Raw genomic sequence first — 69,609 nt, forward strand, 5'->3', positions numbered from 1 at the left:
TATTGGATGACAACCTGCAATGACTACTACAATGGGTGGCAATTATGATTCCTTGCTACGTGTTGCATCTTTCTGTGGCACTTTAATCAACATATCAATGCCGTGCCCGCTTTACGATACTGGAAATGAACGTGTCCAGGGTCGGATGGTAGATGGTTGTGTACAGGCATGTTGATATTTACTCGGACATTGCTTTGGTTCCTCCTGTTCCTCTATGTTGGAGTCATTACTTTCAGTTGGCGAGTTGATAATGTCTGAGGTAGTGGAGTCTTGGTTGCCATCCCATTCTCTTTTGATGGAGACACCTGAATGCACAGATGAGCTATTGTCTACAGATAAACAAAAATGAGAGTTGTAAATATGAGTTAGAATAATAGGCAATACTTGGGATTATTAAATTATATCAGGTTACCAATACATGTAAACAAAGGCTTACCAAAATGTCTTACCTGAGAAGAATCCATAATGCTGAAGGTGTAGCAAAATGAGTCTTTCGAAAGGATCGTCTGATTTCTTTGACACAACGTAGTAAAGGTTTAGAAAAGTGAGTTTGGATACCAGCACGAGGGCAGAAGGTTAAGCGGAACAGAGTATCGTTAGGTAACAAACTAACTCGGGGAATGTTAGACTGTAACTGAAGAGTTTAATTTTATTTTAGGTATATTTTGTGCGATCACTCACCTGCATTGCATTCCAGAAAGTCAAAACGATGTGATCGTCCGCGGGTCATCAAGTCATCTCGAGGCACGAAGCCCGATTTGAATGTATCGCTAAAGAATGAGCTTCGCGCTTTACTGAGATATCAAATTACACTGTTTTGCTTTAAACTAAACCAAACGCGTGTAAATAATTTAGTTGAGTATTTGTAACGACCTTACGACAGAATCCTAAATAAACTGTTATAGTTGAGGCACAACTGACGTTTGTGTCACGGTTGCCATAGAGACGACGCGCGTTTGCTGTGAAGCGCGTTTCAATACAGGCGGAAATGTGGTGTCGAGGCATAATGAAATAATATAACAGAGTTGTTGCTATATTAAAGGGATAGTTTACAGACAAATAAAAATTCTGTCATTATTCACTTGCCCTTGAGTTGTTCCAAACTTGTATACATTTCTTTGTTCTGCTGAATACAAAGGAAGATATTTTGAAGAATGTTTGTAACCAAGCAGATCAGGGGCACCATTGACTTCAATAGAAGAAAAAATAATACTATGAAAGTGAATGGTGCCCCAGGTCTGTTTGGTTATTAACATTTTTAAAACATCTTCGTGTTCAGCAGAACAAAGACATTTATACATGTTTGTAACAACTTGGGGGTGAGTAAATGATGACATAATTCATCTTCCTCCATATTTTGACAAACGTTTCCTTTAAGCTATAGCCTACATTTATATATCATATTGCTTAAAGTCGTAATGAAATTGAAATGATAAACTGTCATTTGTTTTGGAATATTGTGGTATTTTTTACAAATTATTTTTGAGCTTCATCCTTTTTTTGTTTTACTTTTCTTGTTATTTTATTTTACTTGTTGATATGTTTTATCAGTGTTTAAAATGTTAACATACATAAAAGAAGCCAAGCTAATATAAATTGAGGCTATTAATAGAATGTGTTTTAGCGGGCAACTCGAAAAATCAGTTTGGGCAACCTGGTGCCAACCATGGTTGGAGACCCGTGTTATATGCAAATAGCAACATGACCCAACTTCAAACTTTCCAATCAGTTCTCAATGGACAAATTGGAAGTGCAGCCCCTCATTTTCACTTGGATATAAGTCACCAGGGGGAAAATAAGACAATCACTACTTTTGTTCCATGGGAACTTTAACAGAAATAACAATATTTGCTTCTTAACCCTTTCAGACCTGGTTTTCCAGTGTTTTAATCAGTGTGCCTTATTTTGATTGGTTGATAAGATTTTTTATTGGTTTGAACCACAAAACATATGATGTCAATTCCAGTGGACACAGGGTCTGAAGGGGTTAAAAAGATTTTTGCCCCAAAACTACTTGCGTTCAAAACTACCGCAACAAAGTTGACAAAACTATGCCAACGAATGTCCAAATATGTTCTTTTAACAACTTATTTCTGAAAAAATTTATTAACTTCACAGTTCAGTAAAAAACTGAAATGGCCCTACATCGCTATTCAGGCAGCATTTACACTGAACATCAAAAGGTTTTCAGTTTAAAATTAAGACATTTACAAGATTAATGTGCAGTAAAACATACTGACCAATTTTCAGAATCATTCATAAAAGAAAACAGTTGGCACATACAAAAAGATAACTTTCATCGCCCTTTGAAAAAGTAATAAAATAATAAGGTAAGCCCACAGATAAAGCGTAATTTAAAGTGCTATGAAGATGTCACAATGACTCTTAAAAATCTGTTTGGAAGAATGGTTAAGAATGGTCTGACCCAAATATTGATCTTCTGTACCTATAAAAGAATAGGTTTGTGAAACATAGTTTATAAAATATTATAAGCTGCGTACAGACAGAAATGTTACATGTCTTTCATTAACGTTGCAGTTTTTTTACATTCTTTGCACCCTTAACCTTTCACAAAATGCTTTAATATTGGAAAGTCCTTAAACATTTATTTTGTTTCATTTTGTAGATAAATGCAACAGGTTTTGTGGTTGGAGTAAACAAAAAAATCAACAACATAAAATGCTGTACATATGGGGCCTTCAGGTTTAATGTGTCTTTATAAAAAGGGAGTTAATGTAATAAGTTTACAATGACGAATAAACTAGGTTTATCTCTATTTACAAGATGATGATGCATTTTAATTTACCAGACAGTTTACCTCAAACAGGCTCTGACAGACATGTGCCCATGTAAATTGAAACATTCATTCAAATTTGTCCAACTAAGTCCATACTTAAGCTTAGTGACCCTGGACACAACACCAAAAAAAAACACAGTTCAGTCCACCCTGATGAAAGCTCATGTTCAGTGTTTCCAACATTGATGTTATGAAGTTTGCATCATCTTTCTTTTCTTAATCCTTTCCCTCCAGTCTTCGGGCAGTGCTTCAAAGTTTGCGTTTTTCGAAGCCATCCCACTGTTAAAAAAATATTAATTTGTACAGTCATTATATTATCTCAAATGCAATCGCGGTAATCGTGGTAATGTAAATTTTCAGTTTTATTTGAATAGCACTTTTTTGCCATCTCATCTAATAAGCAACTATACAACCAAAATCAATTTACACATCTAAGAAAATAAAGGGAAATATCTATTAATTGCTATTTTTATTTATAAACTTACGTAGAAAGTTGCTGTTGTTTCCATTCCTCAATGTACCGGCTTTTTAGTTGATCTCGATCTTCCTCACTGGAGCTCGACTTCTCTTCCTCATCTAGCTCCTTTTGAATGCTCTGCCACTTCTTAACCAGAGACGGCATTTTCGTTTTGCTTTTCTTTGTCTTTTAATAAACGAAGAGACCGCGTTTTCAAATTATAATTATTTAAGTGACTGGAAGATATGAAGAAAACTACATCCGAAAAACAAAATGTTTTTCCCATATACCTACCTTTTCTTTCTTCGGCTTCTTTGTTTTTTCTATAAGCACTTTGCCTGGGTCGATGGGGGTGGGAGGCTGAGGAGTTGGAGGGGGTGGCTGGGGAGGTAGGACGGGCATTGGTGGACTTATGGTCTCTGTAGGTAAAGGTGGTAAAATTGCAGCAGTCATCCCCCAGTAAGCATTTCCAACTAACATTGGGACTGTAAAAAAATTTAAAAAATACATGAGTTTAGTGTTCATCCTTTACAAACTATCAACATGATGACACCCAAAAGCATCGAACCCACGTCTTGCACTGTTAAAGCAAAATTCAACAAGTTAAGTTACAGTAACGAAGTACAAATCATTATTATTATTCTTACCAGGTGTGGGAGTGGGATGAGTGTAGATAATGGGGCTGCTGCCGATGGTCACGGCTTTAGGGAGCGAGCCTACACCCGGGGCCTTACGTTTTTGACCTTTAGCCATAACCCCTAAAGCTGCAGCTTCGGCGGCCTAAGAAAAGACAACAAAACAGGGTATAATGCAAAGTAAGCTACGATTATTCAACTTTGTAAGCAAAACTTCCAAGAAAGTTACCTTAAATTCTTCAGTTCCAGGAGCTGGTGGTTCTGACTCCTCGTCCTCCATCTCCACTTCCTCGATCTCTCCGTCATCACTGAGGGGTGGTGGAGGGGGTGGAGGAGGAGATTCAGGTGGAGGAGGGGGTGGTGGTGGTTGTGTTGGTGGAGGAGGTGGGTCCTCTGGAGGAAGCGGAGGCAGTGGTGGCTGATGAGGCTGGGCTACTGACCAACAAGACTGCATGTCTGTTAAAGAAACGATGAGTTAGTAAATAAGTATTTACATTTTTGGGTGAACCATTCCTTTATTTGTTCATCAGGAGACAAACCTGCGATACCACTAGTGGCTTCTAAAGATGGTTGGCTGGGATCTCCAGATACAGGTGTGGGGGGCAAGGGTGGCTTGGCATCCTCTTCTTCCACAACTGGAAACTCCCACTGGGAAGCATTAGTCCGCTCGTTCATATAGAAGTATCGCCTGTGCTCTCTAGAAGTGGAGAAAACAAACACACAGAAACATCTTAAAATCGTTTCCTTTCGACTGATTGTAAGGTCGTGAGACCCCTGGAGAGTTAAAGGGAAGGGGGCTCTAGTTCCCTAATGAGGGATTGTTGGACTAGGCTTCATTGGCAGCCCAGATGAAGAGCCAGATTAAAATGGGTGCACTAATAATGAACCCACCTTGTTTTCTTACAAACAAACAAACAAAAAAGTTCCAAGGCAATCCTGAAAACCAACATATCAACATATTCAAACTCAGTTGTCATGGCAATACTCACATTGACAGTGACATAACCTTTCCAACTAGATGCCTTAAAGCAGGCATCTTCAACAAAGGGTGAAAGATAACATCTTTATTTAGCAATCATGTGCAAGGAAAAGAAATCAGGTAAATCAATGAAATAGATTGGTCTGACCTTCAGGCTCCGAGGGCAAGGCATCGTCTTCCTTTAATGATGCTTGTGTGACACGCAGCTTCCATGTAGTCACTCATTTCTCCCATCATTTTGGGGCAGTCCTGTAAAGTTCAAAGCTGTCGCACGCGCAACCACCTTCCTAAGTGCTACTGAACCCCTTTTGACTGATTAGTGGGGAGAAGACGCGGCCCAATATCTTTGGGGCTTGGTTTGGTGGTCAGGCTGGCACTTTAGGGACGCTCCCTTATTGTTTACCACAACCAACTGTCTTTATCCATTCCCGTAAACACTCCCCAGTTATACAACCAAGCGCAAAACAGTCACGCGTTTGTCAAGTAGTGGAGGCAGTGTGGTCAATCGTCACATGTTTTAGGGGGGGGAGTGATAAGGATGTGAAAGGTAAGGAGCGCGTACCTGTCCCAGTGGCAGGACCAGCCTTTAGGAGCGGCGTTAAGTTCATAATGTTTTATGTGCTCTGCGGCTTCCTGCAGCCTGCGCCGGAGGTAGTTTCCATTCAGGGCGCCTTCTCGCCAGTCTGCTATCCGGGTCTGGAGGAAAAAATACAGTTTTTTAATACAAAGAAATGCTATAAGACCACTCTAAACATTAGCGTAAGACAGCTTTAGGTGCGTGATTTCGTACCTCCGTTTGCAGCAACAGCAGCTGAAAGTTTGAGATGGCTTTTTTGTCAATTCCTAAAAACTCCATTTTGCTGGTTAGCGTGTTGGCAAGCTCTCCAATCTGAAACTAAAGAGTCATTGCATTCGCTTTAAACGCTTTCAAGTCTTTTTGAAATTGCTGTAATTTACCTACAACTCAAACTACCTTAAGGTCCTCTTCTTCCTTTTGAAGAGCTTTGCATACAACCTTTTCCTCTTCTTCCGGCTGCTTCTCAGCTGTCTTGGAATGTGCTTGAAACACAAAAGGTTCAGATATTTATTGATCTGTGCACTGCAAGATCATACATTGCCTAAAATGAACCAAGCTGATGGAAAAACTGATCTTTACCATTGTCTGAGTGCTCAGGTGTGGCCCATCCTGCCTTGTCTGACCCCCGACTGTTTGAGTCAGGACTTGGAGCACGGAGAAAAGAGGTCTTCCATTTGTTCTTCTTTAAAAGTAAATTGCGTGGCCCATCCTGACTGGTTTCAGAACATGGGCTCGAACCCCCAGCACTGCCATCACCTTCCTCCAAGGCACGAAGCTCAGCCTGCAAAAAATAAAGGACTACATTTGAACCTACAGGGTTCCCACACCTTAGTTAACGTCAAATTCAAGGACTAAATGTGGGGACACATTTCAAGTGAGAGCAAGGTTACATCGTGTTACCTTTTAAGTAAATTGTTACAGTTCTCTTTTGAGGGAACTCGTGCTGTGTCATTGCGGTGACACTTTGGGGACGCATCCAGGCGTAAGTGCGTCTGAATGTGTATATCAAATTTAACCAATGGTGAGGCTTAACGACAAAGACAGGGTCACACGGGAGCCAGGAAGTATATCGCTATCTGAAATATTGCTAAAGACGCCGTTACAAGGACGCAGGAAGTATGGCAAGGACGACGCAGCGTCTCGTGCCCTTCTCAGGGAACAACAGTTACATACGTAACCCGAGACGTTTTCATGTGTCAAACACAACTATACAAAAAAGCATTTTGGTATTAATCAACATACAGAAGATATAAGATGCTTAAAGTCTATAATTTTTATGATATTATCCTACACTACACAGGAAATAATAGTTTATTTTTCAAGAAAACTTCTTGCATAAAATAGATTCAAGCACCTTTAATGACCTGTATCTATGTATGTATATTTTCAAAAACTTCCCAGGGTCTTGAAATTTTCCCCCAGATTCACAAACTTTCAAGGATTTCAAAGACCCATGGGAACCCTGAACCTATTGAGGGACAAATGCTTCATTTAATCAATGACTTCCTAGTCATTTCTAATGATGCAACTCACTTTTTTCCTCTCTAGTGCTAGTTCCAGTTCCATGGTGTCCTCTTCAGGTTCTTCCTCCCTATCAGAAGATTCTGCAGACTGATTCCTACTGCGCAGGTTACTCTGGCTATCAGTGTCCCGAATAGCCGGAGAATCCACAGTTGGAGTCTCTTCTCCTCCCAGATCCTGGGTCGCCTCCACAGTCTCCTCCATGCCAAGCACCTTCTTCCTCCATTTCTCTTCGGCCTCCTTCACCTCATCTGGGATGAGAGGAGCAAGGAGAGTAGCTGCCACCCCTCGCCTCTCCTCTTCATCACTGGTCAAAGCGACAACATTCTCCATCACATCCTGAGGTGGATAGAGGACACAAAATTAAAAAAAGATGTTAAAAATACTGGTTGTATTCTAATCATATGCAAATAAGGGGACGTTGAAACGTTTTTACCTTCTTCCTGGTTTCTTTCTGTGATATGGGGGCAACTGCAACAGACTGCTGTTCTGTATAAACCCCACTATGATGTGCCACACCATTGCCGTTTACAGATGAGCTGTAAAAAATACATATTAGATGACAGCTAAAGATGTGGAGCAAAACTTTACCTGCTGCTAAAACCATTTGGACACTTGAGCCACACTTTATTATGTATGCAATTCATCGCATAGCTTCCAAAGTTACATTTTTTTGCAATCGCATTGAATCAACTGGATGGTAGATCACTAAAGTTAGTTCCTGATGTTCTCATTGCTGCCGTAGCAGGAACCTCAGGTACACCTTAAATCAACTGTGGACATGTTGCACTAATGTTTGAAACCAGAATGTGTCTAAAATACTTAATATGTTGTTGTTTTTTTGTTATATAACAACATTTATACACTCTTTGATCTTTCTCAGGTGTCCAAATAACTTTTGGGACCATGCAAGTTTCAATACTCACCTGCCCGCATACTGAAGACTCTGCATCTGGTCGGCCAGGTAATGTGGGAGTTCCCAGGCCACTTCATTGGTCTGGGTGTTCCAGTAATAATAACATCCAGTGTTTTCATCCCACACCTCCTGCCAGTCACCCATCTCCAACCCAGCTACACCACAAAATAAGCATTAACTTTGTTCTGCATCTCTAGGAGTTATAATTAAAGCAATTCCACTGACCATTTAAACCCCAAATCTACTATAAAACTCACCTCCAGCAAGAGAGTACTGTGTATTGTACTGAAATTCTTGTGTCGGTCCATTTTGAGCGGTCTGCTGGTCTATTTTAGGCTCTGGGCGAGGAGGAGTTGGTGCTGGAGCGCTAACCTCGGTCTCGGATTCATTCGGCTGTGTGGTAATAGCATCAATTTCCTAAAGAAAAAAATATATTATAGCTCATGTCAATTTAAAGCACATGCAGAGTCTAAGGATAAGCATAAGTAGGCATTGCACAGAGATGGTAAACACATATAAAAAGGTTTTACTTACTGCCATAAAATTGGCAAGTGTGCTGTCAATGTCTGCAGACTGGTTGTGTTTTGCCTTTGAGGCAGTTGCTTGGCTCTCTCCAGCATCTTCTTCATCACTATCTTCATACGCTCCAAGCAAGGACAGGCCCTCTGTAAAGCAAATACACAATGCATAAGCAATACAAAGACAAATCTACAGTAATCACATAATTTAAATAATAATGCATAAAATAAACAAATAATATTTAGCAACGTTGTATAATGTATAATACAATGTTTTATAATATCTGCACACTCAATGTATTATTTAATGTCAACAAATGGATAAAACTCACGTGTGGCCTTCACAGCTGGTGCCTTCATAACTATATTTACTTCTTTCGGGATTCCCTGTCCATCTGTGTTACCCTCCGGTTCGTCTAAAACAGAGGACAGATCATTTATTACGTTTCATAACATGCTAAACAAGCTTTTTTGGTCAGCTGATATTTGTGTTGTGATGCGGATGATTAGCATGCGGGCTAACGCTTTGTCTAAAGCTAAACAATGCTAACCCTGAATGTGGCTTATAGATTACTTAAATAATAAACACATCTCTTTAATATATAAAAATAGGTTCTGTTAAACCTTTATGCTTGATTTACACTTACTATTAGCACCTTAAAAAGCGCCGACAGCGCACATATTTATCGTTTCAATGGTAACTGTTACCTCTAGCTAAAGCTAAAGTAAGCAATTAACGTAACTCGGCCACATTATAAGTTAACATAACTTCTATAATTTGCAACATTATAAGGTGTATTATAAGTTCAATGTTTACATTATGAGCATTTAAATGTCAAAATTGACAGCTAGGTCCCGGAGTTAACTTAGTTTGGCACTCGCTGACAAGCGTGTTTTCTTTAAAATGGATCGTCTTCTCCATGTTTTAGTATCATACGACGAACGACCTTAAAATACGTAGTACATTTACGTTATTCGTTGATCTCCTTATCGCTCACCTTCGGATCCAGAGCCGAGCCCTTCCTCTCTTGTTGCTCCGGTTGCGCTGCGGTTCGGTCCGGGTGGTGAGAGCTGTAATATGGTTCTCCTGCCCGTGCCTCCGCGAGTCTTTTTCCCCATTGCTGTTGCCTCAACCAGAGCTCTGTGTTACCGATCTGCGCTTCACTTCCAAATGGCTGATTGACTTCTCATCCTTCAAAATAAAAGTCCTTATGTAACCTCTGCCCTTTTTTTTACAGCTAAACATATTTATTCACGGGATGCAGAAACGTGTGGTGTAAAATTGAAGTTAATTTATTTATTTAAATTAAAGACCAATTTTGAAATTATGTATCATGTAACGTTACATTTCGAGTTGTTTATTGCCGTTTGTGTTTAATTATAATATTGCCAACGCATTATACAGTACATAAAACAGTTCATGACAACAAATACACAACATCGTAATAACAAAAATTAATAAATTGGAATTAAGGAGCTAGGTAAAGGATAAAATAAGAAAAATACTAAAATATATAAATACACACAAAATGTAAAGCTTGAAGGCACTGTTAAATTAAAACTTATTCCAAATTCATAAATGTTTGTGAATTGTTTTGCATAGGCTCCCATTGAGCTTACAATATTTTCTAAACTTAAGGATAGCATTTGTTCTTATTATTATAATTTGTCATTTTGGTTGACTTCTTTATCAATATTTCATGTTATAAATATGTTTACATAAATCACAGCAGAACAATGTCAAGTTCTCTATATTTTTAATATGTGGATGCAGTGAACCTGTTTGACTACATACAGTATGAGAGAGCAGCAGCAGAGGATTAATAAAACCTATTAAGAGTCTTACATCAAAATGGAGACCCAAATCTGTTACAAGTAACTACATTATTGATGAGCAGAGGTACATAGTTAGAATTTTACCATTTATCATTAAAATGGAAGAGAGAGAGAGAGAGAGAGAGAGAGAGAGAGAGAGAGAGAGAGAGAGAGAGAGAGAGAGAGAGAGAGAGAGAGAGAGAGAGAGAGAGAGAGAGGGGTACATTTGGTTACACTTAAACTTTTAATGCTATGATTTTAAAACAATAGAAATGTGCCATAAACATACATTTTCACAAAAAAATTTGTTTTATTTAAAAAATATTTTCTATTCTCCTTCAAAATTCTACTTTAAAACAAAATATTATTTTATTACAGCACTATAAAAAAATGGTGCTAAATAGTACTAAAAGCTCGTAATCATATGGGAACCATTTTTAACACCTCTGTAGAACCATAAGTGGTGCTAAAGCATTATGGTTCAACATAGCACAGTATGGTTCTACACAGGTTCCACATAGGTCCTGTTTAGCACTAAAAATGGTTCCCCTATGGTTACGATCCTGTGAACCACTTTTAGTGCTATTTAGCACCATTTTGTAGAAAAACTATACTTTTGTAGAGCAATTATTATTACTTTATTAGCAATGTCATTTTCGCAAACACCTTGACCAGTCTGTATTAAAAAATAACTCCAGGTGCTCTCAATACATCATAGTATGACATCCGTTTCCTCACTAGTGTCTTCCGAATCTTCATTTATTCTCTTCCAGTGGTTCCTGCACCTTCATGCCTGTTTTTTCAGTCATTCCTTCACTCTCACCTTCCTCATCATCAGAGTTTTCTGCCCAGCGGCCCACCCGTCTCACACCTTCATCCACCACAGGTGCATTAACACAAGGATTGTGGTCATAGATTACAAGCTTCAAACCTCTTAAATGGGCAAGTGATGGAAAATATTGAATGCGATTTCGGTCCACATCAATCACCTCTAGGTAATGCATCTTCAGCAGCACAGGGGGGAACTCATTAAGCAAGTTCCCCGCTAACCAGATGCTGCGTAGCTCTTCCAGTCGCCCGAGCTCTGGCGGTAAGCTACGTAACTGATTGTAGCCTAGGTGGAGGGTCTTGATGTTAGGAAGGTCACATACTACTCGAGGAAACTTGGTGAAGCAGTTAGTCTCTAGCCATAATGTTTTAAGCTCTGTAAGTTGCCTGATCTGTTTGGGAAGTCCATAAAGTCGGTTATTGCCGAGATAGAGAATGTTAAGCTGCATGAGACTGCAGACAACCAGGGGGAACTCCTCAAAACAGTTGAAGTCCAAAGCTAGGAGCTGTAGCTTTTGCAGGTTTCTTAATTCTGGGGGGAGGTTGTTCAGATGGTTGTCACTGAGATAAAGTTTAACTAATTCATTAAATGCAGAAGCTCGGATAGGAAAGCGACGTAACTGACGACTGCTGAGGTCCAGGGTTCGATCAAAAGGCATCTCCTTCAAATCCCCTACTAAATATCGTTGACATCTCTCTGAGGGGACAAAGGCAACAGTACCACGCACAACATTTCCCATCTTCCCTGATACACATTCATGGTCTCTTCATAGAGACATAAAAGAGAAGCAGAGTTGTTTGTTAGGATTGATCCAAAATTAAAAAATATTAAACATTTTTTCATCCTTTTCAAACTGTACGAATATTATATACATTTAAATCTTGCTTGATTGCAATGGTCACCATTTACTTTCACTGTATAATTAGCAGTACTAAGAAATTAGGGTAAACAAATAATGAATTATCTAATAAAATTGGCATGCATTTTAAACTGAATTATATGAACGTTACTATCAGTTTTCAATTTTAATAAAGTAGTAATAAAAAGACAATATAAAAATTTTAATCTACAACTTACCAGGCTGCAGTAAATCTAATGTAAATCTTCATATATCATCAAGTCATATATTGTTATAAGGAATCAAGAGTGCACAATAGGTACCCGTGATGTTTCATGCTCCTGTGTTCTGCTGACACCTCTGCCTTGCCAGCCGCTGAGAGCACCAAAGATGACAAGCAGCTTGCTCCTCCCCATCCTGACTAAATGATTTCTCCAGCACTGGAGGTTTGAGCTGACCAGGGGCAGTGATAAGTCTAAAGGTTTCCTTTGATAGAGGAATTTTGGAAACATTCTGTATGGGCTTTTATCTTAGCCAGGACCCTCTACTTAACTATGGCCACTTGAATGCACCACCCCATTGATAAGACTAACCCAGTTATAGACAACCACGAGAAGTGGTCGACATAACATGGCATGCCGCAGTATTTGTTCTGGAAAATTCAACAGTCTGGATGGAAAATCAAGCATATTAAATATAATAAATGTTTTTTTAATACACATCAATTGTTCCTGTATAGCTTAGAGGTAGAGCATTGCGTTAGCAGAGCAAAAGGTCATGAGTTTGAATCTGGGGAACACACATACTGATAAAAATCTATACCTCGTAATGCACTGTAAGTACCTTTGGATAAGAGCATCTGCCAAATGCATCAATGTAAATAAGAGTAATGTACATTTTAAAAGATTTATATTACAGATTCTTTGAAACTGTATGGTTAAAGTTCATATAGCTCACTCGGCAAAGCATTGCATTAGCAACACTTAGGTCATAGGTTTGATCCCAGAGAACACACATACTAATAAAATGTATCCCTTGTAATGCATTGTAAATAGCTTTGAAAAAAGTCTGCAAAATGCATAAATGTAGTTTAAAACAGGGTCAATTACGTGACGTTAATTATTTTGTGTCCATATGGTTCAATTAAATGTATTTTTCGTAAAAATGTGCGCACAGACATTTTAACTTACAAATCATGATTCAACATAAACTTTCATACTGAAATTTATTTCAAATGTTTGCAAAAACGTAAGAACAACTTAGGGCACAATAATCATGAACAAGGAAAAAGAACCCTATAATATGTTAATGTGTTATATATTTTTCCTTGTTTATGATTATTGCATACACTGTCAGAAATAAAGGTACAAAACTGTATCTTTTCTGTCACTGGGGCTGTACCCTTTCTAAAAGTACAGCTTTGCACCTAAGGATTTCATTTTAGTACCTCAGAGGTACATACTGGGACCAAAGAGAGCTTATTAGTAACTAAAAAAAAACATATTAGTACCTCAAAGGTACATAATGGTACTAAATGTTTACATATCTGCACCTAAAGGTCCATACAATTACCTTTTTAAAGAGTGTTGCCCCACTAACAGCTAGGGTACATATTTTGACAATGTAGGTCCTTAAGGTATGGTAATCTACCCAAAATTGTATTCTGTTTTGTATTGCTGTAAAGGTACCAAACGGAAACTTAGGGTACAGCCCCAGTGACAGAAAAGGTAGTTTTGTACCTTCATTTCTGACAGTGTACGTGCGTACACATGCTTAGTGAATGAGACCCATTCTCTTTTTTGAGGACCAAGTCTAAAATTTCTGGTTTTATTTCATTTTGAAAGAATATTTGGGGGATAATTGCAAAAATGTCAATGTGGTGTAACCGGTCTGTGTCATTTGGTGTAACTAGTATTTTTTTTTATTAAAATACAAATATATTCATAAAAAAGGGGAATAAAATATAATCATAGTTTAGTGTAATATGATTTTTTTTTACATACATTTTACACCATTTTTTTTTAAGATTATTTGGAAAACACAGCTGTTATCAGCATATGTCAGGACAAATATTACAAAAATGCATTAAAATTTAAATTTAGAAATAACTTATAAAATGATATTTTAAAATGATTTTTTTTATGATTACGCTTACATGCCATCAAGGTGGATAAAATATTTAATATTTCTCAAATTTTGGCGCAATTGGCGGTTACACTATTTGACATTTTCAGGTCCATTCAGTCTTAACTTTCATAAAAATGTTGCAAATGTATTTTTTTTATTGCATAAAATTAACATAAATAAATTAAGTGCTAAGTGCATTGAAATAAACCTGACACATGCTTTTAAAACAAGTAAAAAAAAAAGATTTTTGAATTTCTCATCTTGTCAAACCGTTTTTGTCACTGACCCAACACCAGTTTTTTTTTTTTTTTGCTGTAGGCTACAGTTCTCTTCTCAAAAAATAAAAAATATTGATGACTCATCGTGCTTAACAGATGTTTGTGCAGTTTTATTCTTTCAATAATAGGAATGCCTCACCTACAAAATGATGTTTAGCACATTCTTAACCAGCATATTACAAGTTACTACATACACATGTAAGCATTTGGGCTAAAAGGTAAGAATATGCATTTGGTTGCAGATGTGAGACATACAATGTAAGAGTTTTAGATGCATTTGCCTGCCTCATCACTTAAGAGATTATGTGGACTCAGCACAGCATCTGTCTACCAGGACGGATATTTCAGCAGACAACATGTCAGCATGCAATAAGAACAAAATCTAAAAAGGACAATTGATGTTTTAAGTAGCCTATTATAGCTTACACGTAAATACAGTTGATGTATTGCAACTGTTCATCCTAGTTCAAAGTCATCAAAATGTCCCTTGTTCTGCTCTTATTTTGACAGATGATGAATTCCAGATCAAAGCTAAAGCAATTTGTCACCTGCACGTGACTGCAAATACAATGTAGGCCTACATTTTGCCTGCTTTATTTACAAAGTATCATAATTACAATATATCAATACTTTGAAAAAAAAAATGACAGAAAAATGACAACTTCCTATTGCTGTACCAAGTCTTACATTTTGCATGAGAGTGTAACACTTTCATCCCAATAAGTCATCTTCAAAATCTCCCTCATATCCAGATAGCATGATATATGAGATATACTGTGTCAAACACAGTTTTCAATCTTATGTGTCCAGTGTAAAATAAACCGAAGGTCAGGAGGTCAGAGGGTAAAGGCTATTCCCCCAGCATTCTCGTCAGTAGGATACACAGCCATCTTGGATCTGCGAGGAGAGGGTAAATTAATGCGGTTAGTCAATTTCATTTTCACTAAAAACAAATTACACAACAGGCTTTACATCGCACATACAAGACCAACTGATCAAATGCAGCTTTATGCATACGTCCAAGGATATATTTAGTGGTTGCATGACTGCAGCGACACGTTTGCATGGTTTTGGTGCTTTCTGTTTTTGTTCTGAGGCCACAGTTAGCCGATTAGCGTTGAGCGCTAACAAAAACAGAGAGCCGATACAGAGGCCTTCAACATTAAAATACGTAAATACATGTGTTATTTATGCCTAGACACTCCCTACTGGGCTAAAACGTTTAAACGAATGAATGGTAAACAGTTCAGTGTGTTTTGGTTGTCATTCACATCTTTATTCAAAAAGTAGAATTTAATTTCTGTATTAGCAGCTACTCCGCTAACGAGCAAAGCTAACTAGCTAACATCAAATGATAACATTTCGGGAATTGTCACAAGTTGGTTCGCTCGTTTAACTTAATGTATAGGTTCGTAACAATATAACGTGTCGGAAACTGCTTTAATATTTATAATAAGGTTAGGAAAATTTTAAGTACGAGTATGTTAAAGTAGCTGGCTAGTAATTTGTGTTTCTGCTTTGGTTTAGCTGGTCTGTTAATCTGGTTTGTCATTTGTCATTTTAAAAAGTTTAATTTGTTTATTTTCTACCCCAACAGTAAATATGTTTGTGTTTTGAATCGCTGACTAAATTGTTTTGGTAACGTATCGCCATAACAATAAGAGTAATAGACTGTTAAACAGCGCTGAAGTTTAACGGGTATATTTGCAAGATTTATACGTATGAACATAATTGCATTAAAATAATATTATTTGTACCTTTTCAATAATCTTCAAAAACAAGCACTTTTGTTGTGTAGTGTGCATATACATAGTAGCATCATTAGATGTGCATACGATAACAGGTCATAATTTTGTAGCATTGTAATAGGTTCATATATGAAATATCACTGCCATTATAAAACATTGTGCTGTTATACTGACATTTTGTCTTTTTCACAGGTGACAAACGGAATGTTCAGTGCAACTAGAAAGAAGTTTGTTGAGGGGGTCGACAGTGACTACCCAGATGACCCCAGCATGTATTATCCCCAGCCGTCGATGTTTCGACCGGAGAAAGACGTAAGAACAGACACTTTTTTTGATATTGAAAGGTGCATACGTTAAAGGGATAGTTCACCCAAAAATGAAAATAATCTCATTAATGACTCACCCTCATGTTGTTCCAAACTTGTAAGACGTCCGTTCATCTTCGGAACACAGTTTAAGATGTTTTATATTTAGTCCGAGAGCTTGCTTGACCCTTCATTGAAAATCTATGTACGGTATACTGTCCATGTCCAGAAAGGTAATAAAAACACGTGTGAAGCGGATGACGTGTTATCCTCATACATATTTGCGAAGTATTTTTTTTCAAAGTTACAGCGTAACTTGCGTACTCCCTCAGACTGTATACGAAGCCCGGGCGCACAAAAACAAACAAACAAAAAATAACAGCTGGGGCGCACCAGATAACACGTCAGCCTTGTCGTACTTCATCCGCGTCACTGCAGTCACGTGAATTTAGTCTCGCGTATGCGCTTCACAACAGGCGCGGAAGAGAAGACAATGCTGAATAAAGTTGTAATTTTGTTATTTTTCGACCAAAATGTATTTTCGATGCTTCAACACATTATAACTGACCCACTGATGTCACATGGACTACTTTGATGATGTTTTATTACCTTTCTGGACAGTATAACGTACGTAGATTTTTAATGAAGTGTCAACAAGCTCTCGGACTAAATCTAAAACATCTTAAACTGTGTTCCGAAGATAAACGAAGGTCTTACGAGTTTGCAACAACATGAGGGTGAGTCATTAATGACATTATTTTCATTTTTGGGTGAACTATCACTTTAAGCTTTATTTTTAAAACATGAGCATTGTAAACTCTTCCTGTATAAGTTGTTGAATTAAATACAATGAGAGGTTGATTCATTTTTTTTTTCTTTCATTTTTATGGTGTTTAACACTCCTCATTGTGTCAAATAAACAATGTTACACTTTTCAATACATTTATCATGATTCAATATATTTGCAAACATTTAGGAGAGACCCATGCATGTCCATGAGAAAGTAGATATGCAAGTAGATAAGTTTTTTCATTGAACTGTATTTGACCACACTGAGTTTGGCAACTTTTGAGTTTTTACTAATTCAATGTCCTGCTGCTACATTGGTAGAAAATAACATGAACGTGCACGCCAACCAATACTGAAACAAGATCTAAAGCAGTGGTTCCAAGGGTGGTGTGGGATCTGATATGCTTTAAAGTCAAATAAGGATGCCTAAAATAATTTAATATAAAAATATTTTAGGTTTTACAAAATCATATGCTTACAAATCCATATTTTTACTTAAAATATTTAATATTAATGTCTATAGTATTTACAAACTGAGGATTTCAACCCTCATGTATAAAATATAAATATATATGCCAGAGGGTTGGTGGCTCAGATTGTCCTATATGTGGCTCTGGACCACAAAACCAGTCATACGGGTCTTTTTTTAATTGAGATGTATACATAATATGAAAGTTGAATAAATAAGCTTTCCATCGATGTTTATTAGAATCGGACAATATTCGGCCATTTTAAAAATCTGCAATCAGAGTGTGCAAAAAATATTGAAAAAAATCACTTTTAAAGTGTCCAAATGTGGGATTTAGCAACATATATTACTTATGATACATTTTTGATATTTATGGTTGAAAATTGATTTTTTGCATAAAAAATATAAAGTTGACCCATACAATGCATTTTTAGCTATTGCTACAAATTTACCCGTGCTACTTATGATTGGTTTTGTGGTCCAGGGTCACATGTATGCGGGGGGGGGGGGGGGCACAAGGATAAAAAGAGTATTAGGGGCGGTTCACATTTCGCATCTAAATCCTTGCGGAAAATGCGTTCTTGTCACATGACCTGCAGTGCGCATGAGGCATTCTAAAAAGTTACAATGTTTTTAACTTGATGCGGTGTGGACGCGCCTGTAAAAAACGAGCTCGTCACACCACTTCCATTATGAGCATGCATAACGCGCGCCTACATTTTTTTTTATTATTTTTTGGGCCATTTTTGCCTTTATTGGACAGATAGTAAGTAATTAAGGAGATGACAGGAAAGTTTAGGGTGAAGAGAAGGGTATGGGATTGGCAAAGGACCTCAACCTGGGATTCGAACTTGGGTCGCCATAAGTGCGTCTGCACCATGTGTCGGAGCACCGTCCACTACACCATTGGCTCCGACACGCGCACCTACATTTGAAATAACAAACTTGAGCACGCGAAATGTGAATCGCCGCTTAATGCAACTTGTCAAGTGCCGTAGATGTCTAGTAGTTTATCACGATTACAGGGTTCATGTCTTCTTTGTTTCAGATTTTACTGAGAAATAAGTTCTAACAATGATTGTTGTAACATTTCTTAATTTTACAGATGCTGACATCTCCTTCACCGTCATCGTCAAGTCAATTGTCACAGCTTGGTGCAAGTTTGTATGGACCGCAAAGTGAGTTAAAGTCTACGCTAACGTAGACCTATCTAGCCTTCTAATATTGAATAGCCCGTGCTGTGCAAAATAAAATCAAACTAAAGTTGTCCTGTCTGATTCTTTTTTTTTTTTTTTTGTAGATACACTAGGTTTCTCAATAAGGGGCATGAGTAATAACAATCCTCAACTGAACCGGAACTTAACACAAAGCACTCAGCTACCGAGCCATAGCACCCCAACAACAGGCGTCCCAACAATGTCCCTCCACACGCCACCTTCGCCGAACAGGTATGCCAACCTCTCTGCTGGCATCATGATGTCACAGTGCTCTTGGCCAAGTCACGACTCTCTTTGATGTTCCACAGGGGCATCCTGCCCATGAACACCAGAAACATGATGAGCTCGCAGGTAGGGCAGGGCATGGGCATGAGTGGCAGGACCAACAGTATGGGCAGCTCGGGCCTGGGCAGCCCTAACCGCAGCTCACCAAGCATTATCTGTATGCCCAAGCAGCAGTCAGCACGCCAGCCGTTTACCATCAACAGGTACAATTTAAGTGTTGGACAGCCTTGCACATTTATGGTAGAGTTGGATGCCCTCATCGTCATTGTTTATTGTAAAAGCATGGTGGGTCTAAGTTGTTTTTATTTTAAGAAGCGGCATCTGAGATGCATACATTGTATTTTAATTAACCTTTACCTTAGGCCAAGAAAAGGCCAATCAGGACTTAATAAGACTGACCTTAACAAAAGGGTCAAATCCTCATGTGTGTCGTTGTAGTATGTCAGGATTTGGAATGGGGCGGAGCCAGGGGTTTGGAATGAACTCCTTATCCAATAACATCTTCAACGGGACAGGTGAGCGCTTCATTGAGCGATTGGCCGACTATAGTATGTGCCTGTCCACTTTGGCACAGGTCTGTGTTTATAGATTAGGCCCACAAATATTTGTAATGCTGTGCAGTGATGATAAACCATGACAGTATCCATATAGTCAGTTAAGAGTTTAATGTTACTAGAAAAGTAAGATGCTTATTTTGTGTAATTGTAAAAAATATTCCCTATTTATTTCTCCTGTCAGATGGAAGTGAAAATGTGACTGGAATAGACCTCTCAGAATTCCCAGCACTCGCAGACAGAAGTCGAAGAGAGGGAAACGGCAACCCAACACCGTTGCATAATCCACTGGCTGGAAGGGCACCTTATGGTAAGAGTTCATTTTACACAGTCCCGTCACCTATGTGAAACAGAAACCATCCCAGTCTTTACGACTAAGCACGCGTCCGCTTGAATGCGTGATAAGGTCAGCGGTTTTATGTTCATTTCATCACAACAATCTTTGTTAAAATGTATCTTCCTGCAGTCGGAATGGTCACAAAGCCATCGAACGAACAGTCGCAGGACTTCTCCATTCACAACGAAGACTTCCCAGCTCTGCCCGGACCCAACTACAAAGACCCAACGTTGAGCACGGATGAAAGCAAATCAGTCAGTATTGCCTGAATTTGATCTTTCGTGAGCTAAAGAGCCACACACATTGCATAAATAACATGTTTTAGTTTTGCAGTATGGGTAATCTGCTATGAAAAGCTTTTGTGATTTGTTTCAAATAGATGCTACAGCCCTTGAACGAATGATTCACTCAAAAAATTAAATTTTTTGTCATTGTTTACACAAACCTCATGTCATTCCAAACCACTTTCAATTCATTTTTTCCATGCACCATAAAGGGGCGTGTACACCAAAGCATCTGAAAACTGCAGGCGGACCCCGACTGTGGGTGCTTGCCAGCGTTTTTACAGCTGAACGATTTAGTTGCTTTGATACTTGTGTTTTGTTTATCAGTCGTTAAACGATGCACCGGTTGTTGTGATATTTGTCCCGCCCCTCCTCCACTGTGATTGGATGGCAGAGAAAGAAGTGACAGTAAAATTTTTCAACTCTGGGCACTTGAAAAGCCTGGTGCTTCAATTGAAAACTTATGCTGGCGTGAACGCTTAGGTGTTCATGTTATATGTTCATTTTGGGGTGAACTGTTTCTTTAAGTGATAGCATTCCAGTGCTGTAAGCTTTACCAAACTGTTCTGGTTCAACAGAGCTTGAACTCATCAGGCAAAGGCAGCTCAAGCACTGACGGACCCAAGTTCCCGGGCGATAAGACATCATCAGCACAGAATAACAACCAGCAAAAGAAAGGGATCCAGGTGTTGCCTGATGGTGAGGTTCTTTAGCAGCACACTACTGTATCTCAAACCTTCGTTTGGTTTATGCAAACAACTGAATTATTAAATGAGAAGTGTGCAAAAATTTTAAACTCTCAGGGGGGGTTTCCTGGACAGGGATTAGACTAGACCTATCCTAAAATAAAGAGCTGTCCAAACTAAAAACAACTTGTACTGACATAACTTAAAATACCATATGTTTTGCTTTAAAATGCACACAGGTAATGTTTTAGTAAGGCATGTTTGTTAAAACAGAAGGTTTTATTGTACTATTGGATACTCTATAATCAATAAACCTAACATTCATTCCCTCTCTTTGTTTTTATAGGCAAGGTAACAAACATTCCCTCAGGAATGGTGACGGATCAGTTCGGAATGATCGGACTCTTGACATTCATCCGGGCAGCTGAGACGGACCCTGGGATGGTTCACCTGGCTTTAGGAAGTGACCTAACAACGCTAGGACTCAACCTAAACTCTCCAGAGTAAGTTACTTTTTTTTTGTTTCCCAAATGTTTGCATTCTTTTAAAGGAATACACTGGGATTTAACGGGATAGTACACTTAAAATACATTTTTTTGTAATCATTTACTCACCCTCATGTTTTAACAAACCTTTATTAATTTCTTTGTTCTGCTGAACAAAAGGTAAATATTTTGAGCAATGTTGGTAACCAAACCTGTTTTGAGCACCATCGCCTTCCATAGTAGTATTTGTTTACTACTGTGGAAGTCAATGGTGCTTCGGTTTCCTGGTTAGCTACAAATATTTTTTTGTTCAGCAGAACAATACAATTTATACAAGTTTGTAACAACACGAAGGTGAGTAAATGATGACCGAGTTTTCATTTTTGGGTGAACTATCCCTTAATATGTTCAACTCAATTGGCAAAAATAAAAATTACATAATGGTAACTGCCAATCATATGAAGAAGGATGCAGTACGGCACTGTATTAATACTATATAGCCGATAGTTGATAGTATTGTTTATCGATGATCGGCAGACATATCGCCAATCATAGTTCCACATTAACATTCGCATTGGGACGTATGAGAGGGTTTGTGGGTTTCACTGTGCGAGAGAGCTTGTAACGAGGGCTTGTAATGCATCTGGACTTACCCGACCCTTTAATGTGTTGCGCGCTTCTTGGACTCTTGCTCGGACCTGAATGCATGTGGCATGGACTCCTTCTGTAATGACCATGATTTGGACACCTCCTCCTCGCACATGAGCTCTGACATTTCCTTGTACTAGAGAGGTTGTTCGTGAACAGAGGGTTAAAATCAGTGAGTGTGCTGTTCCTGCTCCCTGGCACGCAGGAAATTTTATAGCACCTGGGCTTTTCTGCACTCGGATAAATGGCATATGTTTTAAGAAGGTTGCAGTCATGACAGTGTTGCTATGTCATAAATGAGTAAAAAATAATCAAATAAATAAATGAGTAAACTACTGCCCCGCCCCTCAGTACTATCGTGTATCGGCGATCTCACAGGCTGACGATAGGACGATCTCAAAATGGGGCATATCACCCAACACTAGTCACAATGACATTAGTGTGATACTGCCGTTTGACAGCATGTTCTTTATATGTGATTTTGTCTGTAATTATTGACATGACCTTACTCATCAATATTAAAGATATCAAGGTTATATTTTCACTGAATGTTCTTTACATCACATAGGACGATTTTATGTAGAAAACTGCAAATCAGAAAGAAAATTACTTTGACACACACAATTTATTTTCTCGTTATAGGAATCTGTATCCCAAGTTTGCATCTCCGTGGGCTTCTGCTCCATGTCGACCACAAGACATTGGTAAGTGTTGGTTCTTTAGTAGATTTAGTAATCAGTGTAATGGGTGCCATTTTAGTAATCCTTGTAACATTTCTCTTTCAGACTTCCATGTTCCCTCAGAGTACCTAACCAACATTCACATAAGAGATAAGGTAAAGTCTTAAGACGCTTAAAGGACACTCCACTTTTTTTGAAAATATACTAATTTTCTAGCTCCCCTAGAGTTAAACATTTGATTCTTACTGGTTTCCTGCAGAAAATGTGTTGGTTAAGGTGGTAGGGTTGGGCGGGACCGAGGGCGTGGTAATCAAAGGGGTGGGGCGTATGCGTCATGATGAAAATTTAAATATTTTAATGTAATAAATAAATAAGAAATATTTATTTTTAAAACACTCAAATAAAACTTAATTTTGAAGAAACTATGACAAAAAAATGAACACATACTAGATTATTAATGAATTAAATGTTTTTACCTCTAATGGGAATAGCTGCGTGTTGAAGTGAAACTAAAGGGTTAATAAACACAAAACTGAAGCAGATGATACGATGATAGATAGCGCAAAGATTGTAAAAACTGATTATTTCCCACTATTAATTACATTATCTTAAAGGAGTGTAACTACTGTAGCATGTAAATAATGTACATGAATAACGTGAGCAAGAGCGCTCAACAATTATATCTAATCAACAGGCACGTGAAACCCTAGCAGGTTGCTCAAACAACAAAATCACCAGCTAACTATACTTTAAAACTGCAAGAACTATAGACTAATACAATAACAGGCTTAAAAATAACACCAAAACATAAGTCCACTTACAGTTCTCTCAGACACGCGTTTAATCAAATGGCTATCCTCCAGACATGACGGACCGCGTCTTATCTCATTTCGGCCATGTGGTGTGCGTGCATGCTTGCGGTGTGAAGGGCGTCTGCGCTATTTTCCGAGATGTTTCATCAACTGGCTAGTTATCCTCCAGACAGTGACGGTCCGGACCACTTCTTTCTCATTTTGGCCTTGGCGCGTGTGCCCGCTCGCGGTGTGATGCGCATACGCTCTATTCTCCGAGATGCACTTGACGGCCTTTTGTGCAGCGAATTATTATTATTATTATTATTATTTTTTGGAGACCTAGTTAAGGCGGTAGGGTTTCCAAGCTTAGGCGGGCCACCTTAACTGAAATATGATGCAGGGAAACCCTGGTTTAACTGTAGGGGAGCTGGAAAATGAGTGTCCCTTTAACACATTACATGCTTATGGGTCATTTCAGTGATGTAAAAGATGTGTCAGGTCTAGTTTGAAGTTATAATGACCTCCGTATCTTCATCTATACAGCTGGCTGCAATAAAACTGGGACGATACGGTGAAGATCTTCTGTTCTACCTCTACTACATGAACGGAGGAGACCTCTTACAACTCCTCGCTGCTGTGGAGCTGTACGTACAACTTTGGATACATCAAGCATTCTAGCTCTACAGTCCATTGATATTTTTTTGCCAGCATGGTCGCATTCAATGCACATACCCCTTGTGTTAGTTGATATAGCAGTTAACCTAGACACATTGAGGTGGTAACAAATATTAGACTGCATGCAGAGATTTTGCATAGACACTGTTAATGATGTCAAAAAGTGTACTGATGGTTTTACAGATTTTTTTGCTGGTGATGATGAAGATTGATACATTGAAGTGTGACTGTATTTCAGCTTCAACCGGGACTGGCGGTACCATAAAGAAGAAAGGGTTTGGATCACAAGAGCACCTGGCATGGAGCCCACGCTAAAGACCAACACTTATGAAAGAGGAACATACTACTTCTTTGATTGTCATAACTGGAGGAAGGTTGCAAAGGTAAAGGTACAGAATTACTTCTATAACACACATTATTGAAGCCTAAAGATGTATATATGGATTTTAGCTACAAGCTTTCCTTTTTATTTGGCAGGAGTTTCATCTGGAATACGACAAGCTAGAGGAGCGGCCTCACGTGCCAACCACCTTCAACTACAATCCGGCCCAGCAGGCTTTCTGAATCCGAGTCCATCAGCGTCCGAGAGCTCCAAGAGCGATCGGTAGTGACAGCCAGACGACCTGCCCGACTACAAACCTGGTTTTATTCCTCAACTGTTTGGACAAGGACTGCGGGAGGGGGGGGTGAGGGTCTCCACCTTGAGAACCGGGGGAGGGACCCTGCCTTGCAAATTATGTGCTGCCCAAAAACAAAACTACTTCTATATATTTTCATTCTGTTTTTAATTCCCCTCTTATTTTCTTTCTCCCTCCATTTCATTTCGAGCAGGGTCAATGTTTTGTTTCTCCTCCGATGGGAAGCCCCGTTTGGTGTTTGCCCAAAGTCTAAGTTGCAGTACAGCACACACACACTCTCATTGGTATAAAAAGCAGCTAGCGCTTTGTTTTCCGAAGCGCCACGCTTACAAACAGGACAGACACGATGACAAATCCAATACATGTGAATACACAAGGGCAAAAGAAAATGCAATGTTCATTGTTGCACTATTTAGTAATAAAAGAACACAAAAATCGTTTTCTGCTTTTTTTTAATGTGGGATAAACGCTCTCCTGTCGTCGTCGTCTTTCGGAAGGATGGACGCTCGTCGTTACCATCACGGAGTTCTCCTTTGGTTGCTTTTTGTTTACATTCGGCTTCCCCCCCAAACATTCCTTTAATCCATTACCCATCATGAGTTGAGGCGTTTTCTGCTTAGCATCAATAAAACACAAATCAGACTGTTTCAGTGACCGTCGTTGGGAACAACCGGACCAGGCGGTTGTGAGATTACCGAGAAACATTGTTCCAGAATGAATACAAACCCTTTTCAGTCTTTGTTACGATTTTGTAATAAACGTGTACATTTTTTTTAATTTTTTGACATCACATGAATAAAGATATGTATGTATGAATGTGTATATATATTATATATATAGATAGATGTATCTATATATATATATACATGACGTCTATTTTGGAAGTAACTATGCTTGACCTCGTTTTTAGGAGGTGAACAGAAATGGCATTATGTGGTAGAAGCAAAAACTCAAAAGACAAAAAATAAAAATCAACTAGTGAACAGTATGTCGAGCTGCCAGACAGGGATTCATGTTTGTAAACCTGTGCACTTAAGACCAATTCAACGCAACAAATAAAGGAAACGTGGAAGGCTTGAGTTTCATGAAGCGAGGACATCTGTATTCCAAACACAAAGAGGGTGGAGACATCTAAGCTGCAGCTATTTGAATAGAAACATTTCATAGGAAAGGGAAAACCGATATTACAAAAACAGACCAATCTTGTATTTTCTGACCACCTTTAAGGCTCCCTTTCTTTGTAATAAAGCAGAACGGCTTTCCTGAACCAGTGTTTGGCCTCTATATGGGAGGGTTGTGGGGGTAAATCGGAAAAGGGTCGGGGTCCTTTTGTGAGAGCGTTTATAAGCACGTTGTGCAAAATGAATCATATTGCTTTTTGTAAAGGAAACAGTTTTAGGTTTTTCCAAAAGTCTTTTAATGAAGGTAATGATGGCATTAGGTTAATACACAAAATCCACCTAAAAAGTAAAGAAAAACCAACAGCTGGAATGTCAATGAAGTGAAGAAACTGCTGTGCAGTGCACTTAAAAGACGTCACACTGAATACTGTAAAAACAGCAGCAACTTTAAGGCAAGTGCATTGAATTTTTTGACACGATGCTGTATGGTTAATTCCAGCACTGGTGTTATTTACTTTTGGGTAGCAAACGTCATTTTTCTATATTTAATACATATTTCACATCAATTGAAATAAACATGCAGACAATGCTTCACTTATTGAATGCTTGTGACGTTGCAGTTGCTTATAAAAAAATTATTAGTACATTAATATTCTTGATGAGAATAACACCATCAATCCATTAATTTCTTTTTAGATCTCTCTATCCCAAATGCAGAAGTACAATTAAAAAAATATTTCAACCGTGTTACTAAAAAATACCAACACAACCTTAGTGCTTCATCTACCAATCAGATTTTTCTTATGGCCAAGTGTTGAAAGCAACAAATGACAAGACAGCTAAACATTCATGCTCTTAAAATGAAGCATTGGTCCAAACCCCACAGTTAAGTTTCAGTCAAATGAGTGCAGCTGGCATCATGCCGCAATGACATTAAAAAATAAAGATACTATACAATGTTTGTATTAGACGTATAGTTTGCGCAGGATTAATCCTGGTATCACGTACTCCTTTGGTTGCTCTTCGGTTTCACTTGGCACTTGGGTCACCAGGAGAACCCTCGACGGTAGAAGAACCAGCACCGCTTTTATTAACTTCCTCTGAGGAACAAAAATACATGTTACATGAAAAGACATTACAGTAGAGCCAAAATTTGATTGACCATAAAATATTCAATAAAGATCAAAAAACAAACCTCTGTCTTTTTTCTCCAGAGTCTCCTCTGCTGCGGTTTTATCAGCCCTGAAGAAGATCCGAGCGCTGCTTAGAGAGAAATACAGCAGCTCAAACTCCTATAGAGAAAAAAAAAGATGCATTTACTTGAGATTTTATGTAAATATTTCAATAATTTAATAGCATGTTTAAAGGAAAACACCATGTTTTACCTCAATTTAGATGAATTAATACATATACATCGTTTTTCAATGCGTACACTTATAATCTTTGTACAGCGCTTCTTGAATGTGTTAGCATTCAGCCTAGCCCCATTCATTCCTTAGGGTCCAAACAAAAGTTTTATTTTGTGCCACCATACTTACTCGTGTAACTACTCATGTATCAGTCTTTAAATAGGGAAAACATGGAAGTGTTTGGTGGCTTCTAAATTCATCCTTGTTTGGAGCCATAGGAATGAATGGGGCTAAGCTAAATGCTAACACATTCACGTGGCGCTGTACGAAGTGCACGCATTGAAAAAAGTTTAATTAGTCCAAGTTGAGGTAAGAACATAGTAAAATATTGAGAAACTGTGGTGTTTTCCTTTAACTTCAAATATTTATTTTTCATCCATCCACAAGTTTTTATCAATAGTATGTAACGTAATGGTTAATAAGGTAAAAGTCTTGTCATTTTTATAGGTACACAAAACTGTCAATTTTCTTAGTTTTCTGATTTATTAATAGTGCCAAAGAATGCATTGATACAATGTTTCATTGGCTGTTTTCAGAGTGGCTCATTTCAGTAGCTCTGTGTGTGTGCAAACAGCCCATATGTTTGAGCCTGTATCAGACAAAAATACAGATTTTGAGGAATACTTCATTATTCGGAGATTGTTAATGGACATTTCTGACTGGTAAGTTTGTGTTTTCTCAGTATGAACCTGCAAAACAGAACTAAAATGTCAATAGTAGAACTTCAGCCTAAACGCTAGCATATAGCATTAACTAGCATATAGCGCTAACTCAGCAGTCACAACTTTGTTTTAGCATTGTAACAACATTGTACTTAATTTAATGTTGGGGCGTACATTATTATGTTCTTACCTCAACTTAAGACGAGTTAATACATACCTATCTTTTTTCAATGCGTGCACTTCATCTTTGTACAGCGCGTCGGGAATGTGTTAGCATTTAGCCTAGCCCCATTCATTCCTTAGGATCCAAACAGGGATGAATTTAGCAGCCAACAAACACTACCATGTTTCCCCTATTTAAAGACTGTTACATGAGTAGTTACACGAGTAAGTATGGTGGCACAAAATAAAAGGTGGAGATTTTTTAAGCGGATAAAAATGAGAACTCTATTGTATGGCGGAAGAGCACTTAGTTTGCAGCACATCGACATCGGGCGCAGTAATATTGACGGTAGTTTGAGCGAGAGGGGGGGAATAGTCAGGAGTGATGATGTTACTGCGCGCTGAGGTCGAAGTGCTGCGAACTAAGTGCTCTTCCTCAATACAATATAGTTCTCATTTTTATCCGCTTACATTTTTTTTGTTTTGTGCCACCATACTTACTCGTGTAACTACTCATGTAACAGTCTTTAAATAGGAAAAACATGGAAGAGTTTGGTGGTTTCTAAATTCATCCCTGTTTGGATCTTAAAGAATGAATGGGGCTAGGCTAAATGCTAACACATTCATGACACGCTGTACAAAGATTAAGTGCACGCATTGAAAAAATATGGGTATGTATTAATTCATCTAAGTTGAGGTAAGAACATAGTAAAATATTGAAAAACTGTGGTGTTTTCCTTTAAATAACAAAGAAACAAGCATGTTTGAAGCTCATGATATGTCATTAGCATGTTCGTATTATTCATCTGTGCCTAGGTAAATAAAGTTTTAAATTCTACATCCTTTAAAATGTTATGTAATAGCCACATGACATGCAGATTAAATGAATAAAATATATCATTTGTGTGTTTTATTTAGATTTTTAATTTAAAATTATTTATTTACATTATATGATTTAATTCTAAGTAATTATTTTTCATCCACTCGCTAACCCCCTGCAATTCCCCGCAAACCACCAGTTTGGGAAACTGTCCAATGTAATGCACTACACTGGGTTTCGTACATTTGTGACCATCAGTCTTAAAGGTACTATAAGAAGGATTTACCCCCATCTAGTGGTGAAATTTTATTTTGCATTCAAACGAATAGTGCTCTCTAGCGCCTCGCTTTTCCAAATGCGTGTTGCAACTACGGTAGCCGTTATGTAATCACTGATCTCCTTGTCCGTTTCAGCTGGTTCATGTGTTCTGAATGAAAACGCGTTGTGGAAACGCGTTGGTAGGCTAGTGCTTTTTGTCTCTCTCGGATTATAGTTAATCAGTATGGCGGAACGACAAGGAAGCTTCCTTGGACTTACCCGTTCAATGTAAGTAAAAAGAAGAAATTCTAAGCTTTCAAAGGACATATTTATGAATAAAGACATTGATTTTGATTAATAAAACACTTAAAACACTACTTACTATCCCTTTAAGTCGCACATATATTTGTAGCGATAGCCAACAATGCATTGTATGGGTCAAAATTATCTTACATTTTCTACTGTAAATCAAAGTTAATTTTTTGTGAGTGGTTGCTAAAGACTTCATTTGGATAACTTTAGAGGAGATTTTCTCATTTTTTTGGACCCTCATTCCAGATCTCGGCAAAAAATATTGTCCTATCCTAACAAACCATTGAAAGCTTATTTACTTTCGGATGATGTATAAATCTCAATAAAAACTAAAAATCCTGTTTCTTGTAGCAAAAAGCACATTTCCACAGCTGATCTCGATGCTATGCTATATAAAACATTACTATTTTTTCTTTAAATATCTAGCACTGATCTGAATGCACCATGGCTCTTTGCTCTAATGCATCTGGATCTTCTTCACCCTCAACAGACCTGCAGATACACATCCAGTCTCTTCTGGGTCAGGTTCATCGTCTGCATGAGCTTCTCATCCTGGCTGGTTGACTGAACGTTCTGCTCCTTCACCACCGCATTCATTTCCTTCTTGTACTTTTCTCTGACAGCCTGGAACCAGTGCAGCGAGTCGAACTCCTGATACTGGTCTAGAAGCTTCAAGATGTACGCAACCCCTAAAAGACAGAAAACAAATAACAGCGTTGTTCAGAACAGCTGCAATGAAACGCCATTGGGAGATAAAAGCTTAACACGCACCCATAGCAAAACCATCATCTGTGAAGGCGGCTCCTTCTTTATTCTTCTTATTCAGTTTTTCTTTGCAGCTGATGGAGTGCTCCACAAAATTAACTGTCTGGGTGGGAGATACAAGATGGAGGTTAAGCGATTTGCAGCTAACAACCAACATCATAGTTATCAAAGACTTGCAGACTAACCAGAGGAGGAACGATCATGTAGAAGTTCCTCAAGTGCATGTTCTTGGCGCTACGAAACTCTGGTGCGAAAACCCCCACCAGCTTCTTGAAGTACTCGGTGCCTTCGGCAGAACTGCTGGTCAGGTCACTGAGCACAGAGTCCAGCTGACTGAAAATACAAACAAATTTGAAATTCTACCTCACAATAAGAGATTTGAAGATGTTGGGGAAGTGATATTACAGTCCCACTCAGAGGTACCTTGCCGATTTTTGTGTTTCCTCTGAGAGGCCTTCTTCTTTCACAAGCTCTTCAAAGTTCACAATATCTTCTAGATCAGGAACAAACCTGGAACAAATTTCTATGTAAATACCACATGAATTCTTGTTTAAGGTGTCCTAACTGAAAATCTTACTTAAAATATGTCAGTGTCATTGCTTTGTCTTAAGATGCACACCAGTAATGTATTTTTATAAGGTATGTTGGTAAAATACTATTAAATGTGCTAATATATTTAAAGGAATATTCCATTTTCTTAAAAGAAAAATCCAGATAATTTACTCACCACCATGTCATCCAAAATGTTGATGTCTTTCTTTGTTCAGTCGAGAAGAAATTATGTTTTTTGAGGAAAACATTGCAGGATTTTTCTCATTTTAATGGACTTTAATAGAGCCCAATACTTAATACTTAACTCAACACTTAACAGTTTTTTTCAACGGAGATTTAAAGGACTCTAAACGATCCCAAACGAGGCATAAGGGTCTTATCTAGCGAAACGATTGTCATTTTTGACAAGAAAAATAAAAAATATGCACTTTTAAAGCACAACTTCTCGTCTAGATCCGGTTGTGATGCGCCAGCGTGACCCCACGCAATACGTCATGATGTCAAGAGGTCACAGAGGACGAATGCGAAACTCCACCCCAGTGTTTACAAGTGTTGAGAAAGAGGACCGTTCCTACGTTGTTGTATGTCAACTGATACTAATTAATGTCTTTGTGTCAGTTTATTGTTTACAATGGTCCGCAAATTTGCGTTTTATATATGTAACACCTGACCTCCCTACGTCACTACGCATTTACGTTAGGTCGCGCTGGACCGGACCTAGACGAAAAGTTGTGGTTTAAAAGAGCATATTTTTTAATTTTCTTGTCAAAAATTACAATAGTTTCGCTAGATAAGACCCTTATGCCTCGTTTGGGATCATTTACAGTCCTTTGAAACTCCGTTGAAAAAAAACTGTTACGTGTTTAGTTAAGTGTTAAGTGTTGGTGTCCATTAAAGTCCATTAAAATGAGAAAAATCCTGCAATGTTTTCCTCAAAAAACATAATTTCTTCTCGACTGAACAAAGAAAGACATCAACATTTTGGATGACATGGTGGTGAGTAAATTATCTGGATTTATTCCTTTAAGGCCTAGTCCTGGGTTAATCTATCCCTGTCCAGAAAACAACCCTGAAATGTTTAAAATGTAAACTGACTGGTGCTAAATGTCTCTGTAATTCGGAAAAGCACTACAGGAATATTTAAAAGGCTTCATCATGTAACTTCTGAATCAAATATGAACCTGGACATAAGTTATGGGCTGGTCAGACAAAAATAGTATGAGATGTATCGGCCCAAAAAGTACGTTGGTCCACTGGGAATTTGCCCGGTCTGCCAGATAATATATGTTCTTAAAATACGTTTTTTTATATATTTATGGATGGAAATTTACAGAATATCTTCATGGAATATGATCTTTACTTAATATCTGAATGACTTTTGGCATTTAAAAAAATTAGTAATACAATGTTTTAATGGCTATTGATACAAATAAACCCGTACTTATGACTTTTGTGGTCCAGGGTCACAAATAATAGTATATTTTAGTACTTCAAAAACCAACCTGATAGCACTACTGCAACAGTGCAGCCCTCCTGAACGAATCATCCGTACGTAACCCATCGCGTTGCCTGAAAAAAAACAAAACAGGGAATAACAAAACAATTATTTTAATTTAAAGAAATGATCGAACAAAAAACAAACTAATGAACAAAAATATAACAGGACCAGGAATTAATTAATTGTATTTTTTATGGCATCCACAAACAGTGACTAAATGTTGTAAAGCTGAAAGCCAATGATTCAGAATTAGATTTAATAAAAATAAATATATTTTAGACTAAGCTGTGACTTTAAAAACCTAGCATTTTTATAAAGCTAGTACAAGTTATGAATACCAAGTTACTTACTTCAGTAGTCAAATTTAAATAGAAAATGTGTATTGCACTTTTTATTTTCTATTTGTATTTAACTTTTACTTAAAAGATTAACTTTTTATCATTTGTGACCCTGTCTGTGAAATTCAAAAATTCAAGTTTGATTTCATTACATGGATTGACCTTACTCAGTCAGTTTTAAATGCATCATGGTAATATTTTCACAGAATGTAGTTTACATTATGTAGGATGATTTTATGTTAAAAATCTTCACAGACAGAGTCACATGCCTAAGAGTGATATATCATTTTAATCAAAATTAAATTAATTAAAGTTTGTTAAATTAGTTAAATATATTTCCAGGCTGAAAAACATTTTCAAAGAGTTTGTGTTGATCAAAAAAACAAAAACAAAGGTTGAAACAAACATTACCAATTTGACTGATCAGCTGTCTAAACTGATCGAGGTAGCTCTGACCATCTGGAGTTAGACCCAACTTCCTGATACCACGGTTGAACTTTTCCGCTCTGTCGAAAGGATACTACATACAAAAGATATAAACAAGACACACTGCATTATAAAAGTATTTCACATTTGATAAAGTTTCCATCATCGATCATTATTGTCCTGCAAGCTACCTTTTGGTCCGTCTGGTCCTTGGTTTCCCTGAAGAAGCGGATGTCTTTGATGAGCCTGGATTTGATATGTTCATCGTACATGAACTGACTGAAAATATAAAACTTCTTGCGAAGGAACTGATACGTAAAGTTGACCTGCAGAGCAAAAATTTGCATCAGTGTGACTTCATCACACCATGATATGGTCACATAATACATCTCCACATACCGTTGTGTTCATGATACCAGTCCCATGTGTGCGAATGGAGTTGGCAATGTGTCGGATGTTAATGGTGTTCAAGTGCTTGTTGTTGCTGGTCTTCTCTATGAAGATCTACAAACAAACTCATCGTTAAACTAAGTCGAACACTGCGGACAAATCGGTTTAATGGTAAGGGGCTTGCCTGGTTGTTAAGATTGTAGAGGTAGCGGGAGACAAAGACGTGGATGTTCCTCATAATCTCAAGAACATCAAGTCCCTACAAGACACCAGTTTAAACGACAATGTCACATTCAACTGAACGGTTGTTGGACTTTTTGGACTGAATGTTGAGATTATTTACCTGTTCTAGAGTTTGGCTGGGTAGATGAGCCTCGGTCATGACCAAACCGTAGCGTTGTGTGGCGAGGTTCCTCATCTCACTGTACGTGGCCCAGTCATGAAGAGCCACAGTTGTCAGGTTGTAAAACGTCTTGTCTAGATAGTGTGTTACATAGGCTGCAAGACATACATTTATATTTATACATTTGGCAGACACTTTTATCCAAACTTTAAGGGATAGTTCACTTTAAAATGAAAATTCTAACATCGTTTACTCATCCTCATGTTGTACTAAATCTGCATGATTTTTTTCCTGATGAACACAAAAGAATGATGGTAAACACACAGCAGGAAGTGACCATTCACTTCCGTAGTAGGAAAAAATATTTTGGAAGTATTGTGATAAATGATGAAGAAAATATTTTGATAAATGATGGTAAGCACACAGTTGACAGTATCCATTACATTCCATCATATTTTTTTATTCCTACTATGGAAGTCAATGGTCACTATCTGCTGTGTGTTTACCATCATTTCTCAAAATATCGTCTTTTGTGTTCATCAGAAAAAAGAAATTCATACAGGTTTAGAACAACATGAGGAGGAATAAATGATGACAGAATTTTAATTTTAAAGTGAACTATCCCTTTAACTTTTTAGTATGCGTGTTACCTTGGTTCGAATTTATTACCATATATGTAGTAGCTCAGATCTTTAAGGGATAGTTCACCCAAAAATTATAATTACCCCATAACTTTCTTCCCCCTTAAGCCATCCTCCATGTATAACATTATATTTTTTCCAGATGAAAACAATCATAGTTATATTAGAAAATGGCTGTTCGAAGCTACTTATAATGGTAGTAAATGGGGCTTCTGATGGTGACGAGATAAAGTAGCATAGTGACGAATGCGGAAGTGTTGATGCAGGAAATAGAAATCTAAAAGGATTTTTTTTACCTTAAAATAACATTTCCAAAAAAGTTTCAGCGGTCCTGTATTTTGAGTGAAAACTACAAAAACTTGCTTTACGGCAGACCTACAATCCAACTAGAGCCAGCTTTGCTGCAGTAGGCTAAATTATTTACGACAGTGGTAATGGACAATTTCGCTTCCAACCTGTAGGGGGAGCAAAGAGCAAAAACTCTTTAGTGTTGCTTTAAAATGCAAATGAGTTGATCTCTGCACTAAATGGCAGTGCCGTGGTTGGACAGTGCAGATTAAGGGGCAGTATTATCCCCTTCTGACATCACAAGGGGAGCCAAATTTCAATAACCTATTTTTTCACATGCTTGCAGAGAATGGTTTACCAAAACTAAGTTGCTGAGTTGATCTTTTCACATTTTCTAGGTTGATAGAAGCACTGGGGAGCCAATTATAGCACTTAAACATGAAAAAAGTCAGATTTTTATGATATGTCCCCTTTAAATATTTACATTTTTCTTACAAAATCGCATTGATTGCCCTCAAAAAGGCTTTATTAACCCCCTGAAGCCATGTGGACTACTTCTGTGAAGGATGGATGCACATTTTTGGGCTTTAAATCAGAAGCACCATTTACTACCATTATACCAATATATCTCCTGTTGTGTTCGTCTGAAAAAAGATCATCATATAAATCGATGATGGCTTGAGGGTAAGCAAATCATGGGGTAATTTTCATTTTTGGGTGAACTATACCTTTTATATCTGACCTTACATTTATTCAAAACAAGTAAACATAAAGCTGTTTTCACAACCCATCCGACTTCCACACTGTAATGTACTTCCAAGTAAAGCAAAAAATGAAATGAAATGAAAAAGACAGGAAGAATGAGAAACACACAAATTGATCTTTATTAATGTGTAAAGTTTATTAAATATTAAAGTTATAAATAGAATAAGCGAGAACCTACCTTTAATGTCGATAAACCTATTAAAGAAGCGAATGGGTTTGAGAGTGAAAAAGTGAGCCAGGTCCTTCATGCCAACTTTAAAAGGGTTTCGATCATCCAGTTTGAGGTGCGTGTGCACAGACAGACGCAGGTCTTTCTCAATCTCCTTACACAGCTTGTCTAGCAGGTGCTAATGAATAGGGATCATGTAAATCAATAGAGCACTCATTTAAATCTACTGAAAGAAAGAGACGGTCGTCTTACCTCATTGAGGATTTCCATGATCTCAATGTCGTAAGACGCCAGCAGCTGATCACATGACTCCAAGTGCTTGGCATGCAACATGGTGGGCACGCAGTCTCTAAGTGCACTAAACATGTACTAGAGGAAACAGTAGAATACATTAATGTTAATTTTATATAAATATTATTTTATTAGGAATTAAAACAATACTTTCATAACCAAACCATTATCAAGAAAAGTGTTAAAATTTTGTGTGTTGTCAAAATTTGTTTTACGTGTATTCTAGCCGCATCCACTGCATTGTCGTACACATCATCCAGATAGATGGGGAACACTGTACGATGCCAATAGAGGAAACTGCAGTCGCACTGCACTTTTACTCTGAAGAGAGAGAGAATATCCCATGATGCACTTGCAACAGACTGACCACAAAGATTACACAGCCAGAAGCTACTATTGCTAAAGATTTCATTGACAAACATGTCCAGTTCTCACCGCTTTCGAAGTTCACTGATCAAGTCCAGCTTCTTGAGAATAAGCTGTAGAGGCAGAAGCTCCTCATCCTTGAATGTTTTCTATGTAAAATGTTAAATATATATATTTAATACATAATTATATATATTATGTAATTTGTTGTGATTAGATTAAAAAGTATACAGATTAAATCAGGGTCTCCGTCACTCACCAATTGAGTGCCAACACTGAGAGCCAGAGATACTATAAGCCTCCTCTCCTTGGTGCTGGGCCCATTCAGAGTGTTTTCAGCCAGAACCAATGCAGAGAGAACATCCAGTCTCTGCTCACTGTACTTCTTATCTGAAATCACTCTTTTCTGAGGACAACATCATGAAGATAGAACATGGAGGTCAGCATCACTTGTAATATCACAGGTATACTGTGGTGACAGACACATATCACATGCAGTAGGCATTGGTATGAAGTATGGGTGTTTTGATGCATCAATACCTTAGCAATGGAAATAGAGGCAAGAGCTTGAGCCTGTAGATGCTGCGTGATGTGAGACACGGAGTCTGCAACGACCATTGACCGCCGGTGGAAAGTGTGCTCCACAGCCTGTGCATGATAAACACTGCTTACAAACACTGTGTGCTTCATAGCCTGAGCATGATAAACACTGCATGTTTCAAAGCCTGTGCATGATAAACATTGCTTATAAACACTGTACGCTTCAAAGCCTGTGCATGATAAACACTGTACGCTTCAAAGCCTGTGCAAGATAAACACTGTACGCTTCAAAGCCTGTGCAAGATAAACACTGCTAATTAACACTGTGTGCTTCTTATTCAGTGAGCATTATAAACACTTCTTTTGAACATTGTACACTTCAAAGCTGTGCATGATAAACACTGCTTATAAACACTGTGCATTTCAAAGCCTGTGCATGATAAACACTGCATATAGACACTGTGCGCTTCAAAGCCTGTGGAGGATAAATTCTGCTTATAAATACTGTACACTTCAAAGCTGTGCATGATAAACACTGCTTATCACTCACACTGTGCACTTCAAAACCTGTGCATGATAAACATTGTTTAACACTGTAGACTTCAAAGCCTGTGTATGATAAACACTGCTTATAAACACTGTGCGCTTCAAAGCCTGTGCATGATAAAACACTGCTTATAAACACTGTGCGCTTCAAAGCCTTTGGATGATAAACACTGCTTATTAACACTGTGCGCTTCAAAGCCTGTGCATGATAAACACTGCTTATGAACACGGTGTGCTTCAAAGCCTATGCATGATAAACTCTGCTTATAAACACTGTGCGCTTCAAAGCCTGTGGAGGATAAACACTGCTTGTAAACACTGTGTGCTTCTGCTGCTTCAAAGCCTGTGCATTATAAACAATGCTTATGAACATGGTGCGCTTCAAAGCCTATGCATCATAAACTCTGCTTATAAACACTGTGTGCTTCAAAGCCTGTGCATGATAAACACTGCTTATAAACACTGTGCGCTTCAAAGCCTGTGCATGATAAACACTGCTTTTAAACATTGTGCGCTTCAAAGCCTGTGCACGATAAACACTGCTTATGAACACTGTGTGCTTCATAGCCTGTGCATGATAAACACTGCTTATAAACACGGTGCGATTCAAAGCCTTTGCATGATAAACACTGCTTATTAACACTGTGCGCTTCAAAGCCTGTGCATGATAAACACTGCTTATGAACACGGTGTGCTTCAAAGCCTATGCATGATAAACTCTGCTTATAAACACTGTGCGCTTCAAAGCCTGTGGAGGATAAACACTGCTTGTAAACACTGTGTGCTTCTGCTGCTTCAAAGCCTGTGCATTATAAACAATGCTTATGAACATGGTGCGCTTCAAAGCCTATGCATCATAAACTCTGCTTATAAACACTGTGTGCTTCAAAGCCTGTGCATGATAAACACTGCTTATAAACACTGTGCGCTTCAAAGCCTGTGCATGATAAACACTGCTTTTAAACACTGTGCGCTTCAAAGCCTGTGCACGATAAACACTGCTTATGAACACTGTGTGCTTCAAAGCCTGTGCATGATAAACACTGCTTATGAACACTGTGCGCTTCAAAGCCTGTGCATGATAAACACTGCTTATGAACACTGTGCGCTTCAAAGCCTGTGCATGATAAACACTGCTTAAACACTGTGCTTCATAGCCTGTGCATGATAAACACTGCTTATGAACACTGTGCGCTTCAAAGCTTGTGCATGATAAACACTGCTTATGAACACTGTGTGCTTCAAAGCCTGTGCATGATAAACACTGCTTATGAAAACTATGCGCTTCAAAGCCTGTGCATGATAAACACTGCTTAAACACTGTGCTTCATAGCCTGTGCATGATAAACACTGCTTAAACACTGTGTGCTTCATAGCCTGTGCATGATAAACACTGTTTATGAACACTGTGTGCTTCAAAGCCTGTGCATGATAAACACTGCTAATGAACACTGTGCGCTTCAAAGCCTGTGCATGATAAACACTGCTTAAACACTGTGCTTCATAGCCTGTGCATGATAAACACTGCTTATGAACACTGTGCTTCATAGCCTGTGCATGATAAACACTGCTTATGAACACTGTGTGCTTCATAGCCTGTGCATGATAAACACTGCTTATGAACACTGTGTGCTTCAAAGCCTGTGCATGATAAACACTGCTTATGAACACTGTGCGCTTCAAAGCCTGTGCATGATAAACACTGCTTAAACACTGTGCTTCATAGCCTGTGCATGATAAACACTGCTTAAACACTGTGTGCTTCATAGCCTGTGCATGATAAACACTGCTTATGAACACTGTGCGCTTCAAAGCCTGTGCATGATAAACACTGCTTATGAACACTGTGCGCTTCAAAGCCTGTGCATGATAAACACTGCTTAAACACTGTGCTTCATAGCCTGTGCATGATAAACACTGCTTATGAACACTGTGCGCTTCAAAGCCTGTGCATGATAAACATTTCTTATAAACAATGTGCGCTTCAAAGCTTCTGACAATTCTCATTAACTCACTTTTAACAGCTCCACTAATCGGCACAGGGCCTTCACAGAGGTCTTGGTCATGGGCCGCTGCATTGACATGTACATGTTCATGGTTGTCTTGATGATGGTGCTGATGCTGTAAGCATACAGGATTCCCTGAAGAAAAATACATCTTTTTATCTATTTGGCAGACTCACAGTGCATTCAAAGTATCAAGTTATGTATCAGTATCAGTATGCCTGCTCCCTGGAAATCAAACACCCAATCATTATGTTGAAAATGTAAATGATGATATGTACCTGTACAAATATATTACACCTATTGCTCAAGTCTTCAGATTGCTTCTCCGGTTTTGGTTCTTTAGATAATATGGACTCCATCTTCATCATCCAAGAGGTCACAAAGATGTAGTAAGATTGCATGTCTCTGCACAATGACACAGCGGAATGTTCACACTACAAGCCAATATCTGGTACTCTTTAATTGGTCCAATACGTTTTTAAGCTTTATTGTAAAAGAAATAAAAGCTAATACAGCTTACTTTATTAGCATCTGTGCTTTTTGCTGCAAGTATGCATCTCTGTTGCTGCGGATGGTTTGGAGGCTTTTCTTATCCATCATTTTGGCAGCCGCTGGAACTTTGTTTGTCAAAAACGTGTCAGGAAACCAGACAATGTTTGCTACTAATGTAACTGCGGGCACCTGGTGAACAAAGTAAAATTACGAGTCTTAATAATGACTAACAAAGCACATATTTACTATACAAGCAAGTATGCTTACCTTTTTACACACGTCCAGCAGGGATTTGTAGATTTTCTTGTCGACAGTCCTAAAGATATGGAAGTGAAGAACAAAGAGACAGCAAATGCCTGCGTACTTGTCCCTCTGATCGATCTCAGACGGTTCCCCTATAAGACACATAACACGATAAAACTAACTATAAAGGCCCACTTTCCATAATAATATCAAGATAATAATAATAATAGATTCCTATAGCAGCTTATTTGGTAGAACATTGTGCTAGCAGCATAAAAGGTTGTGGGTTTGATTCCCAAGGAATGCACATACTGATAAAAATGTATATGAATGTATGAAAGCATCTGCCAAATGCAAAAAGTTGTGTACATTCAAAGATGTATATGTTGGATAAAAACATCTGCTAAATCACTAAATGTGTTGTAATTCATGTTATTTGATTAAAGAATGACTACTAACCAAGCTTTGACTCAACATTGGTAAAAATGGTTCTTATATTATAGGCAAACTCCTCAGCAAAGGCACTGTTTTTAGAGACAGACACTCCCTCTCCTGGATTATCAAACCTCTGCTCCACACAAGCCTATATGGAAAGTAACAAGAGTAAACTTAAAGCTGATATTTTGACAATATTTCAACATAAAAACAACTTTAAACTGCCTAGTTTAATTCCTGTGGATTTATACATTTCAACTTTCAGATGAGGCATAAATATCAATTTAAAATAATTGACCCTTATGACTGTTTTGTGGTCCAGGGATACATAGGTTTATTTCAGAAGCCTTAAAGGAATATTCAATTTTCTTAAAAGAAAAATCCAGATAATTTACTCACCACCATGTCATCCAAAATGTTGATGTCTTTCTTTGTTCAGTCGAGAAGAAATTATGTTTTTTGAGGAAAACATTGCAGGATTTTTCTCATTTTAATGGACTTTAATAGAGCCCAACAATTAACACTTAACTCAACACTTAACAGTTTTTTTAATGGAGTTTCAAAGGACTATAAACGATCCCAAACGAGGCATTAGGGTCTTATCTAGCGAAATGATTGTCATTTTTGACAAAAAAAATTAAAAATATGCTCTTTTAAACCACAACTTCTCGTCTAGGTCTGATCCAGCGCAACCTAACGTAAATGCGTAGTGACGTAGGGAGGTCACACGTTACATATATAAAACGCAAATTTGCGGACCATTGTAAACAATAAACTGACACAAAGACATTAATTAGTATCAGTTGACATACAAGAACCTAGGAACGGTCCTCTTTCAACACATTTGCAAACACTGGGGCGGAGTTTCACGTTCGTCTTCTGTGACCTCTTGACGTCATGACGTATTGCGTGGGGTCACATCACGCATCACGACCTGATCTAGACGAGAAGTTGTGGTTTAAAAGTGGATATTTTTTATTTTTCTTATCAAAAATGACAATCTTTTCGCTAGATAAGACCCTTATGCCTCGTTTGGGATCGTTTATAGTCCTTTGAAACTCCGTTGAAAAAAACCGTTAAGTGTTGAGTTAAGTATTAAATGTTGGGCTCTATTAAAGTCCATTAAAATGAGAAAAATCCTGCAATGTTTTCCTCAAAAAACATAATTTCTTCTCGACTGAACAAAGAAAGACATCAACGTTTTGGATGACATGGCGGTGAGTAAATTATCTGGATTTTTCTTTTAAGAAAATTGAATATTCCTTTAAGATCACATTTAAAGGAAAACACCACTGTTTTTAAATATTTTACTATGTTCTTACATCAACTTAGATGAATGAATACATACATATCTTTTTTCAATGCGCGCACTTTTAATCTTTGTACAGCGCTTCTTGAATGTGTTAGCATTTAGCCTAGCCCCATTCATTCCTATGGCTCCAAACAAAAGTTTTATTTTGTGCCACTATACGTACTCGTGTAACTACTCATGTAACAGTCTTTAAATAGGGAAAACATGGAAGTGTTTGGTGGCTTCTAAATTCATCCCTGTTTGGAGCCATAGAAATTAATGGGGCTAGGCTAAATGCTAACACATTCAAGAAGCGCTGTACAAAGATTAAAAGTGCGTGCATTGAAAAAAGATATGTATGTATTAATTCATCTAAGTTGAGGTAAGAACACAGTAAAATATTGAAAAACGGTGGTGTTTTCCTTTAAGGATCAAAACTGATGCCGGCCTGCACGTTTTTCATGTTTCTCATGCCTTAACTAGCTGAATAAGGAAATGTAGGTCCAGACCTGAAAGATCATGCTGTCCAGCAACTGCCCCTCCAGCTTAAGTAAGAGCTTTTCAAAGGGCTTCAGTTTCTCCTCTGGTATGGCGAACTTGGCTGGGTTATGATGGACAGATTTTAGTAACCTGCAAAAAAAAACACGTGATCAGCAAACATGAAAAACGTCCCTGATGCTCTTCATTTGACGGTTTTAGCGACTAGTAAAACATTTTGAAGACTCTCGCCACCTTTTGTACATCTTCCAGTGATCCTTCAGCGTGGCGTGGTTCTCCATGATCTCATCCAGCGTGATGAGAACCACCAGAAGTTCACCCAGATGCTCATACACTGTCTGAATAAAGACAAAGTACAATCATTAACACAATAAAACATGGATGAATGTAAGATCACATGACAAAAAAGTTACCTGAAAGTGTACACCTGTGGACTCAATGATTTTTGTCGCATTCCTAGAGGTTGACATGGTTAGAACATGGTGTTAAGCACAATAAGCATCAACATAACAATAAACAGTTGAATAACACAGGCAGTATTTTAGCCTCTCACTTGTTGCTGTTGTATAAAGCAGCCAACTGGTGAACCATATTGATCACCACCTCAAAGCAACGGGAGACGAAGCAAGAAAGCTCCTGTAAGTGTTAAAACAAAAATCCATGTCATTGAGGGCTCAGTCGTGTAATAGAAAATTTTAATAAAATCTGTTCAATATCAAACCTGCAGGAAGGAAATGAAGCGACCCATCTGAATTTGAGACTCTCCTTCCACCACACTAGTGTCAGACACTGCAACCCAAAAAAAGTCATAAGTCTTTTAAGGATAAAAAGTGAAACGAGTCATGAGATTTATTTTTAGGGCTGCAGAACTACCAATCGCAACTAATCGTTTGCAAAATAAAAGTTTTTGTTAACATCATATGTGTGTCATGTGTATAGACCGTTTCAGCAGTAACAACATAAACAAGCAGCTGTCGCGGTCCTCACGTAACTTCCGGTAAGCTCCGCTAAGAATAAACAACAACAAAGTTCTTTAAACGTAGTTTATTAATATAACAAGCAAAAAAACAACACATAGATTATATAGGAAACCAAAATATTTGTTATTTTCGAGGAGGTATTTGTTCAAGATATCAGTTTAGCAACTAGTCAGACCATTTAAAAAACGAAACCGGAAGTAAAGTTCGGATCCAGACGTGTATCACGTGCGTCCGATGAAACCGTCTATAATAATTATGTCTAATAATTATGTATATATAAATACACACACAGGCATGTATAATATTTATATATTGTATATATACATGTAAATAATTCTTAAATATATACATGCATGCGTGTTTATTTATATAAATAATTATAATACACAGTACATATGCATTTATAATGTAAACTAAAACTTTTATTCTGCAAATGATTATTAGCGATTAGCCCTAATTATTTTGTTCTTTATGTGTACAATTCATAAAGGAAAGCAGGTTTTGCCTATACAATCATAATTAATAAATGTAATAACATTGACATTACACAATAACAACTTTTCAGATGATGTCACCAAGCCCTCTTATTTCAAGCCCCGCCCCTCCATCCACTTGACCACTATTGACCCCGTCCCAAATGGCGCACTTCATGTGGACTTTCAGTCTCTCGTGGCCTTAAATTGCGTGTGCTCGCTTAGTCTACGAGTCCGTAGGGTGTCCCATCTGTCATTTTTACACTCCGAAGTGTGCTCATCAGCGCCCCCTTTGCACCCTTGATGCGATCTTCGGCGAAGCCCACACTGCAGCAGGCTTCACGCACTTTACCAACCCAGAAGTCCTTGTGAAAGAGCAATCAGACAACGAAAGGGAGGAGTTCACACTGATGTGCAACTTATCTTCCTATTTCCGGCGTGAGGCTCGAGTCTGTCCCAAAAGACGACTCTGGTGCATCCTCGTGGACTCGCGTCAAGGGTCCCTATTAAGGTCTGCACTACATGATGTCATCAAAGTGTGGATTCTAAGGAAGTCCGGAGTGTGTCATTTGGGACAGGGCCATTCATGATCCCACTACATCTCGATGGAGTAAATTAAGTCCCACCCCCCAAATTTTCTGTAGTATCTTGCTTCACTCATAAATACACATTATCAAGAAAAAAAAATGGCGATAATTCTATGCAAACAGAAATGATTACCTCCTTCACCATAATACAACAAGCCATTATAGAACTTTGTTTCGGCCTGAAAGTAGAAATCACAAAATAAATGTCAATTAACATAGGTATTAAATAACTACCTTTATATAATATTGTATAATCAATCTATTCTCCAACGTACCTCATACTTTAGTTTTTTGACCTCACAGCACAATGCTGCATAAACTGTGATGACTTTGTTAAGCACCTGATTAAAAAAAAAAACAAATAGGGGTAAAGTATATCCATTATATGGCAAGTGATTTTTTCATAAAATTTTCATATTTGGTGAACTTTTCCTTTAAAATAGTTGTCGAATACAATTTTTCCAAACTTTTTAATACCTTATTTTCAGTTTTGATGAGCTCCAGTAGTGAGGACTGTTCATATGGTAGGAGCTGTATAAAACAACAAAGACTGATAGAGTTATACTTCACAGCCAAACAGCGGGTGAATGCAATTAAACGAGAAAGAAATGCCTCATAATGCAATACCTTCAAAGCAATAGGATCCAGAGTAAAGTCCCATACATCTCCGACAGATTCATCTAACGCTTCCTCAATGCCCTGGAGCTGAGTGGCATAGTCCTCTAAAAACTTCTCATAGCTTTTAAGCTGCACTTCTGTGTGAATTTCTGGCAAGGAGGGAAGCAGAAGCAAAACGTCAACACCATACCAGCGATTTGCAATTGATTACGATTTCCTTCCTTATTTGGACAAATAAAACATTATGTATGCATATATTTGTATACATATAACTATACATTATTTGTAGTTATTACAAGATGCTTTGGAATGCTTGAATCTGATTGGTCAGTGGTTTGTTAATCCCAGATCTAAATTAGTAACACAGCCTCATTTTGGTAGTGCGAGTCACCTTGACAGGTGCAATTTATATTTACAAATAAATATGCGTAATTAATACCATATATGAAATTTTCCAAACCAAATCCAAACAGTTAAAGGTTACATTGTTTCTATAGTAATAACAACGATTTTGTTTCTCTTAAAACATCACAATACAGCAAGTGTGTGTGGGTTAAACGTTGAAAATACATTGAAATGACCTCAAAATTAAATTGCATCCACTTTCGATTACTGACAACATAATGCACTTTTCAAATTACTTTCTAAGATTGTGCAGAAAACGAAATTCAATCTATTAATGCAATGTGTAAACACGTTCAAATGAAAGTGAAAGTCTTGCTTATTAATGACATTATTTGTACAATCAATAAAGCTAAAATCTAATCAGAGTGCCTGAACTTGGTCACTTTCTCTGGTCATCTGACTTCTAGCTAACATTACACCGCTAGTCACAGGCTTTTTAAAGCCGTCACATCAAAAACAAATCCAGCAAACCAACGGCGCGCTTTACTTACTTTGCGATCCATCATCAAAGCGATCAAATTCCCAATCAGGGGATAATGAATCCACTGCCATACTGAAATAAACAACACACACAATGCTAGCAAAAAACTGCCATTAGCTCACTGTGTTTGCATTTCATTGGGAAAAAATTTCACACACACACACAAGCACAGAGAGGGGAGGGGTTGTGCTGTGCTGAAAGTCACATGATTTTCACGCGAACTTCCTGTCTACAGCATTGCGCAGACGAATCTGCATATGACATCAAAGTACCGCGAGAGCGATTCGAGCTCTGTGCTTTATGAACTTATTTTATTTTTTGGTCAAAGACGGATTTTAATTTATTTTAAGGAAAAACTAAGATTGCAGCTTTAAGGACTACTATATTATACTTTTTTATTATATAATCAAATGCCTTTCTTTATTATCAACACTGTAGCAAAACTACATATTTGAAGAAAGACATATAAAATTGCGAATAAAAAACTCCTTAAGGCTGTTCTTGTCATTGTTAAATTCGTCGCAATGCGAGTTTTTATTTGATCAATAAGAAATCAATCAATTTACATTTCTCGCCCTGTCCAAAGGACGGCGATAACAGCAGACAAACTTCACTATGGGGCCACTGTTTCCTCAAATACCAAGCCTAATACAATCCTTTGAATTGTTTCCAAATGAAATCTATATGTGAAATGAGCTAATGGGCAGTAAGTATTTCACAATATACGTTTTAGTGACTGCTGGTCGGCGGCCGGTTGACTTCAGTGCTGTCATGTGAACCTTAGCTGCAGGGTGTACAGAGCGCCCAATGAAGAGAACGATAAAGGCTTTGCTTATGGGTAAGGTTTACTTTTTCTTACTTTTTTAAAGCAATTGTTAAAATTGTTAAATTCATAGTCATAATCTAATGTATTTTCACTCATGATGCATTTTGGTAAAATGGACATTTCTGAGTTTATATTAAACATTGAATAAAATATGTTATTAGGCCAATTAATAATCATACATTACATGTGAATGGCATGTTGCTCTGTTTATGCATGCACTGCTCTGTTTTTTATACCTATAGTTATTTATACCTTTAAAATAACTTTTATAGCTACTTCTATATAAGTTAATTATACCACCAGGTATTAATATTTGAATGCTGGCATATTCTTAATAATTTTTTTTATGATTGTCAAAAGATGAATGGCGATTAAGCGCATACAAAATAAAGGTATGTTTTGCATATACATATATTTATTTATTTTATATTATATTATATATACATACCAAAATATACTCATAATTTTTTTTAAAAAAGTATACATGTATGTGTGTATTTATACATGACAATTACACAGAACACACATACAAATATATTATGCAGACACAAACTTTTATTTTGTATGCGATTAATCTTTTGACAGACCTACTTTTTTGCGTGTTTCTAATTTAATATTTATTTAATGTAAATACTTTTATACAGTATTCTTTGTTTTTTTATTGTATACCCTATTTTTTTACATTTTTATCAAATCTCATAAAGAAAAACATTAAATTAATTTTAACAAGTACTGTTTTGTGCTGAAAATTACTGTTATTTTTATTATTTTATTCTTTTCTTAGTTAACAATTTTCTGCTTGATCTACCAGCTTGTGTTGAATTTGAATTAAATAGAAATTCCTAAATCATTAAAATGTTAAAAGAATGTTATCGGATTTGTCAAACACTGTTATCCAAAGGGACTTACAGTCCATTACAAGGTATGCATTTTTATCAGTGTATTTGTTCCCTGGGTTTGACCCAATCACCTTTAGCACTGCTAACGCAATTCTCTACTGAGCAAGACCTCACCAGGAAAAATTAGAAACTAATGTAATACTATCAGCACTTGCTTATAGAGTTTATTATAATAGCTTTCATGTTCAAACCACTAATGTTTATAACACTGTTTCTGATTTCAGGGGAAATGCCAAGCAAGAACCACAAAACAAATGAAACACATCATCACGTTTCACTTAACACAAGCATTTTGAAACTTTAAATTAATAATTTTCACATCTGTCTATAAGTATTTAACAAGCAATGGCATCTTTAAATGAAGGCCCAGATGACCTAACAAAAGATGGGAATCACTTTATGTCTAAAGGCAGCCCATCTAGCTTCACCCTTTCTATCAGCAGTAACACAAAAAAAGAGTTTTCAGACTTAGATCCCCTGGTGCCCCATGCGGTCTATGGGACATTTTCAACCTCTACAGCCATGATACAGGATGAACCACTGGATATTCGTCAAAAGATGCCGAGTGAGTCGGTCGGAGCTATGGTGCTACAGATTCTGGTTCCGTGCCTCCTCGCGGGTTTTGGAACAGTGATGGCGGGGACGTTACTTGAACTTGTGCAGGTGAGTATACTGTTGGAGGGAGATGATGGGGTTTGGGTAGATCTGGATGAAGTAATCATTGTCAATGGATCCTCTTTGTGTTTGTGAGACAGCACTGGGACGTCTTTCTAAATGTGACTGAGATCTTCATCCTGGTCCCACCTCTACTTGGTCTAAAGGGCAACCTAGAGATGACACTGGCATCAAGACTATCCACTGCAGTAAGATCACAGATGTTACTTAAATGTGTGCTAATGTCCAGACGTTTATGGTGGTGAGCTTGTAAAAGTCGTTTTCCTGGGGTGCATTTGAACAAATTACATGAAAGAGGCGTTGATAGGGTTGGAAAAGGTAAGTGGCTTATCTTCTCCAGCTTAACAACACCCCTGGTAGGTCTGTTGAGGGCTACTTTACCAGCTTAACCCAACATATGCTGGTCAAAACTCAAATCTACTTCATATGAATTGAATGTTGCATTTGTCTTCCACCTTATTAAAGCATTTGTCCTGTGGTATTTATCCCTTGTTTGTCAAAGAGTTTTTTGTGCACTGCAAAAAAGTGCCCTCATAGTTTACTTTTTTTTTGACAGTTTGAGGATAGAAAAAAATCACAATTTTATAATAACACCATATTCTCTTTGGATTCTTTATAAATGAATAAGTCTTTCTGAATAATTTTGCAGGTGAATGTTGGCAGAATGACCTCTTCAAGTGAGAAGTGGAACCTGATTGTGGGAAATCTTGCCCTCAAGCAGGTTAATTCTCTTACTTTATTTTCATCTGGTTGTGAAGTTCAATGAAATGATGCTTTATTTGTCCTGACAGCTACAAGCAACTGTCCTGGGCTTTATCGCTGCACTGGTAGCTTCAGGTCTTGGATGGATCCTACTGGACGAGATTCTTATAAACCATGTAGCATTGCTTTGCTGTTGCAGTGTAGTGACTGCATTCACGTCATCAATGTTGCAAGGTTTGCATTCAACTTGTATTTCTAAAGAAATCTTCTGACTAAATGAAGCATGTATATTATGTAAAAATATGATTTTAAAATTTAAAGGTGCCAAAGAGTGCATACAAATAATATGTTAAATTGTTCTCTGATATCTACATATGTAACTTTAATAAATAAAAAAATTATCTATAGATGGTTTTACATGTCCATTTACAACCCTAAATGGAATTAAATGGTGTATTATTACCTTATTTGAAAGGGTCATAAATAATAATGTTGAGCTCTGCTCTGATTGGCTGTTTCTTAGAGCAGCTCCTTCAGTGGCTCTGTGTGTGTGTAAGCAGACCTTATGTTTGAGCCTGTATCAGACAAAGATACAGAATTTGACGAATAATCAATTGTTTGGAGATTGTTAATTGACGTTTCTAAGTGGTAAGGTTGTTTTTTCAGTATGGACTTGCAAAATGTAACGTTGCAACCCTGTATCACAAAATTACGTACCTATATTCATTTCAATTTGTGATTCTTTTCCATTACACTGTCACATTTTTCCGCGTTTTTACATGACCGTATCACATATTTCTGTTTACGTGTCATTGTCACGTATTGGTTACTCAACTGTTTTGTCCTTTTTTCAAACCATTGTCACTTCGGTTAAGGGTTAGATTTGGTGTTTGCATTAGGATGTCACTTTATGTTTTAGTTTATACTTTGCTGCCTTAACATTTTTTGTTGAATCAACTCGGATTTACAAGTCATTTCAACTTACTATTATTTATCTTGACTAGAGATGAGTTGTTATAACTACAGGTGAGTTGTTATAACTTATAAAATTAAGTTGACTTTTCTCAACTATATTTTATAAGTTGTGACAACTCATCTCTGTTGACATGACTTGTAAATCTGAGTTGATTTACAAAAAATTTTAAGGCAGCAAAGTATTTTTTACAGTATACTATTTTTTCAGATATATTTTTTTATATTTTCTGATTTCAAACCATTGTCGCCTGGCATTATAGGGTTAGAGTTGGATTTGGTAAGGATGTCATTTTATGTAAATCTAACCCTAAACCGAAGCGACAATGGTTTGAAAATAGGACAAAACAGTTGAGTAACCAATACGTGACAATGACACGTAAACTGAAATATGTGTCACGTAAAAAACGTGACAGTATCACGGAAAAGAATCACAAATTTACGCGACTATAGATACGTAATTTTTTTGTGATACTGGGTTGAACTGTAACGTCAACTTCAGCTTAAATGTAGCATATAGGGCTTACTCAGCAGTCACAACTTTGTTTTTAGCATTGTAACAACATTGTACTTAATTTAATGTGTAATTTAATGTTGGGGGCGTACATCGCGACTGTAATGTCATAGTTGGTGTTTATGTTTATGTTGGAAACATGGCATGCACGAGGTTTACATAAGATGAAGGAAAACATTGTGTTTGAGGCTTACGATATGTCATTACCATGTACAGAACTCTTATTATTCATCTATGCCTAGGTAAATACAGTTTTCCATTCTAAGGCACCTTTGTTGTTGCATCAAATCAGGAGGTCTACAGAGAGGGTCCTGGTCATGAGATCAGACTTGTCACTTGAATAACTCATGGCTTGAGATCTTGAGTGTGCAAACTCATTTTCTATGTGTCCAAACACATGGGCCAAATATAGACCTGATGTCCTCAGGTCAAATAGCCAATATTATCAGAATTTAGCATGAGATTTTCATTATGATTGATTATTGGGAGCAATTTAGTTGTGATAGCAAACAATGTTGTTGGGCGTCAAACTTGTTTGTTGTTCTATTAATACATTTGTGTAATATTGAAAAGTATTGCACCATTGTTAGCCTATCTGTGAAATCCAGTCTCAATCAAATTCTAAATGTAAGAGGTAAAAAGGTTTGATTTCACATCTTTGATTTCCAATGTTGAAAAAAATCAACAAATAATTACTTTAGCTGGGTCACAAAAATTAAAATGCATATCTATTATATACACAAATGTGTCATTTCTAGGGGTCTTAATAGTTGGTGTGATTATTGGATCAAAAAAGGTCGGCATCAACCCAGACAACATAGCCACGCCGCTCGCAGCCAGTTTTGGAGACCTCATCACATTGGGACTTCTTGCCATCATTGGTCAAGGCTTCTTTTATTGCATGGGTGAGAAGAGTGTATGTTAACATTCTGATCTGATCAAAAACTGCTTTCACTTCTTAAGATTCGTGGGTGGTCCACAGTTTGTTATTTGGTTATTTACTTTTAGCTTTTTTCTTATCCCAATGTGTCATTTTTTCTTGTTTGTAGAGCCTTACCCATATATTTCCTACCTGGTGTGTATCATTTTCTTGTGTCTGACACCACTGTGGGTAATCGTTTCATTTCGGCATCCTGAGAGTCGCAAACTGCTCCGTACCGGCTGGGAGCCAATAGTAACAGCTCTTATGATCAGCAGGTAAATACAAACATCATCTCACTTTATCACTACACCCATAGCCAACTATAAGAGTGTCTTCTTTTTTATTTTCAGTCTTGGAGGACTGATTCTGGACAAAACCATTACTGATCCGAACCTTGAGAGAATTGTGGTGTACACACCTGTTATAAATGGTGCGTCAAACAAACTCATTTGCTGGGTTTTAGTAAAAACAATGTGAAAACTTATTTCAACTTTTTTGCACACTTTCACTAACCTCTTTTTAAGGTGTTGGTGGTAATCTGGTTTCGATCCAGGCTAGTCGAATAGCTACCTATCTGCATTTTCAGTGTACTCTAGGTGAGCTTCCAGACGATGCTAAAGGATGTTACTGCCCCTGTCGCAGCTTTTGTGCCAAAGGTAGAATTGTTTCTATGCCTATACTTTAATAAATTATTAAAGTTATTTTGAGATCACTATCAGTTTCACTGTTTTACTGGCAGGCCCGAATGGAAGATCAGCACAGGTGCTGCTCGCATTGGCCATCCCAGGTCATCTGGTTTTCATCTACACCATTTACCTAATAGAAGGGAGACAAACTCCGCCCACTCCTGTCTTTATATCTTTCTATTTGGTTGCAGCTTTTACACAGGCAAGTGAAAGTATCACTGTTTTCATATCACTGCCCATTTTGTGGGTTGATTCAGATCCTTTGTGCAAGAGTAATACCTCAAATTGTGTTTCTTATTGTGGAAAGGTTTATTAATGTATTTCTAAGTGCAACACTTTCCAATAGAAAGTATCGGACAGGGTACTTTGTTACGTATTGCTAATTTGGTCATGCTTTTATCTGAAACCTTTTCCCAATCTTATTCCACACAGGTTTCACTACTGCTGTGCATAGCTGATGCGATGGTTCACTGCTTGTGGAAGTTCGGCAGGGATCCTGATAGCTTCTCCATCCCTTATCTGACAGCTCTGGGGGATCTGCTGGGCACTGCCTTTCTGGCACTATGTATTTATCTCATGTCATTGGTTACATAAATGCTGGTATTGGTGATAAAGGACATTATCAGTGTTCTAGAAAGCTGTAAGTTCCTAAAATAGATTTTATCTCATTCATAAAACCACTCAGTGTACTGAGACATGAATCATGATGTTGCTGGTCTACATTTTTGGCATTTCTCAGCACAGTGCATCTAACTGAATATTTGTGGACAGCTTTTGAAATAGTTTTTAATAACAATTCCACATCGACCCTTTTAATGTCAGACAAATCATTGCACATTTTGCTGAATTCCACAATATGCTGGCTGTACCATGAGACAATAGGTTTTTGTACTTCCTAGTCATGTGACAATTATCTATATAAAGAAGTGCTGTTATCCACTCCATTATGTATAAATACGTTACAGGTGCTCTTAAATTTACTTTTTTTTTACATACCATACATTGCACCACACAATAAATAAAGCAACTTGCAGGACTAAGAACAAGTCTCAACTCAACCAGATGCTGATGATACATAGTGTAATACTTTTGACTGGATTTATTTGTAGAAATGTTCTCTTAGCATTTTATTATCAATCAGCTTCTTGAGGTCTCACACAGGCATGCTTTTTAAACGATAAAAAATATTTTTTTTTTTCAATTTTGTTTTCTACTGAAAGAGGTTAAACTGTATATAATCAGGGTTCACACTATAGAATATACAATTTTAATACATGTATATAGTGTTTTTTTACATGTATGTTTTAAAAATATAAAATATGTCACTACTAGAAATATGTTAAACAATATTAGAGTAACTAATGTGGCAGTAGCTCCCAAAAAATGTATAAGCGTGTTCGACTTCATTCGGTGCTGCGCAGAATGACCACGATCTGACATCCCAGTATCGCGAGAGCATTTTAAAGCTCAGCTGTGGAATTCATCTCGCGATATTTTAATATTATAAGTCTGCGCAACGCCACATAAAGCTGAACACGCCTATTATTGCTTTAGAAACAACTATCTACAGCCACCTGGTGGCTGAGCGCGATCTGTCCACAGTAGCGGAGTTGAGACCTGCACAGGGACTGGCTCTCCTGCAGCCATTTTCTGTCCAACCACACGGCTGAACTGAAACGAGAACCAACCAGGGCTTCATCGCAGGTTAGTGTGCGGCTCCGGCCAATGATTGCTAACCAATATTGCGTTACACCAAATGGAAATCTCCGCGCGCGACTCTTTTATTATTAGTTGGTAGGGTGAATGATAAATTAGGCGCGGGGATCGGAAAACAGATCAGTGTTGTTACAGTAACTGTTACAAGCTTAACAAAGCGCGCGGCCCTTTGTTTACGACAGTACGTGCATTTGCGCTGTTTGCTTTTTGCTTGTTTATCTTAGCACGTTCCTTCCTTGTGGGTTTTCATACATTTATGTACGATAACTCTTAAGGCGGAAATAGTTGAATGGATAAATCCCGTTAGTCTTTTTTAATGTTTTCATCTTACCTCTCATTGCTAGCAAGGTAGCTAAACGAGTTGTTTAGCTCATTTAATTAATCATTGTGGTATGTCAACAATATGTTAAAAAATATATGTTTAAAAAAATCACCATAGAGATCCAGATATTCTGTTTTGTAGTGTTTGCTGGGTTTCATTTATTTATTGATATGATACACTGGAACTATATAGGGATAGACGATATGTCTGACTTCCTAATTTTGTCTGACTTCTATTCGGCATAAATCCGATAACGATATGCATATAAAAAAGGCCTCAGGAAAAATGCCCAAAATTGATGTCTCTAGCAAAAACAAACCTTTTGAAAAAATGTATTTGCCAAGTCTATGAAACCTTTAAAACTATATATATAATATAAAAAAAGTTAAGTAGCTGCATGCAAAAAAAAGTGAAATCACTGTCCAATAAACATAGGCTTACCTTAATAATAAATAAAATATATACGGTGCACCCTGAATGTCAGTCAGTGTCAGTGATAAATGCTGTAATGCAGGGGTCTCAAACTCAAATAGGCTTTGGGTAATTTCTGATATCGACATAGGAACGCAGAGATTTTTAAACATTTAAAGCACAATATTTGTGTAAATATAGAGTTTAAATTCTGTTATTTCTTTCACATTTTCAGTCACAGTATTGACTTTGTAATTGCATAGCATATTCGCCTAGAAAATTGCAACTTTTAATTTTCCGTCGGTCTTAGTACACTATGTAACTACAGAAGAGTCAAGTTTAAATAGGGAAAATACCGAAACTCTTTGGTTATTTTTGAGCGTGATGCTAAATGGTCTAATCAGATTCAATGGATTATGCTAAGCTATGCTAAAAGTGGTACCGCCAGACCCAGAGATCGGCTGAATGGATTCCAAAACTGTAAAAATCTTTTTGTTGCATTCACACCAGCCGCTGTAGAGGCATCAAGCGTGAGTGATTTCAATGTAAAGACGCGTTGACGCACATCTGGAAGTCTCGTGGCGTGAATAAGGCGTTTAGTGCTGTGCGGTAGACGCGATTCCCTTTATTCGCACAAATTGAGCGTTGCCGCAGGAAATGCCCTAGTTGAAAAATCTGATCTTTGGTGGAAAATGTGCCGAGTTAACCAATCAGGAGCTTGCTCTAGTAGTGACGTAATTACAGGAAGTGAGCAGAGTCGCAGAATCCCCTCCCATGACACAAATTTCCGAGTGAATGTCTCGATGACTAGAATTTCACGTGCGAATGAAGCGAGTACACTCAAAATGTTCAAGCATCCAGCTATGCACTGTAGATGTGAATTTGATGCCTCAAACGCATCTGCTGTGAGCCCACAGTAACTCTAAGGGAGCTGGAAAATGAGCATATTTTCAAAAAAGTGGAGTGTCCCTTTAATTATATACATATTATACTCGTAATGAGATGACACAGCAGCATGCATACTTTACCTTTTGCCTTCTCCTCATCTTTTTTTTCTAACCTGGGCCTTTCCTAACCCTCTTTTTCCTCATCCATAGTTCAATATAGGGCTTTTCACACTGGAAATAGTTAACCCCAGGTTTCACGCTGTTCATTTATGGTTATTCATAATCAAAATTACAAGTGTGAAGTAATCCTTAACCTAGGGTTAAAAACAGGGTTTAGAACGAAGATAACTCTGGGTTAAGCGCAGCGTGAAAAGCCCTTATGTGTTGGATTACATCTCCACCTCTTCCTCCCTATGAGGTTCTGTTCAGTTTATTTTTTAAAAAGAAAGAACCCAGCTGTGTTTTCGCCAAGATTAGAGGGGAAACACTAAAGTAATAAATAACTGGCAGGTCGAGGATAAGAGAAATAATAAACAAAGAGTTTACGTCATCTCAGATAAGAAGTGTTTGATGTTAACTGTGTAAAGAAAGGAGTCAGATGCTAGCGGGTCAGAAGATGATCTTTTAAATACATGCTGATATGTTTTTGATTATCTGACATATTTTGGCTCGAGTGGAATAAAATAAATTTAGTTTGGAACCTGAAACCTTTGCTTCAAGACTTTACCACTACAGCTACTAAATAATAAACGCCTCACCATAAAAAATGGTAAGGTTAAACACACTATAGTATCTAGTAAACTGTAGTTTACTGTAGTAAGTACTAAACTATACTTCATATATGATGTTAATTGACTGGATCAGTTTTGTATTATTTTCTGTAAAGCTTAATGTGATGATCATGTGAAATTAATATATAATAATAATAATAATACTATTAATATAAAATTTTAATTTGTTAATGTTAATTAATATTCTGCATAATTCTACATAAGGGGGCAACAAAATGGCTCTATCTATAAGCTTAGGGTAGTGGGCTCCCTACCTAGTATACATGGGCATCACTTGATTATGATGCTCAATATTGCTGTTTTCAGCTCTGTAAACAACATTTAATTTACATATGGCTGTTGATTATTCATTGATATGTAGATTTTAAGTTAATACATTGTTTAATTTTTGTTTTAGATGGACGGAGACGGATCAACCACAGATGCCTCGCAACTTGGCATAACAGGAGAATACATGGCTGGTGGTCACTTTGTTCTCCAAGGTCCGGATGGTAAGTGTTTTGATTATTGTGTAAAGGTATTGAGCTAGGTTTATCCACAGAGATTTATGTGTTTGTTGAATATTTTTATTTTGAGATGAAGGCGATGAGGGACTCGACCATGAGGATGGCAATGGAAGTAAAGACAACCTAAGGGAACAAGACATCTATCTTCCCATCGCTAACGTTGCCCGAATCATGAAGAATGCAATTCCCCAAACTGGAAAAGTAGGTTGTTTTTAAAGATTGCATTAAATGTTAATTAATGGGAATATACATTAAATAGCATTTAAACAGAGAAATTTGTAACAACTTAATGGTGAGTAAATGATGTCAGAATTTGTATTTTTGGGTGAACTATCCCTTTAATAATAATTAGATTAGCAGAACCATCTCTCATTATTTAAAAGCAAATCATTGTCTGGTATTGGAATTACCAAAGTTTTCTGTGTTTTCCTCCTACTCAAAAGATAGCCAAGGATGCCAAGGAGTGTGTACAGGAGTGTGTTAGTGAGTTCATCAGCTTCATCACTTCAGAAGCCAGCGAAAGGTGCCACCAGGAAAAGCGCAAGACCATAAATGGTGAAGACATCCTGTTTGCAATGTCCACGTTGGGTTTCGACATGTATGTGGAACCTCTTAAGCTCTACCTGCAGAAGTTCAGAGAGGTATTGTTATTAATATTATATTACACTAATGTTATTAATATTATATTACACTAAGTCAATATTAGCTTTATGTGAGACTAAAGGCACGCTAACATATATCTTAAAGGAAAACACCACTGTTTTTCAATATTTTACTATGTTCTTACCTCAACTCAGATGAATTAATACATACCAATCTTTTTTCAATGCGAGCACTTTTAATCTTTGTACAGCGCTTCTTGAATGTGTTAGCATTTAGCCTAGCCCCATTCATTCCTGTGCCACCATACTTTCTGGTGTAACTACTCATGTAACAGTCTTTAAATAAATGGGGGAAAACATGGAAATGTTTGGTAGCTTCTAAATTCATCCCTGTTTGGAGCCATAGAAATGAATGGGGCTAGGCTAAATGGTAACACATTCATGACAAGCTGTACAAAGATTAAGTGCACGCATTGAAAAAATATGTATTAATTCATCTAGGTTGAGGTAAGAACATAGTAAAATATTGAAAAACTGTGGTGGTTTACTTTAACTGAGCATGATTGCCCCCAATCCCCAGATCGTCTAAACTCACACTACATTTTATGATCTGTACCCGAGGACGCTTGCACCATTTACGGTACATTCACACGGGGCGTAAGCGATAACGCTTAACGGAAGGCTTGTCTGAAGCGTGGCCAACAGCCAATCACTGTGGCCGCAACACAAGCTCCGGTCTTCCATAAACGTAATTGGCTGGCTCTGCCTAGGTTATTTGCATAAGGCGATATGATTGGCTGACGCACGCGTTGCCGCTTGAAAAGTTGAGAAATGTTCAACTTCTGCCGCGAGCAACCGCACTGATGCGGCGTCGACGGATCCACAATTCAGTTCGCCAACGCTTGACGTCAACCATTAAAAGTGAATGGGAAGCGTCAACACTTATGCCCGTGTGATTGCATCGTTAGAGATGCGATTGTTTTGAAGAAAACTGAAAGAGATGCTTGATGGAGTTCCTCATAATTATGAGTTCATGGCTTTATCTTTACGTTGTTTTCTTGCCATCATAAGCCCACTCTCCTTCGCATCCGTTTCGGTTTATTATAAGCAAAAATGATTGCATCACTGCCCCTTTCTCCAGAATTTCTAGATGGCCAGTCTGTCCCTGGTTGTACAGTGACAGCTGAAGTTTCCAACGCGCATGCGCTGCCCCCGATCATGCTAAATGTACCCGAGACCACCTCTGCAAAGCGTACTCGGGGACGGCTAAGCGTACCGCACCCTGGTACAGTACGGAGCGATTACACTAGCCAAACAAACCGAACTTTCACATAATGTGAATACACCCTAAATGTGGTGGAGATTGAGGACTAAGTTTATTTTTATAATGGCTCCTGATCTCACAGTGGGTATAGTTTTCTATCTATTCTGCTCTTCTTCTTTTCATTGGTTCAGTACATGGTATTGGTTTGTTTGTTTTCAGGCCATGAAAGGAGAAAAAGGTATAGGTGCTGTAACTGTTTCTGAAGGCATGGGGGAGGAGCTTACAGAGGACACTTTCTGTAAGTAATTCTTTATTAGCAAAGATAGTTAAGTTATTGGTGGGGCAGGTTAATAGGTTTCACTAATGTTTTAATAGTTCATAATCTAGAAAAATAAATGGACATTGTTATGGCTTTGAATTAACACAATGTCATTTTTTCTCTTTTCAGCAAATCAACTACCTGCAGGGATTATAACAGCTGATGGACAGCAGCAAAATGTTATGGTTTACACCACTTCATATCAGCAGGTAGGAATAAAATTAATTTTATATACATAAAAGTTTATTTTAGTACATATAATATGCTTTTTAAGACAAAAATATATTTGCACAGTTTCCAGATCAAACTTTTGTAGCACATCTCTATAGTAGTTAATGTGATTAGCTATACATGTGTGACTTCTAGAGAAAGTTTCTAGGTCCAGGAACAGTTTTAGTGTTGCATAAGTGTCTAAATACTTTTTAGGGCAGTTGTATGGGATTAGATTTTACAGGCTGTTGTTAAAGAGATGTTGTTTCATGTCCTAGATCCCAGGTGTGCAACAGCTCCAGTTCTCCTGAAAAGTCGCCGTTATGTGGAAACCAGCTATCTTTATAAATTAAACCTCCATGCTTCCACACACGACACTAGTGAAGGACATGAATGGTTGGGTCTGTTCATCAGTTCCTCCTGGACCCTTTTCTTGTGCACTCATAGGGTCAACGAGCTGGACTTCTAAGTTGTTTGTTTAGCATGTTTTTGTGTGTGGTCCGTGTGCTTATGCACACATATTTTCATTTTAAATGACGTGTCTGCCGAATGTTACTTTTATCTTCATCACACATTTTATGTGTTTAAATGGTGTAAGGGTTATGAGGGATTTCACGTTTACTCACTATTCAAGCAATAAAAATGAAAAAATGTAAATTTTCCAACATTTAATGGGTGAAGTGGTTTGCTCCTTATTTTTTGTAGGTAAAAATACCATGCTGCATGTCTTAATAATTTAATTTGATGTTAACACAATAAAACATGATTGTAATTTTTGTAAATAATTCATGTTTTGTGTCCAGTTATTTTTTGTGTTCTCAATAATCTTTCTACATTGTTGTTTTTTTAAAACTAGAACTTATTGATTTAGTCTGAGTCATGTTGAATGCAAAAAAGGTAATGTAAAGGCCCTTTAAACAAACTGCTCCTCAAAGGCAAAAGTCCTTAACTCTAGTGCAGTGGTTCTCAACTCCAGTCCTCGGGCCCCCCCTCCCAGAATGTTTAGATGTCTCCTTATATGAAACACCGGATTCCACTCATTAGGCTCCTTCCAGCATATTTGAAACTTTTCCTTAATTAACACACTTACAAGCTGATGAACTGAATCAGGTGTTTTATATATGGAGACATCTAAAATGTTCTGCGAGGGGGGCCCCCGAGGACTGGAGTTGAGAACCACTGCTTTAGTGTGTCCTAGAGCAGTGGTTCCCAAACTTTTTCAGCGTGCGGCCCCCCTTGTAAACAATGCATTACTTTGAGGCCCCCCAAAGAAAATTTGTGACAAAAACTGTTCTTAAACTCTAAAATTATTCTAAATAAGTATAACTAAGTAGTGCTTTTGGTTAGTGGCCCTATTTTTTAGGTTAAATTACACAGAATTCATGATAAATTAATGTATTTCATAAAATGTCATAAACTGGGGCCCCCCTGGCAGTGGCGTGTTTACCATTTTGGGGGCCCTAAGCAAAGTCCAAGGACCTGGGGCCCCCCATGCCCCAACATTAAGAAAAAAATTATTGGTTTAAAAATACAAATAGTGTCCATTGTCTTATTCAAAAGAATAAAGAATCATTATCTGTCAAAAACATAAAGGTCTTGGTTTTACCGCAGTGGTTTCCAAACATTTTCCAAAAGGCCTCCCTTTTGTACAGAAAAATATTTTTAAGCCTATCTCAGATATATCCTTTGCTGGCAAATTCCTTATAGGATGTATTTAAAATGATGTAATTAATACAGTACTGCAACTTCAGTGTGTGATCTTAAAAAAAAAATAAGAAAAAAGCGGAATGCTTACCACGCAGACTTTTTATAACTCTGCAATCATTAAATAAAAAATCATTAAATAAGTTAACCACTTGTGGACAGTAGGGGGCCCCCCAAGCCCGTGGGGCCCCAAGCAATTGCGTGGTTTGCGTGGTGGGTAAACACGCCACTGCCCCCTGGCACCATCTTGCGGCTCCCCTGGGGGCCCCGGCCCCCAGTTTGAAAACCACTGTCCTAGAGAGCTGCAGTCTATGGGCTGAATTTTGTGTCTAAATTATTTAATCAAACATACAGTATTTGAGAGCAAAATAATTACATTGTTGTAAAAAATAGAAAATCACATATTAAAAAAAGTTCTCTTAAAATTATTTTAATTACAAAATACAGTAATTGTTAACAAAATTCTTTGCAATACGAGTTTTTCTTTGAGTAGTTTCATCGCGTGTCTCTACATTTTGCTCTCTGCTACGCTGTTTTTGTTTGCGGATCAAAAATCTTTGCTTTTGAGTCAAAACGTTTTGGATGCAAGTTACAAGCGTCTCAGTGGGCGGGATCAACCTAGGTGAATGAAAGACCCGTTTCTATTGGCCACTGCTGTCACCATTTGGCCACGCCCACCACGGAAGTCTGCCTGTAGAATAATTTAATGTCGTCAAACTCTGTGGAATGTGTATAAAAATGAATATTTGTGTTTAACCATCCATATGTTTTAATCTCTCTTATCTAAATATGCAACGTTAGTTATTAGCATTAGCTTCCGGAGGCTATTGCGTCCAGAGTTTACTTTATCCAAGTCTTACACAGATATTAATACGCTTTTATTAGTAAGTTAATCACTTACTGCATACGAACATAAAATGTACTCATGATGTGACGCAATATCTTGCTGTTGCGGCTGAATATTTTTGCGCAATTGACTACTAAATTAGTATTTCTTTTTTCTTTTTTTGAACAGAAATGATAAATGATACAATTATTTTATACAATTAATTCTAGCATAGCAGTTACGACATATAATAGAGTAAGATCATGTGGGCATTTAATGACATTGATAGATCCAAATATGACTATGCCAAAAATGTTAGATTAAACCGATACAAGGAGCAAGTCCAGTTCACTAGTTCTTAGTTTCACTAGACCTCTCTTAGTCAGGAAAATGACTTTGTCCATTGCTCAAAGATAGACAACTCTGTGGTAAGTTAATGCTTTTACCCAACCACAAGGTACAGAGATGAGAGCATCAGGCAGGGGACAATATGATAAAGAAAATAAAAATGGTTTATTGAATAATCTTAGCTGCACTGTCAATGGTCTGTCTGACTCGTCTTGTAACATATTTTAAACAACATATAAAGTATTACACAATGCTACTTTGTCTAATGACATTATCAAAAATCTTAAGCCGGAGGAGAGCACTGATATACCTATATCTACTTATGAAGACAATGCATCACCCAACATAAATAATCTGCAGTAATGAAACAACAAGCAAAATAGTTTAGGATAAAATGAATGAATATGAAAAAATGTGTAAATGTAAATAAATATATTGGTAACTAAACAAAATTAATTAATAAAATCCAGTATTTAAGAAATTTTGATACGAAGATCTTTTAAAAGTAGCAAGTAGACCAGACTTTAATGACAAACTGTGATTTGTGACATGAAAGTAATTTGTGCTTCTTGTGTTGCAGGAATGAATGGGAGGATTGTAATCAGAGAGAGGCCGAGAAAGATGTCAATATCACTTTGTAATGCAAGATCTGTTGTGGAGAGGATGCATTGTGTGGCCACATTTATTTGTATAGCGCTTTGAACAGTTTTGAAGTCCTCGTGATGGCCGATGTCAACTTTCCTTATGTGTAGGGTCATCTGATAGAGACAGATCCAGACTGGAGCTGGTGTAATCTGAAGTTTTAAAAAAAAGCAAATAGAGAAAATTACCATATCTGCTGTTTAGAGCTTTTTAGGTTAAGGATAATTAAAGAAAAAGTTATTTTAACTTAATGCAAAGTTACAGGATGAAATGATGTTTATGCACACTGAAGAGGTGTCTTTAGGCTAGATTTAACCTGGGAGAGAGTGTCTGAAGTTGAACAGTGTCAGTAAGGCTGTTCCACAGTTTCCATAGGTGGAAAAAAACTTGCCCTGCTTTGGTAGATTTTGCTATCCTAGGAACTACTAAAAGTCTGGAGTTTTGAGATATTAAGGAGCATGATTGTTTGTAGCATACTAGAAGTTCTGTCTGTAGGAGCTAAACCATTTGGGACTTTATAAGTGAGTAGCAATATTTTGTCGATACAGAATTTAACTGGTAACTATTGTAGAGATGCTAAATTTGGGGTTATATGAACTTGCGTGACCTTGTAAGAACTCTAGCAGCTGGGATTTTGCACTAATTGTAACTGAGACGCTTGCATCCAAAACATTTTGACTAAAAAGCAAAGATTTTTGATCCGCAAACAAAAACAGCGTAGCAGGGAGCAAAATGTAGGGACACGCGATGAAACTACTCAAAGAAAAATTCATATTGCAAAAAAATTGGTTAACAATTACTGTATTTTGTAACTAAAATAATTTTAAGATAACATTTTTTAAAGCAACACTAAAGAGTTATTGCTCTTTGCTCCCCCTACAGGTTAGAAGCGTAATTGTTCATTAGCACTGTCGTAAATACTGCAGCATAGCTGACTCTGATTGGATTGTAGCTCTGCCGTAAAGCAAGTTTTTGTAGTTTTCACTCGAACTACAGGACCACAACCTGACGGTTGGAAACTTCTTTAGTGCGGTGTTGGCAGATAGAGGGCTGCAAAGCGAATGTGAAAGTGCCATTCACCCTGTTTTGAGTGGATGAACCACTGAAACTTTTTTGGAAACGTTATTTTAAGGTAAAAAAAAAACCTCTTTGGTGTTGCTTTAAATGCGAATTCAATTTTTTTACAACAGTTTAACAGTTTTGCTCTCAAATACTATATGTTTGATTGAATAATATTGACACAAAGTAATACCATAGCAGTCCTGCAGAGTTTAGCTCCAACCCTAATCAAAAACACCTTAACTAGCTAATCAATAGGAGTGTTTGACTACGTTTACACGTGGGCGGCTATTTTCATTAACGGACATTTTAACCTCTCCGGTTTCAAAAATAACTTCTTGCACAAGTGTCAGTTTTTAGAAAACTATTCATTGACACGTAACCGTGCATATATGGTGGAACGAGAAGCTCAAGCCCACATAAGCCAATCAGAATTCCAAAAAAGGGCAAGAATCACTGTTCCTCTTTTGAACAAGGGCGCACTTTTGACGTAGGTGCAAGCTCTGTCGCATACTGTGACGTTGGCTGCCTAAACATTTGTTTGTCTCAGTTTACAAACAACTGTGCAACCGAAAATTTTCAAAATCTCCACTCTGGCTGGAGTTTTTTTAGAAAGAATCGGTTTCAGAGGCAAGTTCTCTGTTTGTGTGTAAACAAAGGGAGCAAATGAAGGGAAATGTCTCAGTTTTTCACAATACCCATGACTTCGTGCGGTGCCCCAAGAATGAACAGGCGGATGACATCAAAGTACCGCGAAATGAGTTGAAATTTGACTTCATCCACGTGTCGGTTCTTGCAGCACCGCATGAAGTCAAACTATAAGCCTATTGTCTTCAACATGGTTGTGGCTGGAAAGGACACAGCTATGGCCAAAATCATGTGAAATTTTACCAGATGAGTGTTGTTTTTATGCTAATCCTACCCCCAAACCTAACCCTTAACCAGTAGTTCTCAAAGTGGGTGGTGTGAGATGGTGCCAGATGGCCCCAATTTTATGACATTTTAAAAAGTACATTAAATCATCTTAAGTTTTTTGTAATTAAACCCCAGAAAAAAAGGCAACTAAGCAACATCTTTTAATATGTTTTGTTTAGTTCAAATTTCTAGTTTTGTACGTTTTATGTCAAGAATTTTATGGGGGGGGGGGTGCATTTATATGCACTTTGTTTAACAGAAACCTGGCTTAAAGCAGACGACTACATTAGTTTAAATGAATCCACCCCACAAAACTACTATTATAAACACGAACCTCGATTAAAGGGGAGAGGGGGTGGTGTAGCTACAATACAACAAATTTTTTAAAGTAAACCATAAATCTGAACTAAAATTTAAATCATTTGAAATAATGATGTTAAATATGGAAATAACTGATCGTAACAACAAACAGCTTTCTTTCTAAGCTTGTAGTCACTGTAGATAAAGATCTTATAGTTGGTGCCTTTAATATCCACGTTGATAACACAAAAGATACATTAGGATTAGCATTTATGGATGTTCTGAATTCTCTCAATATTAGACAAAACGTGACAGGGCCCACGCATACTCGTAAGCACACATTAGACTTAATTCTGTCACTCAGGCTCAATATTAATGACATCGAAATATCACCTCAGAGCGATTCAGTTTCTGACCATTGCCTTGTGTCATACACTGTACTTCTAGATAGGATCACTCGATCCACAACATGCTACCAACTAGCCAGAAAAATTATTTCCACCACTAAAGATAGCTTTATTAGCACTCTTCCAGACCTGTCCCAAATTAAACATGTAGCAGATAACTGTGACGATCTAGATATTGTAATAGAAAACCTGAACAATGTCTGTTCTAACATGCTGGATGCCGTTGCGCCCATTCGAAAAGAATTCGAAAGAAAAACCGCCAGCTCCATGGTATGACCATCACACTGCAGCACTTAAAAAGGTAGCTAGAAAAATGGAAAGAAATTATAGAAGCACAAAGTTAGAAGTATGGCGTGCAGCATGGAAAGAGAGTGTTCAACAATACAGACAGGCTATAAAAACCGTGAGATCTACCTATCTCAGTACGCTTATTAAAGAAAATCATAACAACCCTCATTTCCTTTAGCACAGTTGCAAAACTGACTAGAAACAAAGAACAAACAGAAACCAATAGTAAACTCCAACACAATAGTAACAACTTCATGAACTTCTTTACTAACAAAATGGTTATTAGGGAAAAAATAGAAACTACGCAAGCAGCCACCACTCTAATAGTACATTTAACACTAGATTAACAAACGAATATCTTGAGTCATTTAAAGCTACTACAATAGAAGAGCTCTCTTAATTAGTAATGTCATCCATATCATCGTCCTGTATATTAGACCCTGTTCCCACAAAACTACTCAAAGAGGTATTCCCTGTAGTATCAAACCCAGTACTAAATACCCTTAACTCATCACTAGAATTAGGCTATGTTCCAACAGCTTTCAAACTAGCAGTTATTAGACCGCTCATTAAAAAAACAAACCTTGACCAGGGAGACCTTAATAACTTTAGACCAATCTCAAATCTACCTTTTCTTTCTAAATTATTAGAAAAAATAGTGGCATCCCAACTACGCACATTCTTAGCAAATAATAGTATGTATGAAAAGTTCCAATCAGGATTCAGGCCCAACCATAGCACAGAGACAGCGCTGCTTGGAGTTACAAATGACCTCCTTTTAACATTCGATCATGGTGAAAGCTCAATCCTTATATTACTAGACCTTATTGCAGACTTTGACACAATAGATCACACAATCTTACTGTGTGATGGCATCTGTGGTCAGGCATTAGCCTGGTTCAGATCGTATCTAACCAATCGCTATCACTTTGTTTATGTAAATGAGGAGGAGTCACATCACTCCCTGGTTAAATACGGCGTACCGCAGGGATCAGTTTTAGGTCCTATCCTGTTCTCGTTATATATATTACCTCTAGGAGATATTATCAGGAAACATAACATACGTTTTCATTGCTATGCGGATGATACCCAGCTTAACATCTCCTCACATCCCAGCGAAACACACCAGTTTTCTAAGCTAACAGACTGCATAAGCGATATTAGTGACTGGATGGCACATTACTTTCTCATGCTAAACTCTAATAAGACAGAGATTCTTATTATCGAACCGAATCCTTACAAACATAATATGACAGATTACAAGTTGCCCATAGATGGCTGCACTGTGGTGCCAACCTCCATGGTTAAGAACTTAGGCGTGATGTTCGACAGCAATTTATCCTTCGACTCAAGATCTTGATAAAGTGATGCCATATGTTTTCTATATAATACAAACCATATGTTTCTGAATATTAGACCATGTATGGCAACCCTATATCACGAAAATGCGTGACTATTTCACGCATGGACCAGCGTGACAATGTCACGCTTTGCCGCGTTTGAGCGTGAGCATGTCACGCTTTTCTGTTTGTGTCACTGTTACTCAATTTTTTTGTCCTATTGTCAAACCATTGTCGCTTCGGTTTAGGGTTAGATTTGGTGCTTGTGTTATATGTCACAATGACGTATTGGTTACTCAACTTTTTTTTCCTATTGTCAAACCATTGTCGCTTCGGTTTAGGGTTAGATTTGGTGCTTGTGTTATATGTCACTTTAAGTATTTGTCACTTTAAGTATTGGTTTATAAAAAAAAAAGATACAATACTTATTCTTTTATATTTTCTAAACTTTAACCAATTGTCACCTGACGTTGGGGTTAGAGTTTGTTTAGGTAAGGGTGTCATTTTATGTAAATCTAACCCTAAACCGAAGCGACAATGGTAAGAAATTAGGACAAAAAAGTTGAGTAACCAATACGTGACAGTGACACAAACAGAAAGCGTGACATGCTCACGCTCAAACGCGGCAAAGCGTGACATTGTCACGCTGGTCCATGCGTGAAATAGTCACGCAATTTCGTGATACTGGGTTGTGTATGGAGTACATGTATGGAGTTCACATTTATGGGTGTGGGGTTGCCACCATATATATATACACACCACTTGTGGTACAGTAAAACTTTAGTGGATCTCGCAAGATCTCCTCACGGCTTTATTTCGCTAACAATAAAGTCCATCTTTGAAATCAAAACCTAAGACTGAAGACTGTTTCATTCGAGAAAAGGGGAAACCACAACACTACCAGTTAAATATCGCATACAATTTAAAATATCACTAATCACCTACAAAGCCTTAAATGGCCTAGCACCCTCATATCTTAGAGAATTACTATCAGAATACAATCCATCATGTGCACTGCGGTCGCAAAATTCTGGTCTCTTAATTATCCCTAAAATATCAAAAGTTTTTAAAGGAGGAAGTTCCTTTTCCTTCTTAGCCCCTAAGCTCTGGAATGATTTACCAAACGTTTTCCGAGAATCAGACACAGTAGATACTGTGGGATTTTAAGGTCATATGTTTGTAAATAGTTTACTTAGTCAATAATCATTATAGCATGCTGAAGTAAAAGATTGTTTGTGTTTGTCTAAGAGAGTGGAAAGTTACTGAGAGGAAGCAGCTTGTGTGTGCAAAAGCTGCAAGGTCGTGGTTTCGGTTGGATTAGCTAGGAATGTGCAGCTGGTAATGGTCAAGATAAGAGCGAGGCCTGAGGGAGAAAAGCAAACAGACAACCATGTTATTAACCAATGTTTTAATGTTCACAGGATAAAATATGCAATGTATTTCTTAATTAATCCGTATTAATCATTGAATAATTGATGTAATAAATATAAGATGTTGTCTTTGATAAATGTGTATTAACCAATGAAATAAAGGTTGCATACAGTAGTGATGGGAAGTCCGGCTCTTTCCATTGATTCGGCTCTTTCGGCTCAAGCTCCGGCTCTACATTTTAGTGATGGCAGTCCGGCTCTTTTCATAGATTCGGCTCTTCTGGCTCGGCTCCCTTAGAAGAGCCGGCTCCCCTACCTGCGTCTGAAGATTCGGCTCTGCTCGTTCGCTACAAAGAATCAGCTCTTAGAGCCGCTCGTTCGCGAACGACCCATCACTAGCATACAGAATAACCTAATGGGGGCATGGCAGCTCAACCTTGAAGAACAGAATCTCCTGTGCTTGTTCTTTGTGTGTGTGTGTCATTTCTTCCCTAACAGATAGAAACTGGGTGGGGTAATGGAGTCAGATAAACAGAAAGACCAGTTGGAGAGGAGATTTTCTGAAGAAAGATCGACGTCACATATTTTATAAATATGCATGTTACTTCCTGAGCTGTTGGTTTGCTGCTTGCCGAGTGTGGCCTTGAAACGACCCAGCGCGCTGTAAAACTTTTTCATATCTGATCAATAAATAGCTTATTTTTAATACCGTGTCTTTCCTCTAATTATGAACATGCAATGGACGCCATAAAGTCCAACAATACCTTTAAATCTAGACTTAAAACTCTTCTCTTTAACAAGGCATTCGCATAATTTGTTTTAGTAATGGTACTCATAGCTAATTTGTACAACCTAATAAATAAATAAACTAAATCCTCATTTTCGTCAACACTTCAAAGCATGGTAAATGTTATTAATATTCTTAAGTAATATGTTAAATCTCTCATTACTCGTTTACATATGTGCAGCAACTTTAAACTTTCGAAAACAAATGTCACGTATAAAATAGAAAAGGCTACATAATAATAAATAATAGTAATACATTTTATTTATAATGCACTTTTCATCACAGATCTCAAAGTGCTACAGGATAAAAACAATAAAAATGAGAAGAAACAGTTAAAAATACCTCTA

At 37.5% G+C, this 69,609-nt stretch overlaps 7 protein-coding genes across 9 annotated transcripts in view; 3 read left to right on the forward strand and 4 right to left on the reverse strand.

The window, feature by feature from the left end:
• Nucleotides 1-931, reverse strand: part of agbl2 (AGBL carboxypeptidase 2) — a 10,724-nt gene extending 9,793 nt beyond the window's left edge. Inside the window, exons 1-3 of the mRNA XM_065292413.2 lie at nt 682-931; nt 450-513; nt 183-329 (exon numbers count right to left, since the gene is read on the reverse strand). Coding sequence (XP_065148485.1) covers nt 183-329; nt 450-513; nt 682-687 — 217 coding nt within the window. The 5' untranslated portion in view covers nt 688-931. The remainder of the gene's footprint in view (nt 1-182; nt 330-449; nt 514-681) is intronic.
• A 1,156-nt stretch (nt 932-2,087) lies between these two features.
• On the reverse strand, nt 2,088-9,578 carry fnbp4 (formin binding protein 4). Of its 2 annotated transcripts, none has more exons than XM_065292016.2 (17): nt 9,399-9,578; nt 8,733-8,816; nt 8,417-8,547; nt 8,140-8,299; nt 7,893-8,037; nt 7,403-7,505; nt 6,979-7,305; nt 6,025-6,226; nt 5,842-5,927; nt 5,659-5,763; nt 5,431-5,564; nt 4,429-4,586; nt 4,119-4,345; nt 3,902-4,034; nt 3,549-3,673; nt 3,283-3,440; nt 2,088-3,076 (listed from the first exon to the last, which is right to left on the reverse strand). In XM_065292016.2, the coding sequence occupies exons 1-17, from the start codon at nt 9,517-9,519 to the stop codon at nt 2,986-2,988; spliced, it is 2,490 nt and encodes an 829-aa protein (XP_065148088.1). In that variant the 5' UTR covers nt 9,520-9,578; the 3' UTR covers nt 2,088-2,985. The 2 variants fall into 2 exon arrangements, with proteins under 2 accessions (XP_065148088.1, XP_065148087.1); XM_065292015.2 differs by having other exon boundaries at nt 3,549-3,739.
• A 1,392-nt stretch (nt 9,579-10,970) lies between these two features.
• Nucleotides 10,971-11,783, reverse strand: lrrc10 (leucine rich repeat containing 10). The gene has a single exon (XM_065292411.1). It carries the CDS (start codon nt 11,781-11,783, stop codon nt 10,971-10,973), a length of 813 nt encoding a protein of 270 aa, XP_065148483.1.
• Nucleotides 11,784-15,074: 3,291 nt separating this feature from the next.
• Nucleotides 15,075-25,319, forward strand: cnot2 (CCR4-NOT transcription complex, subunit 2). Of its 2 annotated transcripts, XM_065292014.1 has the most exons (15): nt 15,075-15,210; nt 16,228-16,347; nt 18,704-18,776; nt 18,899-19,046; nt 19,124-19,303; nt 19,539-19,615; nt 19,839-19,964; nt 20,121-20,245; nt 20,854-20,974; nt 21,308-21,464; nt 22,737-22,798; nt 22,880-22,929; nt 24,112-24,212; nt 24,482-24,632; nt 24,721-25,319. In XM_065292014.1, exons 2-15 carry the CDS (start codon nt 16,240-16,242, stop codon nt 24,805-24,807), a joined length of 1,566 nt encoding a protein of 521 aa, XP_065148086.1. In that variant the 5' UTR covers nt 15,075-15,210; nt 16,228-16,239; the 3' UTR covers nt 24,808-25,319. The 2 variants fall into 2 exon arrangements, with proteins under 2 accessions (XP_065148086.1, XP_065148085.1); XM_065292013.1 differs by lacking the exon at nt 15,075-15,210 and having other exon boundaries at nt 24,482-24,626.
• A 955-nt stretch (nt 25,320-26,274) lies between these two features.
• washc4 (WASH complex subunit 4) lies at nt 26,275-46,231 on the reverse strand. The gene is made up of 33 exons (XM_065292011.2): nt 46,063-46,231; nt 45,176-45,315; nt 45,026-45,079; nt 44,824-44,889; nt 44,682-44,727; nt 43,230-43,297; nt 43,062-43,144; nt 42,922-42,964; nt 42,743-42,846; nt 42,520-42,640; nt 40,744-40,867; nt 40,309-40,436; nt 40,070-40,230; nt 39,828-39,954; nt 39,559-39,684; nt 36,998-37,105; nt 36,717-36,863; nt 36,527-36,606; nt 36,307-36,412; nt 36,053-36,169; nt 35,810-35,978; nt 33,938-34,092; nt 33,779-33,853; nt 33,604-33,708; nt 33,396-33,530; nt 33,190-33,298; nt 32,445-32,511; nt 30,814-30,900; nt 30,576-30,723; nt 30,397-30,493; nt 30,118-30,314; nt 27,198-27,294; nt 26,275-27,102 (listed from the first exon to the last, which is right to left on the reverse strand). The coding sequence occupies exons 1-33, from the start codon at nt 46,121-46,123 to the stop codon at nt 27,032-27,034; spliced, it is 3,522 nt and encodes a 1,173-aa protein (XP_065148083.1). The 5' UTR covers nt 46,124-46,231; the 3' UTR covers nt 26,275-27,031.
• A 386-nt stretch (nt 46,232-46,617) lies between these two features.
• Nucleotides 46,618-53,250, forward strand: slc41a2a (solute carrier family 41 member 2a). The gene is made up of 11 exons (XM_065292410.1): nt 46,618-46,890; nt 48,002-48,440; nt 48,533-48,640; nt 49,102-49,173; nt 49,244-49,388; nt 51,399-51,545; nt 51,690-51,837; nt 51,913-51,992; nt 52,087-52,218; nt 52,302-52,450; nt 52,681-53,250. The coding sequence occupies exons 2-11, from the start codon at nt 48,123-48,125 to the stop codon at nt 52,840-52,842; spliced, it is 1,461 nt and encodes a 486-aa protein (XP_065148482.1). The 5' UTR covers nt 46,618-46,890; nt 48,002-48,122; the 3' UTR covers nt 52,843-53,250.
• Nucleotides 53,251-53,795: 545 nt separating this feature from the next.
• nfybb (nuclear transcription factor Y, beta b) lies at nt 53,796-60,061 on the forward strand. Its single transcript, XM_065292010.1, has 7 exons — nt 53,796-53,952; nt 56,773-56,866; nt 56,952-57,082; nt 57,325-57,522; nt 58,967-59,045; nt 59,196-59,275; nt 59,555-60,061. The coding sequence occupies exons 2-7, from the start codon at nt 56,773-56,775 to the stop codon at nt 59,585-59,587; spliced, it is 615 nt and encodes a 204-aa protein (XP_065148082.1). The 5' UTR covers nt 53,796-53,952; the 3' UTR covers nt 59,588-60,061.
• The last annotated feature ends 9,548 nt before the right edge of the window (nt 60,062-69,609 follow it).

Source organism: Paramisgurnus dabryanus, chromosome 23 (assembly GCF_030506205.2).
Source record: "Paramisgurnus dabryanus chromosome 23, PD_genome_1.1, whole genome shotgun sequence".
NCBI classification, from domain to species: Eukaryota; Metazoa; Chordata; class Actinopteri; order Cypriniformes; family Cobitidae; genus Paramisgurnus; species Paramisgurnus dabryanus.

Bases quoted from the DNA above. Each gene is read 5' to 3' on its own strand.
- lrrc10 (XM_065292411.1), bottom strand. From the start codon at position 11,783: ATGGGAAATGTTGTGCGTGGTACTGTTGCCTTTGTCCCCTCAGAGAGA.
- slc41a2a (XM_065292410.1), top strand. From the start codon at position 48,123: ATGGCATCTTTAAATGAAGGCCCAGATGACCTAACAAAAGATGGGAAT. The intron at 48,441-48,532 runs GTGAGTATACTG...TTTGTGAGACAG, and splicing joins CGTTACTTGAACTTGTGCAG to CACTGGGACGTCTTTCTAAA. The intron at 49,389-51,398 runs GTTTGCATTCAA...TGTCATTTCTAG, and splicing joins CACGTCATCAATGTTGCAAG to GGGTCTTAATAGTTGGTGTG.
- washc4 (XM_065292011.2), bottom strand. From the start codon at position 46,123: ATGGCAGTGGATTCATTATCCCCTGATTGGGAATTTGATCGCTTTGAT. The intron at 40,437-40,743 runs GTTAGTAGTCAT...TGTGTCTTATAG, and splicing joins CAATGTTGAGTCAAAGCTTG to GGGAACCGTCTGAGATCGAT. The intron at 32,512-33,189 runs GTAATGTTTGTT...GTTTTTTTTCAG, and splicing joins ACAGCTGATCAGTCAAATTG to GCAACGCGATGGGTTACGTA.
- cnot2 (XM_065292014.1), top strand. From the start codon at position 16,240: ATGTTCAGTGCAACTAGAAAGAAGTTTGTTGAGGGGGTCGACAGTGAC. The intron at 19,616-19,838 runs GTGAGCGCTTCA...TTCTCCTGTCAG, and splicing joins TAACATCTTCAACGGGACAG to ATGGAAGTGAAAATGTGACT. The intron at 22,930-24,111 runs GTAAAGTCTTAA...TCATCTATACAG, and splicing joins ACATTCACATAAGAGATAAG to CTGGCTGCAATAAAACTGGG.
- nfybb (XM_065292010.1), top strand. From the start codon at position 56,773: ATGGACGGAGACGGATCAACCACAGATGCCTCGCAACTTGGCATAACA. The intron at 59,046-59,195 runs GTAAGTAATTCT...TTCTCTTTTCAG, and splicing joins GCTTACAGAGGACACTTTCT to CAAATCAACTACCTGCAGGG. The intron at 59,276-59,554 runs GTAGGAATAAAA...TTCATGTCCTAG, and splicing joins ACACCACTTCATATCAGCAG to ATCCCAGGTGTGCAACAGCT.
- fnbp4 (XM_065292015.2), bottom strand. From the start codon at position 9,519: ATGGGGAAAAAGACTCGCGGAGGCACGGGCAGGAGAACCATATTACAG. The intron at 7,506-7,892 runs GTGAGTATTGAA...TATTTTTTACAG, and splicing joins AGTCTTCAGTATGCGGGCAG to CTCATCTGTAAACGGCAATG. The intron at 3,077-3,282 runs GTAAGTTTATAA...TTTTTTTAACAG, and splicing joins AAACAACAGCAACTTTCTAC to TGGGATGGCTTCGAAAAACG.